Source organism: Lissotriton vulgaris, chromosome 5 (assembly GCF_964263255.1).
Source record: "Lissotriton vulgaris chromosome 5, aLisVul1.2, whole genome shotgun sequence".
NCBI classification, from domain to species: domain Eukaryota; kingdom Metazoa; phylum Chordata; class Amphibia; order Caudata; family Salamandridae; genus Lissotriton; species Lissotriton vulgaris.
Genome location: NC_141693.1, coordinates 1,752,804,328 through 1,752,876,416, shown reverse-complemented (window position 1 = coordinate 1,752,876,416; position 72,089 = coordinate 1,752,804,328).

The window sequence follows — 72,089 nt, the reverse complement described above, 5'->3', positions numbered from 1 at the left end:
TTCGCCCTGCTCTGCCCAGCCCGGAGGGCTGCACGGGTTGACAGGACGGGCCTGGCTCGGGCAACTCTTGAAATGTCCCCGAAGTTACGTGTCCTAGCTGATAATTGTGGAGAAGTGTGGCTCAATGGTTAGAGCTACTAGAAAATACTAAAGGGGTTCTGCCCACATCACCCTCCTATACTGGAGCAAGGGTCATCAAAGTTGAAAAAAGTAGAAAGAACAGTATGGAGGAATTAATTCGACATTTAATGATTAGACACAAGAAATAGTTAATTATCTTGTTCAGTACACATTAATGTAAACAGAGCTAAATCACAAATTTATACAGACATAACAAATCACAAGAAAGTGGCACACAATTAAAGAAAAACTAGCACAGACAATATTATACAGACCTAATCTATACAATGCACTAATTATTTAAAATACACTTATACCATATATACAAAACTTATACAACAGTGTACCCGAAGAAAGATAATGGAGACCTTTCTAAAATATTCACTCCCACTTCTGAGTGATATCAACCTAAAAGGAAATCCTCATGGCGCCTGAGATCTAAATTCTCTCAAAGAATGTTTTAGCAAGGGGCGCAAAAAATGAAACAAGCACAGATAAAAATCAAGGGACTCCTTCAACACAAGAGTGTTGACGCAGTCGCGATCGCGTTTCAGCCAGTAGACTCTTTTATGGCATCATTAGGACAAAGGGTACTTCCAAACAAGAAATCGAGAAACCAGCCACTTCCACACAGGGGGCGAGGCACGAGGATAAAATAACTCTCAAACTGGTTCCCAAACACCTTATGGGCAGCCAAACAGTACAGTGTCCACTTTCCTAAATCAACAGGAGGATCCAGACTCCTGGCGGGCGTGTTGCAGAGCACTATGCAGGGAGGACGAATTAATATGCTCCTACAGCTCCTTCAACTCGGGTCTACAGTGTTCAGAACACTGGGCATCCAACATCCACTGGTAACCAGCATCCGGTTCGCCAGCAATGGTTAGAGCGGCAGACCCTGATGCAGAGGTCTGGCCTGGGACTAGGGTTCAATTCCCGCCTCGGCGGGTCTTGGGCTCAATTTCCTCGGACCTGATAATTCTCGCCTCGGTGCCTATTCTAATCATGGGTCCCACTCTGCAACTCTGGGCAATAGCATGCTTAATCTCCACAACGGCCCCAACAGCACTGGGATGCCTGGCCCTACCTTGGGGGTGCCCAGGAGTGGGCATTTCACAGGGAAAAGCGAGGAAGGGTTCAACAGAGGTCTGCGTACAGCGCCTAGACACCTCATGGTATAAGTGCCCTATACAAGTACGAATTCATTTAATTTCATTTCATAATTAAAAGAGGTTTAATTATAGAGGCGATGAGGTCTGTGAGGAAAGCAAATGTGTAATAAAGGGCACAGCAAAACCGAACTCTATTCCTTTTTTTTCCTTAGGCTGCAAAAAAAATTCTAGCCTTCTCCCCAAATGGCAGACAGAACAGTGGGTGGAATAAATTACAAGCACACGCGCCTTGCGCTGAAAGTAAAAAAAAAAAGTTTGACGAGGAGAGGAGGAGGCAGCAGGTGGAGCGGAGAGATGAGGGGGCCTGCGCCTGTTTCCCTTGCGGGAGCGAGCAGGATCCATCTGTTAATTACAAACAGATGGTTTCGAAGCTTTCTCCCGCAAGGGAATCGCCAAACGTGCACGTGTTGCCATTCAAAGCAATGCAATGCGTGCACGTTTTTGCCTGAAAAACGGAATCGATTTCTAAAGGTCTCCTCCTATGCAGCGCATGCGCGCTGCGTGGGCGAGACCTAAAAAGGGTTATATATTAATTTACAGTTTTAAAGTGACAATGCTTACAACTTAATTACAAAGGCATCAAATCAACTAAAACAATGTAATAATAAGGGTGTAAGATGCCCGGAACAGAATGTCCACTTTATGATATAATGCCCACAACACTTAAAAGAGAAAAGAATATAAATATTATTTCATCAGAACAACATGCTCCTTATTTTAGCTGTAATACTCTTCAAGAAGCTTGCAACTGCATGCAATACACAGTGGTCATTAAGTTGCAACAGATAAAATAAAGCAGCTTTGCACTAGGAGAATCTTTGCGTAGAAGAGGTAATAAGAATTTTCTTGTAAACGGCAGATAAAATTGACAAAAGAAAACAAAATGTAAAATAGTTTGCCTGGATTGCTCATCACATGGACAAGTGCAACTAAAGGTAGAGGAAAACTGACATAGGGGAAAACATATTAACCAACGGAAGAATCCTAGCATAAACCGTGCCAACAGTATCCTCTTGTACACGTTTGTCACATATAGTAAGCACCATTTGAATAATGCAATATTCTCGAACTGTAGGTTTGGACACTTCTGGTAGTTCCCTGGTAACATGTTTAAGCTTAAGGAAACAGTCTTGCATACAGCTTGTGGCAATAGGTCAGATTCAGCCCTCTTCAGTCACTGGCTCTGAATGATGACATTCCTCCCTTTCACAGGACTAAGTCCACTCACAAAGTAGCTTCCTTCAATGGACGGGAGAACTATTGCAATATGTGTATTTTATGAACAATAACAAAATATGTTTTTATACATTTGTTTGTTTTTTATTGATGGAGCTTCCTAACAATGTCTTGCAAAAACCATGAAGACGCCAAACGGATGGCAGCAAATGCCAGACCTACTGGCTTTGCCAATGCTTGCTTTTTTCTGGTGGATAAAGCATAAAATTCTCCCCACTGCCAGAACATAGCTTCTCCTTCCCTCATCTAGTCCTCACAACCACTCCCTGCACCTCCACCCCACACAGTTTGCAGTTTATATTTACCATCTGCTCAGAGCAAATATCATGGAACAGGGAAGTAGTTTTGTGGCTGGTAAACCCGCCCCCACACATTGTTGTTCCCCATTGTATGGGGGTTGACACATAATAACACACTAGAGGCACACGTGGCCCCACTGGCATGTAAATTCCACATGCAGAGTTTGCAACTGCGGGGAATGAGATTTTAATACCTTTTATGATCAATTTGATAACTTATCTCATTCGTCAATTTTGGATCGGTTGTTGTCTGTCATTGAGTAAAAGACAACCCCACATAAGTTTAGATAAACCCCATTAACTGTCGCCACTCTGAAGAACCACTTACAACTGATAAAGTTTAAAAAGTTTAATATAAAATTAAGAAAAGTTGCATATACAATCCTCTCAGGATCAAATTCATCAAATATACAGGAACTAATAGGAACATGTATTCCCTAAAGAACTCAGTCTACAAACGAATACAATTAAAGTCAGTTCCAAAATCAGCAAATTAAAAAGCATTGATATGAAGTGGTTCTTCTGCGTCATCTATAGAAAGAGAAAAATAATCAAGTTAAATCTGTCCCTACTCTATACTAGGTGACATCCCTACTTCGCAAGTTTCTAGTACCCTAAAAAGGTGTCAGCAGTTTGACTCCCTAAGAAGTTCAAACTCTCTTAGCCTCTAAAGGTAACTTAAGTTTAAGAAGCAGTACCCTTTCTGCCTACCCATCCGCTCTTCTAAGGGTCCTCGGCCTACTGCTCCCTTGCGCTCTGATCTCTCTCAGCGCATCTGCTCAAGTCATCTGCTCTCTTGCTAACTTGCCTTCGCTCTGAGCAATTCGCCTTCGCTATCTTCTCCCCGGGGTGCTGTCCCTAAAATACACAATCACAGTGTGGGTGGAACGCCCCTTCGACGCCCACCACGGACTTTCCCCCATGATGTCATTTTCTAGCTCTTTCCATGGCTTCGTCTCTTCGCCGTCCGTTAAGTTGACCTTTCTCCTTAGACGCCATCTTCGTCTTCTTGCTGGTGACTTCATTCTACTTTACCTTTGACATTTTCGGAACAAACCTATCAACTTATCAGCTAACTTTTCTTTACAGCTATGATTGTAACCCTTCTTGGTCCTGTGAATGGTCATTTCAAAACAAGACTCAAATTCCAATCGTCTCCTCTCATGTTTAGGCAATAAACTTCGTCCGACATTTGTCACCTTAAATCTAACAAGAACTAGACTCTTCGGCTCGCACATTCAAGTGAAGGCTATTCACGACTCCTGTGAGCCCACTAAATTACCAACAGCAGACTACACTCCTGCGAACCCTTGGTCAGTCAGGTTATAATCACAAATGACCTAAAACTCTTCTAGCATTCCTACAAACTTATTCTACACAGTATAACCTTTAACATACATTTATATATGATCGCATTTAGCAAATCTCTTGCCTATATGTGAATATATTTTACATAGAATACAAATTACGTAGAATATGAACCTTAATACATAGAATATAATTTACATAGAATATAAACCCTATACATAGAACATAACTTTATATTCTTCTTCATTATATTATGCTATATATGCTCTTGCACATTTCTCCATGTTACGTTTCTCGCCGTTTCTGCATTTAAAGTTACATACATACATGAATTCCACTTTGCACGTTCTTCTGTTCATGAGCATTTCTACACATTTCTACATTAGCCCACTACGTAAACGGGCCTTCTAAATCTAATGCATTCCAAAGTGAATACAGTTATGTATTTCCTATATTACTTTGGTCACATCTGTTAACTTTATGCTATAAGCGTCAACTTCACGTTCGATATACATTTCATTCCTACGTTATACGATATACTTCTAAATATGACTCGGATATACGTTTTATTCAAATTGCGCTCTCTCAGTTCCCCCCTTTGATGACTTTTAGGAGTCATCACTAAATGCAATTTGAATAACACCTTTAAACAGAACTAGTTACATCATTCCCTCTTGTCATCATTTCAAGTGCTCTCAAGCTTTTTTACTGTTGATCTTGTAAAGCAGCTAATCTCCTTTCTTGTTCTCTCATAGATCTTTGTAACCGGTTCGTCCTATACCATTTATATAGTTTTACTAATCCTAACAATGTGATTATACAAATTAATACTATTAATACAGGTTTTAATATGTACCATACTATACTTTTACCAAGGCTAGCAAACCAACTTCCAACCTTTCCTACTCCATGACCTACTTTTTCCCAAACATTTATTTTTGACAAATCTTCGATTTCTTGATGAATCTGTGTAATGTTTCTTATGACCTTCTCAAGTGGTTTTGAATTATCAGGAATATAAGTACAACATTCCTGGACCTTCAAAGCCTTGCAAACTCCGCCTTCTTTTGCTAATAGCACATCAAGAGCAAGTCGATTCTGAAGAACCATTGCTCTAATCGATTGCATCTCACCTTCTATTAGCATTAATGACCTTGCAGTACTTGCAGATAATCTATCTACGACTGTAGCTAGTCTCCTGATCTTAACATCGTTAAGTATTAAACCTAACATAGGAAACATCGCTCCAAATACGTCTCCTACTACTTCTGCATCTCCTACTTCTCTTTTCATTCTTGTCGAAGCCTTTCCTTCTATAATCGCTAAATCCTTTGCATGATATATTTTGGGGAAGACAATTGCCAAGTAACACGAACCATACCAATTGTCAGGCAGTTTTACATAGGCATTTCTCCCGCGTACAAAATATACATTAGGAATCACTTGCATCTCCTTCATGAAATCCTTCGTGTAGTACTCTAATCGAAAAGCATGTTCGCAATTTACTTCACCTACAAATACACTTTCATAATATGTCTTGCTTCGAGTTAAACATAACTTTCCTTTCTGCGTTCTATCCAATGCTATTGGACCATTGCTACCTTTCTTTTTATGTGCCTTCTCTTCTTCGGTCCAATCAGTTTTCCACTGTCCTGATATTTTTAGAATCTTCTGCCTTCTGTATCGGTCCTCTACTTGTCCTATAAACTTTTTCTCAATCTCTGACACTTTGCAAGTCAGATTATTTCTACGTGCGTATGATGTATCCAATGTATCCCAAGGAAGAAAGAATTTAGCTAGTCTATCCTCCTTTTTATAATAGTCCCACTTATTCATTTGCTTATAATTCGGAACTTCAGGCAGTACCGAATCATAATTTGAAAAGTAGTACTCAAATCCTTCTCTACCATAAAATATACTAAGCAGTAAACTACATGTTATCCCATAAGTCAATGGGAGATGATGATATCGGATGCCCTCATCTACAGAAGCCGGCAATTGCATACAAACGTAGCAATCTTTGGCCTCCATGGCATTGATATATTCGTATAACAGTTTAGCATATGCGTTTGACCTAAAGTTTCCTTGTGACTCGTCTACATGTAATCTACGAGCTTCGTCTGTCAATAACGCCTTTTCACGTATAACATTGCTCTCCTCCTTCTTCCCATCAAGAGCAGGTTTCAAAGTCGTTACAGGCTTTACATCTGCTATTTCTTTATCTGTTTCATGTCCTATTATGTATGATATTGTCACTACTGTAATTATGAGAAATATTACTACTGCTATAAGTGTACCTATTATACATCTAGCTTTTCTGTTTGGGTTGCCGTTCTCCATGTTGTCAGAAACAGCGTAACTCTTTCTTTTGCGAAAAAGTTTTCCTTTCCTTTCCAGTCTTTGGCTTGCTTTGTTTTCTTCTCAGTTTATAAAGTGCTCTTTATCAACAAAGTCTCTTTTTCGCAACAATGTCTCTTTATCTTTAACAACAGACAACCCTAACCCTTCTCCGTCCTCTAAATGTAATCCCTAATTTTATTCTTCTTTCCACTCGGCGCTAGGTTATCTTCTTCTTTATAACTTATATACAACAGTCTTTATACATCAACAATTATTCTTGTACCTGCAGCTCTTGCAACAAGTTCCAATAATTCAAAACGAATGACTTTTTCTTCTTCTTCCGGAATTTGATGACCAAATGTTGGAAATTGTAATCTGTTTAACACTAAATCTTTGATCTGACTCAAGTATGGGGGTATGGGAAGTGTGAAAGTCAGTAATCCCTTAGTCTCTAATCCAGGAGTCAACATCCATATCTCCACTGCCACAAATGGATCGAGATCGATTACTTTCACGTTCTTCACTCTCCCAGATTTCTGTCCCCAAGACATCTGCTAGATAAGTCCACTCTGGGGTGGCGTACCTTCTGCAGGGCACACGTACCCTTCTCGATCTTCTTGGACTCTCAGTTCCTGAGTCTGTAGTTTCCTCTTCTTGGTCTGACTCTTCAGAGATTGGGACAAGAGTTTTCTCCGGTTGTGCCTTTAAGCTTGGCCTCCTTCTTCTCTCTGGCCAACTGGCTTCGTCACTCCTTGTCCTCCTGCTCCTTGTTCTGGGACTTGTCTCTTGGTCACTCTCAGCTTGTTCAGTATCTGATTCAATTTCCCAGTTACTTTCTTCTCCTGAGGCGACTTCGGTCTCACTGGTATCTTGACCTTCGTCGACCTGTTCTGACACAATCTCAGCCTCTTCGATCACCTCTACAGCTTGGCTTTCCCCCTCTGTGGCTTCTCCGCTTTCCGCTGGATTCTCATCCGAGAGAGGAGCTGTTTCTTCTAGAGGTGTTGGCACTCTTCGAGTGTGTGAAGCGTGTATCCAATTTGGCAGGCCTCCACACTTCACTGCAGTGTTCGTAACAAGTATGACTTGAAATGGTCCTCGCCAACGCACGTCTAAGCAGTTCTTCCTGACATGCTTTTTCACCAAGACCCAGTCCCCTGGACTCAGATCATGGCACAAGTCTTGTGCTGATGGAACCTCTGCAGCCTGGACCTGGAGGGACACAGAATTAATGGCATCAGATAGTCCCTTGCAATAGTCCAAGATCAAGTCGTCTGTGATGTTCAATAACGCTGCAGTCGGAACCGATGGCAATCTCATAGCTCTCCCCATTAGCACTTCATGTGGAGAGAGACCTGTTTTTCTATCCGGTGTGCTACGTATGCTCATAAGAACCACTGGAAGTGCGTCTGGCCAACTCAGGGATGTTGATGAACAAACTTTGGCAAGTCTGGACTTAATTGTGCTGTTGATTTGCTCTACAATCCCTGAAGCTTCTGGTCGATAACTGCAATGGAGCTTCTGATCGATACTCAAAGCTGAGCACAACATCTTCACTATTTCGCTGTTGAAATGAGTTCCTCTGTCCGATTCCAAAGAGGATGGCACCCCAAACCTCGGTATTAACTCTCTAAGTAACAGTTTTGCTACTGTAAGTGTATCGCATCTACGTGTAGGGTAAGCTTCAACCCATCTAGAAAATATACAAACAATCACCAAAACGTATCTAAGTTTGTTGCATTTAGGCATTTCTATAAAATCAAGCTGCATCCTATTGAAAGGCCCCCCAGACCTCCCAATGTGACTCAATGTGACTGGTGTTCTCTTTCCCACGTTTAGTTGCTGACAGATCGCACATCGCTGACATACTGCTTCTGCCGCTACTCTAAACTTAGGATTAAACCACGTTTGTCTGAATACTCTCACCATGGCATCTCTACCTATGTGTGCTGATCCATGCAATTTTCTTGCCATTGGACTAACAAGTTCATTTGGTAAAACTGCTCTCCCATCGGCAGAGATCCAAAAATTCATCTCGCTTTTTATACACCCAGCTGTTTCCCAGCCCTTTTTCTCATCTTCTGGTGCATTCTCCTGAACACTCCTTAGCTCATCCCACGTATCTACAGTGTCTAACAACATTGTCAATTCAGTTCTTTCTTGAATTCCCCCCACTTTCACATCCGTGTGAGAATATCCCTGTTCTGCGCAGTAACGCGCTACTTCATCCGCATAGCGGTTACCTTGTGACACAAAATCTGTACCTTTTGTATGCGCAGCACATTTGACTACTGCAATAGCTGTCGGGCCTTGCAATGCCTCTAACAATAATCTCACGAATTCTCCATTCCTAATGGGAGAACCCGAGGAGGTCATGTAACCTCTTTGAGACCATAACTGCCCGTAATCGTGAACTACCCCGAAACCATACTGGCTATCGGTGTATATGGTGACTCGAATTTTGTTACCTGCTAAACAGGCACGCGTTAAAGCAATAATTTCAGCTACCTGAGCGGAGTGTACTCCTTCCAGGCAAGCGGCTTCTACAACTCTGGTAATTGTACAAACTGCATAAGCTGCTCTCAGCTGACCAATATCGTCTCTTACGCATGAACCATCAACAAAGAAAATTTCATCGGGGTCAGTCAATGGCTCATCTACGATATCGGGTCTCGGTTTGGTGCATAGTTCAGTCACATCAAGGCAATCATGATCTGTACAAATTTCATCATCCACCTCATTTGGAAGTGGCATCAACGTAGCAGGATTCAAGACGGAGCATCTCTTTAGGGTCACATTCTCGGCAGCCAGTATGACCTGCTCGTAGCGTGTGAGCCTGCTATTCGTCAGATGCTGAGTCTTAGTCCTGGTCATTAACAATTCCACAGAATGCGGTACGTACACCACTAACTGATGTCCCATCACCACACTTTCAGATCTTTCAATGCTGACACCCGTTGCAGCAACGGATTTGAGACATCCGGGCAACGCTGCGGCTACTGGATCTAATGTAGCCGAAAAATATGCTACTGGCCTACGCGCATCTCCATGAATCTGGGCCAAAACTGCTAAAGCGCATCCCTCTCTTTCGCAGCAGTAAAGCAAAAATGGTTTTGTGTAATCAGGCATTCCTAAAGCCGGGGCGCGACATAAGTCCTCCCTCAGCTGCAAAAACGCCATCAAACAGTCTTTGTCCCATGGTACCGGATCACTCACTCCCTTGTGCGTCAGTTGTAATAAAGGTTTTGCCTTCAGTGAGAAGTTAGCTATCCACTGCCGACAATAACCGACCATGCCTAGAAACATCCTGACCTCTCTTTGTGTGGTAGGCGCGTTCATTTTCATAATCGCCTCTATTCTGTCTGGAGACACCTTCCGTTTCCCCTTTTCAATCCTGTGGCCCAAGTATTGCACTTCAGTAAGACAATATTGCAATTTACTTGGAGACACCTTGTGCCCGTTCTCGGCCAAGTGATTTAACAAGGTGATGGTGTCTACTCTGCAAGCTTCCTCTGTTTCTGACGCAACTAGGAGGTCGTCTATGTACTGGACTAGAACTGAGTTCTTGGGCAGCACTAGACTTTCAAGATTTCTCTTTAAAAGCTGGTTAAAAATTGATGGGCTTTCTGTATACCCCTGAGGGATACGACACCATGTTAAAACGCGATCTTCCAGCTTAAAAGCGAAAAGATACTGGCTCTCTTCATCTAAAGGAATCGAAAAGAAAGCCTGGCACAAATCTATCACGGTGAACCATTCAGCTTGGAACGGTATCTGAAATAATATCACTGATGGATTCGGTACCACTGGACAACATGAGACAACAATATTATTAATCTTTCGAAGATCCTGCACTATTCTGTATTTTCCACTAGGCTTCTGCAAACCCATAATCGGTGAGTTACATGGACTACCCACGATCTCCTTCAATATTCCCTGTTTAATCATGGATTCGATCACAGGCTTTATTCCTGCAATCGTCTCCGGTGTCAACTTGTATTGTGGTGTTCTTGGATACTCAGCATTGGGTCTTACCATGATCTTTACTGGTTCTACCCCCTTGATCAATCCTATTTCTTCTCCAGTAAAATCCCACACCTCAGCTGACACTTTCTCCCTCAAATCCTGTGGAAGCTCCTCCACTGTTAAGGTAGGATATAGTTCCACACATTCCTGCGAATTTACAACTTTAAAATCGGCATCTTCATCATTGGTCTGCACTTCTACTCCTTCAGGTGTGCAATGTATTGTGCAATTCAGTTTACACAACAGATCTCTTCCTAGCAAACACACCGGGCTAGAATCACAGATCACAAACTGATGTTCGTCACTGTAATTCCCTATTTTCACTGATACTGGTTCTGTCAGAGGATTCGTCATCCTCTTGTTTGCGACTCCTACCACCTGAATCATTTCTCCTGATATTGGCAGACCTGGGACTACCGCTGATCTCAACGTGGATCTAGTGGCTCCCGTATCCACCAAAAAGGTCGTAGGACATCCAGCTACTTCGGCTTCTACGTATGGTCCTCTCTGATCCACTTCCAGGGCTGCTCCTAAAGTACAGTCTTCTTCCCTATTCACTCGTTGCCCTGTAAGAGGATCAACGTAGTAGCATTCTTCTCCTCCTACGAACAATGGCATTTGTCTATAGGTTTTCCCTCCATTTGCAATGCGAGGCGGTTGAGGAAACGGGGCTCGAGGAGTCTGAGTCCCCCCTTTGATAAACTTTCCCTTCGGGACTGTTGCTCCCTTAACCGCGTTATTCTGTACCTCTTCCTCCTCCTGTTCTAATTCCCCTGTCTCAATATTATAAGGACACTCGCGTCTCCAATGTCCCACCTCGTTACACTGATGACACCTGGTTGTCCTTTTCAGTGTCGCGATATCTATTCTCGGTCTCGGTCTTTCTTCCTCTTCTCTGCTCTGATTATTCTGTTTCTTTGCTTGCGTTCCTGTTCCCTGCTGTCGCTGTCCACTCTTTCCGGCTGCTTGCATCTGTACTAACATCAGCTTTTCCTTAAGCTTCTTTGCCTTCGTATCTATCTCATCGCTACAGTACCTTGCATACCTCAGAATCTCATCTAAAGGTTTGTTCTGCCAGCAAATTAAATGCTGTTGAATCATCAGGCTTATGTCTGGTCTCAATCCGAGAACAAACTTCGACACAAACTGTCCTATGTCCTTAGGATCCATTACGTCTAATCCACTGTACTGTTTGAATGCTTTCAGTAACCTCTCATAGAACTCGTGAACTGTTTCTTTAGGCTCCTGAGTTGTTCGATCTATCTTAACCCAGTCTATGTCTTGCACCAGCACTTTCTCTTTTAGCCATGTTATTACTCTCTCGTATTTTTCCATGACTCTATCTGATGGACCACCTGTCTGGGTATCTCTCGGAGGCTCGCAAGTGGGCCATTCAATACTAAGTTTGCATGCCGTCCACAAATCTCCGGGTACCACGATATCGAACAATGTATTCAAATCGATCCACAGTACCTTAGAGATCTTCACGAATCTCTCTACCTGCTTGTACCACTCTACGGGATTTTCTCTAAGCTTCGGGAAGGAATTAGTGAATGCCGCTAAATCCCCCCTACTCCATGGTACATGCACGTAGTTTCCGTTCGCGATTTCTCGCAAAGGGAAAGCTTCCATTCGCATTAGGTCTGTATCCTGAGACTTTATAAGTGTACTTCGTCTGACAGATCCCTTCTTGGACCATCTTTCCTCCCATCTATCCAGATCTCTCCATATTCTAATGCACATGACCAATTCCCTTATGTGTACTCTTAGCCCAATCGTTCTGCGCTCATCTAGATCTTGATCCGTGCAATTCAGCCTATGGTTGGCCTGTAAAGCCTTAGTTTGTGATATGTCTATCATGTACTTTTCTGCCAATTCAGATAACTTTTCATGAGCTGCTCTCGCTTTTCGTGTAACGTCTATAGATAAAAACAGTATCTCATCTGGTGCGTACAGCTCTAACCTCTCGATTGCCACTGTGCCGTCAATTATTTCATCTAAGTCTGATTTTAAACTCATTACATCTATGCGTCTTGCTTTTATTTCAGTTCTCAGTACGTCAGTCCTAGGTTGTTCTCTTACATCCCTCTCACCTCCACTATGCGCCCTACGCCTAAGCACAGGTGAGTTATGAGGAATTTTTCTTCCATCTCTTTGTTCCCACCTCTCTAGATCCCAAGCGTTTCCATCTTCCCTTGGGGTGTGGTGGAACAATGCTCCATCCCTCAACCCTACATTCTGTCTTTTCGGCTCAGTTTCTCCAGATACGAGATAAGATCCTCCGTGCTGTTCTAAACTACTATAACTCGCTTGCTGTCTGGTATCACTCAACAAACGATAAGGTCCTTCATGGCTCTCCATGCTCCCGCGATCTCGTTCGTGATCACCGGATGTATGGCGAGACGTTTCGCGACTCCCTATATTCTCCTGACTTCGTTCTTGATCACCGGACGCATGTCGAGACCCTCCGCGACTCTCCATGTTCCCGCGATTCCAATGTTGCACATTTTCATCCGGAGTATGGTGTGTGCATCTGAAAGTGTTTCGGTACTCCTGCGTCCTTCGTTCTCCCTCACTAAAGGTGACGCGAGGCACTTCGCCACACCCTGCACTCCTATCGTTGCACGTTTGCCTATTGCCACTAGTAGTAGGGCAAGTATCTCCCCTGCTTCCTTGACTCCCTCTCTCCCACTCCGGGCTGCTTTCGCCAGCTCCACAATGAGAGAGGATCTTGTTATCCTGGTCTCTCCACTCTGCTCTTGTTTCTAAACTTTTATTCCGAGCCTCTTCGGCAGTATCCCACTCTTTCAGATATTCCCTTAATTCCTTATAGGATTTCGGTTTTGGTCCCCTCAAATCCATTGATCCTCTTTGACCCCCTTGTTCTATCCAGGGACCCGTTGCGGAATCTAATGGGGTACTCCGACTCACTGGTGCTAATCTCTGTCTTTGAGGATTCATCGTGTTATTCCTATTCTCCATCTCTGCCCTTTCCCTGTCCCATCGTGCCTGTTCCTCCTGCTGGACCGCCTCTGGGTTGTAGATTGACACTATAGGGCCTATGGTAACAGGTACTTGTAGAGCGTCTGGCATTTGGTACGACCTTGCACATTGCGTCTCTGGCACCTTCTGGACCACGAATCTTCCCACTACTCTCTGTTCAGAACTAGCTTGGGGTATTTCCTCACTCTTGTTGGAGTCCCACTCCGTTACTGGGATCGATTTATATTCTCCCCACCTAGCTCCGTCCCCTTGCTGTAATATGGGACTTGCGGATTCACCGCTATATGGAGGTGGTCTATCTGTTAACAGCCTATCTATTAGATCCTCCTCCGTCTCGCTTTCCTCATCTTCCTCCTCTGGAGGTTTCTTTTCTCCCGTAGCTTCTATCATGGTGAACAGTTTGTCTGCTTCTATCTTTTGCACTCTCCACTTCTTAGCTTCTTCATCCCATTTGGCATCCTGTACTGCCTTTACTGATCGTCTCACTCTTTCTTGGCGCCTCTTTACGCTCTTTTCGTGTGCTGCTCTAAACCATGCACTAAGTGCTTCGAATTGTGTTGGCCTCGGTAGAGGTCTCGTTGCAAGCATTACTGCTTTCAGTTGGTTCAACACGTCTAGCTTAAATGTCCCGAATCTCGGAAACGTCAGTTCCTTTTCCCCTTCCGTTAGCCTATTCCACTCGGAAATCCACATTATCGAGTGTAAGCCTACATTTACTGCCATATGATAAGCTGGTGTGCCTTCTGGTGGAGCTTCTTCTCCAGCATATAAGTTTCTTCTATTTCTCCTAAAGATTTTTCTTAAACCCTTAAAGCACTTCATTTTCGATAATCTACGATTTTCTCTTATTAATTCTCTTCCTTATTTACGTCCCGATGATAACTACCAATCCTTGTGCGACTCTCGCTAATCAGCCTATCCCAATTCGGTTCTACGCTAACCGACCAATCTCAGCGCGACTCTACGCTGACGTCACTTTCCCTCTGCAGCAGTTTCCTTCGTTTCTCAACTCGTCTCGCGGTCTTACATGCGTTTCATTCATATGCGGAAAAATGACTACTTCCGTCCAAGCGATCACTTTTCTCTGACTGTACGGCCACAGTCTAACTGTAATTGTCACCTCAACTGGCGAAACGTCTTCCTCTTACGGTCAGACGCTCACCTCAACTGATAGGTTACTTACACACAGTAAACGTACGACCAGCATGCGTTTACTCATACACTCACTCAGACGCTCCCCCTATCATCGGTCTGCGGGTGATCAATGGTACCTCATGACCCCCTTTAAATGGTAGACAAATTACTCTGGGTGTTCGATACACCCGAACCACTTAAGCCCTCTCTGGATATAAGATTTTATCCGGTTGCGCGCGCTCACAACCTTCCCTCAATCACACTACAGGCATTCAACTCCGCTTGACATTACAACACAGGAACAACATAAAACACCGCAATCTTACAACGCATGACCCTTATACTCACTCTCGACCGACTCTGCTGCTTTTCTCTCGACGCACCGTCAGCACCGTCTTCGGCAGGGATTCTTCTTCTGGTCGTCGATGACTAGGGACCTTGGGGTAAACTAAACCTGACCTAGGTTGTCTTCCTCAAGAAGAAAACCATCCTCTGCTACCAACTGCGGGGAATGAGATTTTAATACCTTTTATGATCAATTTGATAACTTATCTCATTCGTCAATTTTGGATCGGTTGTTGTCTGTCATTGAGTAAAAGACAACCCCACATAAGTTTAGATAAACCCCATTAACTGTCGCCACTCTGAAGAACCACTTACAACTGATAAAGTTTAAAAAGTTTAATATAAAATTAAGAAAAGTTGCATATACAATCCTCTCAGGATCAAATTCATCAAATATACAGGAACTAATAGGAACATGTATTCCCCAAAGAACCTCAGTCTACAAACGAATACAATTAAAGTCAGTTCCAAAATCAGCAAATTAAAAAGCATTGATATGAAGTGGTTCTTCTGCGTCATCTATAGAAAGAGAAAAATAATCAAGTTAAATCTGTCCCTACTCTATACTAGGTGACATCCCTACTTCGCAAGTTTCTAGTACCCTAAAAAGGTGTCAGCAGTTTGACTCCCTAAGAAGTTCAAACTCTCTTAGCCTCTAAAGGTAACTTAAGTTTAAGAAGCAGTACCCTTTCTGCCTACCCATCCGCTCTTCTAAGGGTCCTCGGCCTACTGCTCCCTTGCGCTCTGATCTCTCTCAGCGCATCTGCTCAAGTCATCTGCTCTCTTGCTAACTTGCCTTCGCTCTGAGCAATTCGCCTTCGCTATCTTCTCCCCGGGGTGCTGTCCCTAAAATACACAATCACAGTGTGGGTGGAACGCCCCTTCGACGCCCACCACGGACTTTCCCCCATGATGTCATTTTCTAGCTCTTTCCATGGCTTCGTCTCTTCGCCGTCCGTTAAGTTGACCTTTCTCCTTAGACGCCATCTTCGTCTTCTTGCTGGTGACTTCATTCTACTTTACCTTTGACATTTTCGGAACAAACCTATCAACTTATCAGCTAACTTTTCTTTACAGCTATGATTGTAACCCTTCTTGGTCCTGTGAATGGTCATTTCAAAACAAGACTCAAATTCCAATCGTCTCCTCTCATGTTTAGGCAATAAACTTCGTCCGACATTTGTCACCTTAAATCTAACAAGAACTAGACTCTTCGGCTCGCACATTCAAGTGAAGGCTATTCACGACTCCTGTGAGCCCACTAAATTACCAACAGCAGACTACACTCCTGCGAACCCTTGGTCAGTCAGGTTATAATCACAAATGACCTAAAACTCTTCTAGCATTCCTACAAACTTCTTCTACACAGTATAACCTTTAACATACATTTATATATGATCGCATTTAGCAAATCTCTTGCCTATATGTAAATATATTTTACATAGAATACAAATTACGTAGAATATGAACCTTAATACATAGAATATAATTTACATAGAATATAAACCCTATACATAGAACATAACTTTATATTCTTCTTCATTATATTATGCTATATATGCTCTTGCACATTTCTCCATGTTACGTTTCTCGCCGTTTCTGCATTTAAAGTTACATACATACATGAATTCCACTTTGCACGTTCTTCTGTTCATGAGCATTTCTACACATTTCTACATTAGCCCACTACGTAAACGGGCCTTCTAAATCTAATGCATTCCAAAGTGAATACAGTTATGTATTTCCTATATTACTTTGGTCACATCTGTTAACTTTATGCTATAAGCGTCAACTTCACGTTCGATATACATTTCATTCCTACGTTATACGATATACTTCTAAATATGACTCGGATATACGTTTTATTCAAATTGCGCTCTCTCACAACTTTTACTCAAGCCCCCTGACTGCCAGTGTGTCTGTCCATCACTCGGACCATTTATTATGAGTGTATAGATAGGTATCTGCGTCTGACAGATAGCGGAACTTGCTGAATCAACAGCCTCACACATCTGCCAGTGTCTCTTGAGCTCTCACAGCTTCGCCCACTGCCACCATGCATGCACAGAGCGCTCTTCACAGGGGGGAAATGCCTTCTGCTGTTTTATAGCATTTTAGCATCTCTGCTGTCAGGGGAAGGAACCCTTGTCTGTTTCTCTTCAGGTTTTATGGGTCTCCTCTGCCCAGCAAAGGCCTATAAATCAGTAGTGGGGATTGAGATGCGTGCTTCCTAAGGCCAGTTCACTTCAACCACCACAGAACTGCCTGAGAAGTGTTGAAACTGAATATTTATTTATAAAGACCGCTTCATGGCAAAGTGTTGCGGTTTCTACACACTTTAAATATCAGTTTTACTATAAAAATCTAATTGCACGCAGTAATCAGTGTTTAATGCATTACAGAAAATAAACCCTCATGCCCCCAGTGTTGCAGAAGATGAAGTTTGGTGTATTCCTAGTCTGTCTAGTCTTAATTTACCTCTTTCATTCACAACCCTTTATTTCCTGTCTCTTTAGCTCGCTTGTCCAGGTTTGTCACTGCTTTTCTATATTTCAGTTTTCTCCTTTTTTCTGCCAGTAACTATCTTGCACTGGGTCAAATTTGAAGACGAAAAACTAGTTGCGGCCCCTAGAAAATGGGTGTGAGTGCTTCCACCTGTAACCACCGGCTCAAATGAAGCCCTGCATGATGTCTGTCCACAGCCGGACCCCTCACGCTGGAAGATACTGCAAGCGGACCAAAACGTCCTGATCCAGGGACACGAGTAAACCACAGATTCGTCAACTTAAAGAAACTCTCTCTGTCACCTTGAAGAGACGGTGCGATGTACCACTAATCGGGCCAACCTTTGCAATATACATTTTAAAAGATACTGCATTAGGAACGGCGGAACGGCGGAACCTGATCGATCCCTCTCAAACTCTTGAGTCGTTGCTATATTATTCATATATTTATTGAACCAGTCCTTTTACTAGCTAATAGCCCTGAGGAAGCTCCCTGTTAGGGCGAGAAACGCGTTGGCTGATCAATTTCTTTCACAATGAAATCAATGAACTTTTGCACTTAATAATTTTTGTACAAATAAAGAAAGGACTGTTTCTAAAAAACACTCTGTTCGTTTTGGACTTTATATTTGTGCGCCCCCACCCAAGCTTAAAAAATGATGTCTGTCCTGTATAAACACAATGCGAAAATAAAGAAAGAAACGAGGCTGTGCCACTGGTCCCAGGATGCTTGTTTCAGGTCCAGGGATGATCTGGCCCGGCAGGTCGGGGTTGACTGTTCCCATGAGGAGCAGGGTCAAGACTGATTTGCATATGGCTGGGTCGACACTGGAATGGCATGGCAAGCAAAAACACCTATGAATTTAGGGTCAGATCTCTGCACTGGGGTTGACTGTTTGACATTGTTCAGCATTCCGTCCATCAATTGTTCCTTTTATATTAAGGAGAATAGCAAAGGCTTGATATACAAAGTGCAACGTAGGTACAGAAACTGCAGCATTTAGGAGGGCAACATCATAGTTCTCATAAATGAGATTTCCTCATGTGGATATTATGGCAGTATAGTGGCATTCTGCTCATAGAGGTAGGTCTGTAGCCGTACCTCCTAACTCACACATCTGTTAGTATTTATTAACCTTTTGCAAGTACTTTCTGTGGTATGGGCTTGCACAGATTTGTGGATGACCTGTGTCTCATGTTGGAATGAATGTTTATGAGTCAGGGACATGAAACGTTTTGGTATGAAAGCATGTAGACAGGTTAGAGGATGTGGTGTTACGGACAGAGTTGTTGACTTTGCAACTTGCCATACCCCCTTTAATGTAAAAAAAGATTCTGGGCAAATCACGTAATTTCCCTGTGCCTAAAATTGAATGTGTCTGTGCGCAATGTAACTGGGACTCATGTAAAATGCACCAATACCTTCGGGTTGAGTTCATGTTATATAAAAATTTAAAAAACACGACTAAGAAAACCAGTTGTTAGTGTACAGGGTGCTGGAAGATAGAGCTCCTGTTGTGAACCGTTTTGCTGGATAAACCTTTGTTCTTCACTTACTTGGGTGCCGGTCTCGTCAAAAACACACTAATGACAACACAAAATAAAATAAAAATACTACTTACCTCTTCACTGGCCGCGTCTCTCCTCCGCTTCTCCAACGAGTCCGGAACAAGGAAGCCCCCAGGCTTACCATAGCCAATCACAATGTTGCAACGTGGATCGTCGCTCAGATGGGGACTGGGGGCCTGGGCATGTTCCCCACTCAATCTCGCCAACTCTGAACACCTTCACTTCCAGATCCACATCGACCCCAAGACCACACTCAGAGGCACCCTCCTTTACAGGCCACCAGGACCCCGCGCACAATTTAGTGAAGACATCACGGACTTCATCACTCCACACGCGCTCCCCTCCGAGGACTACATCCTTTTAGGAGACCTCAACTTTCACCTTGAAAAGAACAACGACCGCAACACCACCACCCTTTTGGACAACCTCGCAAACCTCGGACTTAAACAACTTGTCACTACCCCCACCCACATCGCAGGTCACACACTCGACCCTATCTTCACCTCCAGCAAGCATGTTTCCTTCAGCCACACCAGAGCTCTCCTTTGGACTGACCACACCTGCGTTCACTTCACCTACAACAAGCCCACATCCAACAACCACCCCCAACCCACTCTGCAAAGAAACTGGAACAAAATCACCATCGACCAGATCTCCTCATCGCTTCTTCAAAAGCCCCCCGCCCACTCCTCAAACCCAGACCAAGCAGCCACCAACCTCACCCAATGGTTATCCAACAGCGCCGACATCCTAGCACCACTGAAAAAACGACAAATCAAACTAGGCAGCAAGAAGGCCTCCTGGTTCAACGATGACCTTAAGAAATCCAAGAAATTCTGTCGCTCCCTCGAGAAGGCCTGGAAAAAAGACCCAACCACCAGCACCAAGGACGCCTTCAAAAACGCCACCCGCATACACCACCAACTAATCCGAAATGCCAAGAAAGCAGCCTTCAAGGACCGTCTGGATAACAACGCCCACAACAGCAAGGAATTATTCAACATCGTCAAGGAATTTACCAACCCCTCAGCCAACTCCAACGACATCACCCCCTCTCAAGCCCTCTGCGACTCCCTAGCCTCATTCTTCCACAACAAAATTGCAGACATCCACAACAGCTTCGACAACCAACCCGGAGACCAACCCACCCAATCCCCCGCAGGAACCCCACCCCCCCTGAACATCCTCAATGACTGGAAGCCAATCTCCACTGAGGACACCATCCGTCTGATGAACTCTATCCACTCAGGATCCCCCACAGACCCTTGCCCTCACCACATCTTTAACAAAGCAGACTCCATTATTGCACCGCACCTCCGAGACGTCATCAACTGCTCCCTCAACTCCGCAACCTTCCCGGAAAGCTGGAAACATGCCGAACTCAGCGCCCTCCTGAAGAAACCCACAGCTGACCCCACCGAACTCAAAAACTATCGCCCTATCTCACTCCTTCCATTCCCGGCCAAAGTCATCGAGAAAGCTGTCAACAACCAACTCGCCGCATTCCTGGAAACCAACAAATCCCTCGACTCCTCACAGTCCGGCTTCCGAGCCAAGCACAGCACCGAAACCGCCCTCATCGCAGCAACAGACGACATTCGAACTCTACTGGACAATGGAGACACAGTCGCCCTCATCCTCCTCGACCTCTCCGCAGCCTTCGACACAGTCTGCCATAGCACCCTTCTACAGCGCCTCAAAAACATCGGAATCCAAGGAAAAGCACTGGAATGGATCACCTAGTTCCTCTCCGGAAGAACCCAGAGAGTCCGCCTTCCACCGTTCAAGTCAGAGGCTACTGAAGTCATCTGCGGCGTACCTCAAGGGTCCTCACTCAGTCCCACCCTCTTCAACGTTTACATGAGCCCCCTCGCGGCCATCGCACGCCAACATAACCTCAACATCATCTCCTACGCCGACGACACTCAACTGATCCTATCACTCACCAGAGACCCTAACACGGCCAAAACCAACCTACACGAAGGAATGAAAGAAGTAGCTGAATGGATGAAGCATAGCCGTCTGAAACTGAACTCAGACAAAACAGAAGTCCTCATCTTAGGTACCTCCCCCTCCGCCTGGGACGACTCCTGGTGGCCAGAGGCCCTTGGAAAAGCACCCATCCCGACGGACCACGCACGGAACCTGGGCGTCATCCTGGATTCCTCACTCTCGATGAACAGACAAGTCAACGCCGTTTCTTCATCTTGCTTCAACATTCTTCGCATGCTCAAAAAAACATTTCGCTGGATCCCTACCGAAACTAGAAAAACAGTCACCCACGCTCTGGTCACGAGCCGACTGGACTACGGAAACACCCTCTACGCCGGCACCACCGCAAAACTCCAGAAAAAACTACAACGCATCCAGAACGCCTCAGCCAGGCTCATATTAGACATCCCGCGTAAAGAACACATCTCTGATCACCTGAAAAACCTCCACTGGCTGCCCGTCAATAAGAGGATCACTTTCCGGCTCCTAACCCACGCACACAAAGCACTCTACGAAATCGGACCCGAATGCCTCAACACACGACTCTCCTTCTACACCCCCTCCCGCCAGCTACGATCCTCCAACCAAGCCCTTGCCACTGTACCTCGCATCAACAAAACCACCATGGGAGGTAGATCCTTCTCCTACCTAGCAGCTAAAACTTGGAACTCACTTCCCACTCACCTTCGCCTCACTCAGAACCACCTAGCATTTAGAAAGCAACTCAAAACGTGGATATTCGACAAGTAACTCCCCACCCTTCTTCAAGCGCCTTGAGACCCTCTGGGTATGTAGCGCGCTATACAAATCTTTTGACTTGACTTGACTTGACCATGGTGGGGAACATGCAAAGTGCGTATGACGGTTTGACAGGCCTGAGACAGCCGGCCAAGCAATCATGCACACTTGGAGTGTGCAAACCACTCCTCCCCCTGTGCTTGCAGCCCAGCCCTGCCCTAACCCAGCCTCGAACCTGTGAAAAATAAAATGATAATAACCATGTTAAAATGATAATAACTATGTTATTATCATTTTATTTTTCCTGGTCAAAGATCAGTGGAGCAACGCTAATCCGCCTTAGCGGAGGAGCCGCCCTTGGCGGATTGTTGGCATTTTCCCACAGTCTGCTCATCCATGGGATGTCAGAAAGCCTACCAGGCCTTTAGAATAAAAATGAGAGAAACAGATTTCGGTGCAGTGCTTGCCGATCCTAATACTTAACTGTAGGACCCAGTCATGGGCACTAAAAATTCTTTATGTCTTCATAAGGGGAAGATTGGAGGGTTCACCTCCTATCTTCCTGCCCCTTGTGGCAGAAAGAACACCAGACATCAGGAACTGGTGTAAAAAAAGAAGTGATTTGAGATATTGCTTTGGGGGCATGTTGGAAATGGCCCTTCTTTCAGGGTCATCCCTAAACTTTTTGCCTGCCTCTTGTTTTTTTTCTGACCTGTTGTTGTTAGTTTTATGACTCTGAGCACTTTACCCAAATGCTGCTGGTGGGCCTGCAGCGCTGGTTTGTGCCACCCACAGAAGCAGCTTGTAAATTGTACCTCAGACCTGCCACTGCAGTGTCTGTGTGCAGTCCAGAACTGAAAACTTGGCTGTGAAGTGCCCACACTTCCCAGCCCCTGAACCTTCCCTTGACATCATATCAGTCACCCCTATGGTAGGTGCATTGTATGTGTAAGGTAGGACATGGCGTGATATGTGTAGCATGTCCCGGTAGTGAATAACACCCCATTTTGTTTTTCACTGCTGCAAGGCTACCTGTTCTCTATAGGCTAGAATGGGCAGTCTGACTATTACATCTTGTAGTCCTAACTGACTCAGGTAACAAGGTAAAAATTTGAGTTGAGTATGCCTGAACTCAGAATGATAAAATACATATTTTAGCTAAGTTGGTTTTAATATTCTGTGTTTGAAAATACCTGTTTTAGAAAGTAGGTATTTCCTTGCCTAAGCCTTCCAGTGTGCTCTGCTGTTATGTGTATTAACTGTCTGGGTTTAGAGGGGCAAGGCAGGCCGAGTCAGACCTGGGTTGAATAGAGACATCTGCATTGAGTACTGGGGGGGGGGTAGCTCCTTGACCTGAATAGGGCTGTGCCTGGCAAGGTGAATGCTGGCTCTACCTCCTACTGTGCGTCTGATGTCAGACCCCCTCTTTCTGAAAGGAAGGATGCAGCCTGATAAACAAAGTGCTCCAGGCCTGAGCAGAACTGGTTCTGGCTGGGTACAGTGGCCAGTGACTTCTTAGAACAAAGACTTTTGGGGTATAAATATCTGTGCCCAAACCCCCGATTTTTGTATTGCTCCTGGATGTCAAGAAGAACCTCTGTGTGTTTCATGGAAGGACTGTCTTTGGGCTTGTGTGCTATTTCTTGGATTGGCCTGCAGTAGTTTCCCCTCGACTTGGAAGAAGAGGGAAAAGGACTTTTGAGAGAACTTTTATTTTGCTGAAGCAAGCACCCCAGGGCTAGAAGAGAGCTAGCCTCCTGCTGGAGTCATAGGCTCCTCTGGCTCACCCACCAGCCTCCTAATTCCTCCCTGCAAGGATTTCTATCTGAAGGTGAGGCCCCTGTGAGTTCCAGGGTCTCTAGTTCTACCCCAGAGAAGAGAGTGGTGAAATCGTAGCTAACCCCCGTTTGCGAGCCGCCACAGCTGAAGAGCGTAAGAAAAATCACTGCGCTGTTGCCGTTGAGTGCTCACAAACCAAGAATCATCGCACGCTTGCGGGCCCCAAAGTGCTCACTAACCCCGGATCATCGCATCGCAGTGCGGGCGCCCTACGTCTGCCATTTTCCTCGCATCAGCCCGGAGCATAGCTCCCTCGCAGAGCGCTTTTTCTTCTCATCGCAACAGGGTCACACACGCAACAGGCTCCGCCTATCATCCCCCCTTGCGGCAAGGATTCAATGCATCGCTGGCCTTGCGTGAAGAAGTTTGTCGCTGTGTCCCACACGCATCTGCAGATCGGCACATCATCCTCCCTTGCGGCACGGATTCAACGCTTTGCCAGCCTCGCGTGAGGAAAATTACCACTACAGCTCGTTTGCAACATTTTGTTTGTTTTGCTACGAAATCCAGGTACTTTGTAAGTAAAAGGGTCGCAGAGACCACTGCTTTGAACTGAACTCTTATTTGCACACTTTGAACTATTTTTACAGCATTTCAGGAATAACACTATTTTACAGTATTGTGGCTTTTTAACGTTATTGCTCTTGTGTTAAGTCTATATATAAAGATACTTATTTTTATAACTACTTGTGCGATGTCCCTTTCTAGTGTTCTTCACTGTGTTGCTGTGTATGATCATAAATGCTTCACACACTGCCTCTGAGATAAGCCTAGCCAGTTGTGGGGGAACTCCTAGTGTTAGGTGAGCTAGGAGTACTTGTAGTCAGGCCTCCATCAGTTCTTGTGTCTGGCAGTGCCACACCTAGAGGGAGGGTGCAGAAGTCCAGCTTGAGGGGTAAGCGGGGGAAGGAGCCCCCAGTGGGAGAACCAGTGGGTCAGGGGCCAGTCCGGAGGGCTGAGCCCGAGAGGAGTGACCATGGTGATACCACTTCTGTCCTGGGGTATCTCCGCGCACTGTCAGGTGGACAGCGGTCAGGGGATCTGCGTCAGGTAGACTGTCACGCAACACAGGAGTTCTGTGTTACCCTCGGGAAGGGTGCTTGTACTCCCCAGGAAGTCCTAGTACACCAGGCAGTTGTTCAGCCGCAGGGATTGGTCCCTGAGTTGGGAAGTCAGGTCCAGGTGTTGTCTGACCTGGAGGGACTGACAACTGTAAGCAGTATCCCAACCATTTTTTTTCTAAGAGCACCACTCCAGGTGGGAGGGTGAAGTATGCTGGAAGGGGTTGCAGAGGGAGGTAGTCCTCGCCTCTGACCACGGTACCACCTGAGGGATTTCCCAGGTTAGTAGATCGGTTGCAGGGTCAAGGCCCTGAACTGGTGGAGGGGTGTGTTTCCCTCGAGTGGGGCCTGTGTGCTCCACAGGAGGTCCTGGTGCGCCAGCCAGACTGTTGCACAACTCTACAGGAGTGTGCTTTCCTTGGGCGGAATTGGTGTACTCCTCCAGAAGTCCTGGGTTGCCAGGCACAGGCCCAGCCTAAGGGTACAGATCCTGGGTTGGAGGGCCAGGTTCAGCGGTTCCCCCCTGACCCGGAGTAAGGGGCCACTGCTAACAGTGTCCCTATCGGTTTGTGTTAGGGGGGCACCTCTCCAGGTGGGAGGGCGCAGGGCCCCCGTAATGGTGGCGGAGAGAGGGCAGACTCTTCTGCGAATTTGCTGGCCACCTTCCTCTCTGCAAACAATCTTATCCAACACTGCATAGAACCAACACACTCTAAGGGCTCAATCCTGGACCTTGTTATTTCAAAAGCAGGCATGCTTCATATCGCTACCCCCATTCATGTAGACTGGTCTGAGAACATCCTCATCCCATTCTCTCTTTACCTATCATACTCTTTAACTCTTGGGCAACCTAGGAGGGCTACCTCCTGGTTCCGTGACACTAAAAATATTGACGTCGGTTCCCTCTGTGAATCAGCTTTGCAATCACTTCCGAGGCTAGATCCGAACCTAGATGTGGACGAACTCACCTCCCAATGCCTCACAGTCCTTGCAGTCAAAATCAACGTCGCCCCTCTCCAAAGCAAAAAGAAAAGGCCCACTCCCTCAGCACCTTGGTTCAATAAATCCCTCTATGAAGAAAGGAAGCACCTAAGATACCTGGAGAAACAATGGAGGCAATGCTTCGTTCAGCAAGATCCAAGTACCACAAGCACATCTTTCTTGGGAAAGCGTCGCACTTCAGAACCCTCAGCCAAAAACAGACCCAAACAACTATTTGACTCCATCTAGAATACCAACTGCTCTCCCCAACCTCCAAGTTGGAGGATTCTACAAAGAAAGCAGCGGATTTTGCTATATTCTTTGACGAAAAAGTGAAATCACTTGTGGATCAGGTCATTTATCCTACCCCTCCAGAGGAGCACAAATCCTTAGCCATTTGGCAGAACTTTGACCCCATCTCTGAAGATGCCCTCCATCCTCGAAACAAAGCCCTCCAATCATTCTCTTGACCCCATCCCTAGTGCCATTGCCATTGATTTCTATACCCATTCTCTTTCCTATTGGACCTTTCTGGTCAACTTCTCCCTCTGTCAAGGCTCCCATCCTGTCTCCTTCAAAACTGGGCAGGTCACTCCTCTGCTTAAAAACCCACCGCTGATGCGAATGACCTCGACAACTTCCGCCCCATCACTAACCTACCCTTTCTTGCGAAGATCACAGAAAGATGTGTAGCGAAACAACTCTCTCGTCATATCAAGGACAATGATCTTCTTGACAATTTTCAGTCTGGATTCATCCAAATCTGTTCAATTACGAGCGCGAGCTGCATGCTGATTGGCTGTGAACTGTCTGTCAACACTCGAAACCAGGAAGTGTTGGCGACCATCTTGAGCCTCGCTAAAACCGAGTCACAAGAAAACAGTAAAACAAAGTTGAGAAATAAGGGAAGGGGGTAGGGTAGAGACATTCTGACCCTCTAGGCTTGCTCAGGGGGTCATACATGGATGTTTAGGCTCTATTTTTTATTTATTTTTTTCAAACAAAAATCGCGGCGTACGCGTATGGAAATACGTACAATTACGAGCAGGAGCTGCATGCTGATTGGCTGTTAATACTCCAAACCAGGAAGTGTTGGCAGCCATGTTGTTTGTCGGAAGAGCATAGTCAGAAGAAAACAGTAAAACAAAGTTGAGAAATAAGGAAACGGGGCAGGGTAGAAACATTCTGAGCCTATAGTCTTGGTCAGGGGATGGTACATGGATCTTTAGGCTCAATTTTTATTTTTTTCTAAATAAAAAATGGCGAGGTACTCGTGCAGTAGTTGTACGCGGTGGAAAAGGTCCTGGGGGGGCAAATTACGGGGGCAATTTTTCTGCATAATGGGGGCTTGTATGGTGCCCCGAGCACTGGGGAACAGAACTCCTCTGGTTTTATTTTGAAGTATGCGTGGGGGGTTACGGTCGTACTCCCTGCAGTCTCGGTGAGCGGCACCCCTCGGGTCTTTAAAAAAAAAAAATATGTTTTGAGCTCTCTCTCTCTCTCTCCCCGTACACGTCGCGGGGAACACCACCTTTCTGGGACAGTGATACGTAAAATGACCTTCCAGCTCCGGGTACCTGCATTGTCTGGAGTTTGTTATTAATGTTGGGAGGGTGGGCTTGATAATATGTCCTTGTAAATTCCCATAGAAGCCTATATTCTGGTGTTAACATGGGCTTCTATGGGAAATGACAAGGTCGTATTATGTAGCTCATTATTGCCGTTTTATTAGCAGTTTCCTGCCAATAAAACAGCGATAATTTTAATACCGGTCCTTGATAATATGCACCTAAGTTACAGCTAAAAAAAAAGAGCAATGGGCCAAATTATCAACAAAAGGCGATACATTATCGTCGCTTTTATTGGCAGGAAACTGCTGATAAAGCGGCGATAATGGGCTTGATAATATGCCCTTGTGAATAACCATAGCAGCCTATGTTCTGGTGTTAACATGGGCTTCTATGGGAAATAACAAGGCCGCATTATCATGGTCATTATCTTTATCTGCAGTTTCTTGCCAATAAAACGGCGATAATTGTAACACCGGTCCTTGATAATATGCACCTAAGTTTACTGGTCAAAAAAAGAGCAATGAGCCATATTATCAACAAAAGGCGATACATTAAACTGCTGATAAAGCGGCAATAATGGGCTTGATAATATGCCCTTGTGAATAACCATAGGAGCCCAGGTTAACACCAGAACCTGGGCTGCTATGGGAAGTTACAAGGGCCTATTATCAAGCACATTATCGTCGCTTTATCAGCAGTTTCCTGCCGATAAAAGCGGCGATAATGTATCGCCTTTTGTTGATGATATGCTTGTTCATTTCTATGATAGTATGTAAAGCTTTCCTTTTTTGTTGGTGTAGCAGTTGTACTCTCTTCGCATGCCCAGCGTCGTTTCGAAGCCCAGGTTTTCTTTTTCTTCAAGTTCAACAAGCAAACTTTTCTTTGTATCAGTTAGTAAATCTGTCGCTTACTTTTTCCGGTTCGTGTGTGTCATCCGCTGCTGTACTTTTGTACAGTATTAATAGTCATATTCTATGGGAAATAACAAGGCCGTATTATGAAGCTCATTATCGCCATTTTATCAACAGTTTCCTGCCAATAAAATGGCAATAATTTTAACACCGGTCTTTGATAATATGCACCTAAGTTTACTGGTCAAAAGAAGAGCAATGAGCCATATTAACAGCAAAAGGAGATACATTATCATCGCTTTTATCGGCGGGAAACTGCCGATAAAGCAGCAATAATGGGCTTGATAATATGCCCTTGTGAATAACCATAGGAGCCCAGGTTAACACCAGAACCTGGGCTGCTATGGGAAGTTAGAAGGGCCTATTATCAAGCACATTATCGCTGCTTTATCGGCAGTGTCCTGTCGATAAAAGCGGCGATAATGTATCGCCTTTTGTTGATAATATTCTCCTTAATTTCTATGATAGCATGAAAAGCTTTCCTTTTTTTTTGGGTGTAACAGTTGTACTGTCTTTGCATGTTCAGCGTAGTTTCGAAGCCCACATTTTCTTTTTCTTCAAGTTTAACAAGCAAACCTTTCTTTATATCAGTTAGTAAATCTGTCGCTTTCTTTGCCCGGTTCGTGTGTCATTCGCTGCTGTTCTTTTGTACAGTTTTAATAGTCATTTTTTTTATATATTTATTTGAAAGGTAGTGCCGAGGAGCCAAACGTTGATTATGTACTCCGTCCACCACCATTTTAATAGAACTCAGTAGTTTTCAATCCTAGTCTTGACTATTTTACTATAGTATTTCAACATTATTTTTTTGTGGGCCGTCATACCCCTCCCCCACAAAATAAAAGAAGTATGTCGTTTTTTTAATTAACTTTTATTAAACAGTAAATATAAACGAAACTCAATTATAACTATATTAGAACTGGAAAAATAACTTAAACAATGTTATAAGCAAATTGTGAAATGGATTCCAAAAGGTGTCCGATCGTTAATCTGCAAAAGAAAAAAGAAAATTAGAGTTTAGAATTATGTAGATGTAAGAAAATGAGCTGAAGCATTACGGGGCATATTATCAAGAACGGCAATAAAATTATCGCCGTTTCAGCGGTAGGAAACTGCAGCTAAAGCGGCGATAATGGGCTTGATAATATGCTGTTGTGAATTCCCATAGCAGTGCAGGTTCTGGTATTAACCTGGGCTACTATGGGAATTTCCAAGGGCATATTATCAAGCTCATTATCGCCACTTTAGCGGCAGTTTCTTGCCGCTGAAATGGCGATAATTTTATCGCCGTTCTTGATACTATGCCCCTACAAGTTTTGGTAACTCTACGGTTTTACGTGTGCAATGTGACTCGCAGATTCCAATTCTAATATAGTGCTGCATTCAAGTGGTGTCTATGTGGAAGTGCCTAGTGCGTTACTGATGCCCGTTGTGGCGACTTATTTCTAATGCATTCCTGTGAAGGCTTTGTAGATCTAGGCCTCTGTGCTTACCGTTGTATAAACCTTGCGGGTAAACATTTCAGGCAGTTGGTGTCACCACTTATTCTGAACAATTATTCTACACGTCTACACGTCGAAGACAGCATTGTCTAAGTTTAAGAGAGAAAGAGAAATGATATCACAGAGAGTGAGAGAGAGAGAAAGAGAGAGAAAACAACATTAAAACTGTGTCGCAGAGTCTGGAGTTGAGATTTTTTCCTTGCGTCACTTTATTCATGTTAAAAGTGACTCAAAAGTGGCGTAATAAGGTTGTGGATCTGTTTGTCAGACTGTTGTAACCTATCTGTTGTCATTGCTCTGAGGTAATTATAGATCAAACCAATTATAGCCACTTTAGCGGCAGTTTGCTGCCGATAAAGTGGCGATAATTTTGTCGCCAAGGCTTGATAATATGGCCCTCTCTCGTTTTAGAAATAAAGCTAACACTACAGTTTTACGCGTTCAAATGGTGTCTATATTGAAGTGCCTACTGCGTTACTAACGCCCGTTATGCCGAATTATTTTGAATGCATTCCTATGAAGTATTTGTAGATCTAGGCCTCTGTGCTTACCGTTGTATAAACTTTGCGGCAAAACACATAAGGAAGTAGACTTCACAACTTCACTTCAACAATTCTTCTACACATCCAAGCAGACAGCAGTGTCTAAGTTTAGGAGAAAAAGAGAAATGATGTCAGAGAGAGTGAGAGAGAGAGAAAACATTAAAACTCTGGGCCATAATATCAAGCCTGGGCGACAAAATTATCGACACTTTATCGGCAAAAAAGTGTCGCTAAAGTGGCGATAATGGGTTTTGATAATATGCTCTATGGAATTCCAATCGAAGCTCATGTTAGATGTCCTTCACATCTAACATGAGCTTCGATTGGAATTCCATAGAGCATATTATCTAACCTATTATGGCCACTTTAGCGGGAGTTTGCTGCCGATAAAGTGGCGATAATTTTGTTGCCAAGGTTTGATAATATGGTCCTCTCTCCTTTCATAAATAAAAGTTACACTACAGTTTTACAAGTGCAGTGTACCTGGTACATTTTATTTGTTATAGTGCTGCATGCAAGTGGTGTCTATATGGAAGTGCCTACTGCATTACTAACGCATGTTATGCCGAATTATTTCTAATGCATTACTATGAAAGATTTGTATATCTAGGCCTCTGTGCTTATCGTTGTATAAACCTTGTGGCCAAACACTTCAGGCAGTTGGATTGACAACATGATTTCAACAATTCTTCTACATGCTTAAGCAGACAGCAGTGTCTAAGTTTAAGAGAGAAAGAGAAATTATGTCACAGAGAGTGAGAGAGAGAGAAAACAACATTAAAACTGTGTCGCAGAGTCTGGAGTTGAGATTTTTTTCCTTGCATCACTTTAACCAAAAAGTGACTCAAAGGTGGCGTAATAAGGTTGTAGATCTGTTTGTCAGACTGTTGTAACCTATCCGTTGTCACTGCTTGGAGGTAATTATAGAATTTAAAAAGAAGCTGCTGTACAGTACGCTCTCTGGGCCATAATATCAAGCCTGGGCGACAAAATTATCGCCGCTTTATCGGCAGGAAAGTGTCGCTAAAGTGGCGATAATGGGTTTGATAATATGCTCTATGGAATTCCAATCAAAGCTCATGTCTGATGTCCTTCACATCTAACATGAGCTCGATTGGAATTCTATAGAGCATATTATCAAACCCATTATCGCCACTTTCCTGGCGATAATTTTGTCACCCAGGCTTGATAATATGGCCCTCTCTCGTTTCACAAATAAAGCTAACACTACAGTTTTATGAGTGCAGTGTACCTGGTATATTTCAGTTGTTATAGTGCCGCGTTCAAGTGGTGTCTATATGGAAGTGCCTACTGCGTTACTGACGCCCGTTATGGCGACTTATTTCTAATGCATTCCTATGAAGGCTTTGTAGATCTAGGCTGCTGTGCTTACCCTGTATAAAGAGTGCGGCCACCGGAGTTCACCACTCCACTTGAACTCTGCTTCTATACGTCAAAGTATATTCAATAACTTGCAGAGAATTCCATTGCTGTTGCTCGATAGGCTGTAGTTGCTTCTGAACAATGTTTGCTGAAGGAAACAAAAGGACATTTTGATTAGTCATCATAAACGGAGTTGTGTAACTACTATCAAAAGTAAATTTTAATGTGGGTTCTTAATATTCCCTAGTTAAGACTGTTGCAGCTCCTGCAAACAAAGGAAGATCAATAAGTTAATAGAGGCCTGCGACGACCTTGTGACGCAGAAAAAAAATACTATCATGGACGCACAATTAATAATAATAGAGGCCTAAGCACGTGGCGTAGTACAGAAATACGACACAGAAATGTATGCAGGCACAATTTTTAAGATTAGAGGTGTATAGGACCTTGTGACTTATAAAGAAATATTTCAATTATGCAAGTACAATTTAAAACCATTAAGGGGTAGGAAAGCCATATGAAGGATAAAAAAAAAATATTATGCATATACAATTTACAGTGGAGGCTGATGTTGTGACTTCTTCTCTTAGCTTTGTTTTTGTCGTCTTTTGTCGTGTCTTGAAAGGCTGTGGTTTTGCTGAGTCTTGGGTGTTTTCGACAGTCTGTGTGTCATCGCAGCAGAAGCAGGCAAAAGAGAGCGTGCTCACGCCCGCATTATATGGGAACCGCAAGGGCTGACCAAACCAAGGCAAAGGGCCGCCATTGGTAGCGTTTTCGCGGTCTGTAAGAATGATGGCCCGGGGGACATCCCATTGGCTAATGTATTGTTTTCCAGGCTGAATGATAGCAAGCATGCTTGATGGTGGCATGTGTATAGTGTGGGCGGGCGTGCACCATGCATGTGCAAGTATGAGTGTGTGCACTAACAATTAACAACAGAGAGAGATGGGGGCGGTGTTATAAAGTACACAGAGGCAGGCCCAGAATCAGATCTGCAATGAGTCAGCACTTCTAATCATTCTCCTTATCGCGCCCTGAGCTCTGATTTGTCAATGAGAGGGTGATCGCACCATAGTTTGTACTGCTTATCATACTCAGCGTGTACCCACGCATATAGTACGAATATGCTTTGACGTTACGCGTCACATTAAAGCTTCGGTGTGACGTCATGTACGACGTTCTGTATGCAAAAGGGGCAATGTTTCTACTTGGTTTAAAACATGTATGTTTTAATGTACATACTAAGAGCAGACATTTGAGATAACTATGAAATTTTTAAATACTTGTAATAATCATATGTTACTTTTAAAAAGAATTACACAAATCGCGGTAGAACATCATGCGTACTCGTATTGAAAGAGTTGCGCGAGCACATCATAAGCGTACGCAAAGCCATGTGACTTAAAAAGTAGAGATTTGATTGGTTCATAACTTTTCCTATTGCGACTGTTAAACGTTCCGTCCCATTATAATTATTCGACTTTGACTTTCTAAGAAGAAGCATTTGTTCTGAGAATCTTATCAAATAGAAGGAAGATCACAATAATAAGAGCAATGGAGTCATCTTCCAGCAGTTCTTCAGAGGGAGATTTCATTCCTGAAGAACCTCCAAAGAAGAGGAAAGGAGCTCTAATTTGGAAGTTTTTCACTTTTCCAGAATGTCAAAAAAAGGTTAATGCTCCAAAAGTAACTTGTAAAATTTGCGAAACAACTCTTTAAAGGGGTGATCCATGTAAAAAAATACTCCTTTGGCACAGCAAATATGGTGCGACACATGAAGGATTTGCACCCCAAGAACTTTGTTCGAGCTGCAAGATGGAGGTTGAACGAGGACCCACCTGCTGCTACTCCAAGCACATCAACTGCGGCAGCAGCATTTTAAGCAAGCAGTCCACACCCACATATTGATTCTGACTTTGCTAAAGTTAAACTTCTATGCATTTATTGCGATAAACTTTTGTGTTATGGGGAACAGTCTATAGACTTGATGAAATGCAGGATGCAGGATCATTGCTGTCTTCAACATTAGTTGTTCTTTTTTCATTCTTTTGTTCCGCTTGGAATTTGTTGAGAAAACACAAAAAAAATACCCAAAAAAAACTGTTCTTTTTAGAACTACCTTCACTGGTCAAAGAAAGAACAATATTTCTATGTTAGTGTGTAAAAGTTTGTCAGAATGAATGTGTAGTACATAAATGAATGAATGAATATGTTACTAGTGTATGGAGAATGTGAAAGTGCAGAACTATAAGGAACTGCTACAGCATAAATCTATAAGGTGTTTATCTATAGTATACTGTATTATGTCCGAAGCACTTGAATGTATCATATGTGCATAAATATATTACAAGTCTATGTTTCAATTTGCGCTGCTGGTGAAAGTGCCTGGGTGAATTTGTATGTCTTAGGGGTGGATTTACAATCCCCTTGTGCCTCTTTTACACAGCCGTTGCGTCACTATTGTGACACAGCGGTGGTGCAAAAGATGTGCCATGGAGTGTGGTATTAACAATGTGACACATCTGGAGGGTGTATTACATTGTAAAGCGCTGCACCAGAAGAGGGTTTCTTGTGCAGAAGGGGGTGCAGCAAGGCCTCCTAAAAGTGACTGAGTGAAATGTATAACATTTTATTCAGTGACTTCAAAACCTTGCACATGCTTGAAGCAGGTGTAAGGATTGATACAGCATTGTGAGCATAGGGCCCCTAGAGAATTGCTGGAGCTGTGTTATACTTGCAACCGACGTCAATCAATAATTCATCCAAAAGTGACTTTGCAATTTAGTTTTGTTATTATTTTATAGTAAGAATATGAAATATAATCTAAAAAAAATATATATATATAAATATTTATATAAAAAATATAAGAATTTATTATAAAAAGAAAGACATAATAATTAATACATTTATAAATTATCATTTACAAAACCTATGAAATTCACTGAAAAAACCAGAGGTTTCACACACGTTATAGTTAGGAATTAGCATTTAAAAAAACATGCAAATTCATTGAAAAAACCATAGGTTTTACACGTTATAGTTAGCTGAACATTTCTCTCATACAAAACCTTTGAAATTCCTCCGTTATAGTTAGCTCAGCTAACTATAACTTGCGCGCCCGCAATGCACTGCTGATGACGTCACATATTACATCACTCATGACATGGTCAGTGACATCACTCATGACATCACTGATGACATCTCAAATGACATCCCTGATGACATCACTGATGACATCATTCTTGTGGCAGACCTCCTCTTACTGTAATATAACCTTTGATACACACGATCAAAAATAGAAACTAAAATTTTCAAAAAAATTGAGATACCAATTCCAGTTAGAACAACCTACTGAGTAATCCCAAAATCTACATACACATCCACTCATTCACCAACATTTCTATATAGTCACTCATACATGTACTCATTCATCATATGAACTCATACACCTATATATCCTGTTATACACCGACACTCATCTATAGAGTTACTCACACACATACTCACACATGAAAATAAACTATCAAATATCCATTTACTTGCATATACAGCTATATACCCACCACTACACTAACTTCTACAGAATCGTAGACATACTTACTCTCTTAAACAATCACTTATAGTAGCACATACTTATTTATACAGGAAGTCTTAGAATCTGTCGCTCTCAGATATACTCACTTATATAGTTATATACATCAATACTCAGATATACTAGTTTAAAACATATGTAGTTACTCATAATGATACTATTGAGACAGTCATTCATTCAGTAACACACCCATAGACGCAGTCATTCACCCATACAGTCCTGCACACATACTGTCTTCAAAACACATACAAACAGTGAGTCAGTCATTCATGCATCTGTGCGCTAAGTAGTACTCCCCACCGAACCATGCAAACACTCATTTTGGTACTCAAAAAACCAACTAATAACCTAAATATACACACTCATGTAGCTACTCACCAATCCATGCTTATATACAAAGTGAGACACTGATACAGATATTTAAATATTTAAAGATTACTCGCTGGTACACCTATTCAGTAAGATATACTTAATAAGTCAGTTATACAATCAATTTTACAACAAAAAAAACATCAGTTTAGACACTTATTTACCCATTTATTCTGTTATTCTTCCATTGACCTTTAGATATACATATATAAAAAAAATATATTTTACAGAAAGACACACATTCACTGGATGATGCCATCAGTGATGTCATCAGGGATGTCATTTGAGATGTCATCAGTGATGTCATGAGTGATGTCACTGACCAAGTCATGAGTGATGTAATATGTGACGTCATCAGCAGTGCATTGCGGGCGCGCAAGTTATAGTTAGCTGAGCTAACTATAACAGAGGAATTTCAAAGGTTTTGTGTGAGAGAAATGTTCAGCTAACTATAAAGTGTGAAACCTTTGTTTTTTTAATGAATTTTCATGGTTTTTTAAATGCTAATTCCTAACTATAACGGTTAGTAAATATATATATATATCAGGCGCGCAACACCCATTGGACTCACCGGGCTTCTGCCCCCTCCCTCCCCAGTTGTGTGTGGCAGCCCGGGCTCAGACAGCTCCCGGGCACACACAGCCGCAACCGAGCGTTTCACAGGTCTTTGTTGGAGGCCCTGCAGCTCCACTCTGCCTATTGATTAAAGGTTCAGCCCCCCCCCAAATATTTTCTTAGCCCCCCCCGAAATGTGGCTCTATTGCGCCTCTGATATATATATATATTGACCGTCCTATCTTCGCTCACTTTGCACAATGGTGTGGTAATAAATCAAGGGGCAGATTTATGATAACTGGCGCATCCCCAGGGATGCACCAGTTATTTTGCGCCGCTGCCCCGCCACCCATGGTGCGCCGCATTTACAATGCGGCGCACCATGGGGCAAAAACGGCACAGATGCGTGACGCATCTGTGCCGTAAAGGTGACACATTGCTGGAGTTGCGTCGCAAGCGCGACGCAGCTCCAGAAAGGCTCGGGGGTGCCCCATCTTGACAATGCTGCGTCAAGACCTACGCCTGCTTCAAGCAGGCGCAGGGTTTTGACGCAGCATGGCCTGAAAGTGACTGAGTGAAATCTTATAGATTTCACTCAGCCACTTTTGCGAGGCGCACCTGCCCCGGAACGCCCACCCTGCGCCGGAACGCCCAATAGTGGCGCAGGGCTTTACAACGTGATGCATCTGCCTAGATGCATCACGTTGTAAATGGGTCGTAGGGATGCGCCACGTTTACGCCGCAGTTGCGTGACGCAAACGTGGCGCATTCCCAACATAAATCTGCCCCCAAGTTTTAAACCGATTCCTTGCTGTGGTGCAGTGACTTTCGCCATGCCACAGGCTTTTTTTAGTCACAAGGAGATTACACAATTTGACCAGAAGCACAGGCTGTTGAGCGAACGCCGAGATTCACACACGGTTCCCCCCTTTCAAAGTCAGCAGCTGTGACCTAGCGCCACATCCTCTCCAGTCTCCACCATTATATGCTTCTCTTGCTTTGGAACATTGAGCAACATTAAATTAAGATGGGATTAATATTCTGCACTCTGGAAGTTGGGACGTGCAAGAAGTATCGTTTTGGACACTGGGTCACTGGCCTGTGGGTACAAGGAAAGATTTAGGCGGACTCGATGAGGCCTGCACGTGGGCTGGCACAGATCTCTGCCCTGTGGTGCGGTTATCTGAGTTTTGTTTTCAACCTGTGTGGATTCGTACTTGTGACCCGTCGGGTGAGTCCATCTCAGACTACTCGATGCTGCGTTTATAAAATAAATGTAATTGCGGAAACGTTTTTTTTCCCTTTCTTTCTGGAAACTGGGAATTGTGGGGGTGTAAGAGGGTAGGGCGCCCTGCGGTTGACATCGGTCCTGATTCATCCAGATTCCGGTAGAGGGCAGATTCCAACGAAATGTCTCCCTTCCTTTAAATGCACAGCTTGGTTTGAAGTAGGGTGGGGGCTGTGGAGGGGGCTACTGGTGTACCCCGTGTGAGAAAAAGAAGCTTCTTCGCCCCCCAGCAGCTGCCCCCGTCAGTCACCAGCTCTGCGGGGAGCTATGTTTGCCCTCTATATCTTCCTGACAGTTAGCCAGAAAAAAACAACATTTTCTTCCCTTGATAGCAGCCATTTGTTAGAGGCGGCCCGGGCCTGTCTCGGGTCTGTAAGGATAACAGCATCTCTGCTGATAACTTTACTGCTGAGTCCAACACCGAGGGGAGCAGGGCAGGCAGGTGGCTGCAGCGGCGCGGGCTTCCGCCATTTAGTAAATCCGCAGAAAATGATCCGAAATCGGAATTACACTTTGGAGAGTCTTTGGTGTAAGTTTTCTTTACATTACCGGCGTACTATATGAAAACATTAACATGGCAATCCTGAGGTTTCACACGTTCTCGGAACGTGTTTTTGATAGGAAGCATGCTGCATGCCTTTTCACACGTCTACACTGCAATATCTACAGCAGGGAGAGGGAAAAGAGATGAAGAAATAGAGGGACAGGGAGGCAAAAAGGGGATGAGAGGTAAAGACAGACGGACGAGTATATTCAGAAAGATAGATAGATAGATAGATAGATAGATAGATAGATAGATAGATAGATAGATAGATAGATAGATAGATAGATAGATACGCAAAGGAAAATGTAGTTTTTAAAGATAAAAGTACCACTTCAGTTGACATTTTTGCAAATGTGTAGTCTTCACAAAAAGAGTTGTGGATTTGCATCAAGCATGTGCAGGTACGAATTTGCACAATGTGTAGGGTTTAGACATCTCTCTGACTCAGGGAGTTTCTACTACTGCATACTAAACATTCCAGTGCCCTTGCATTTACCTTCAGGTGATACAAGGGTAACTCACATAGGGGCATATTTAAAAGAAAATGTCTGAGTGCAGAGCTGCACAAAATTTGGCAGTGCTGTACTCTGATATTTTCAAAACGCAGGGGTGTGCCTTAATCACAAGTATTCGGCGCACCCCTGTGTTTCCCCTAGCGCTGGCACAAAAAAACTGCCTAGCCCCAGCGCAGCACACTGCCACCATGTTGCAGGGGTGCCTATGCTGCGGGGACGATTGTTTATGTGCAGGAAGGGACACCTTCCTGCACATAAACAAACAATATTCGCAATTTGCACCTTCTATGTGTGCTGCAGAATGCAGCACACATGGAAAGAGTAAAAACGAGGAGGTTGCACCCTTTTAACGCCTGGTATTCCATGGCATTGTTTTTGATGCTGTCTAAGCCTTGTAAATCTGGTGCAGCTTCATAAAGCAATGGGTGTTGCGGTGGAACGCCCACTGACACACCCATTGCACGCCCCTTGCCATCAGATGACTGTACCGGAAAGGGTCATATTTATAAGGTGGCGTTAAACCATGCCAAGTCTCTTAGCGGCACTTTGTGAATATGGAAAATGCTGCAAAGCCACCGGAGCGTTAAAAAAAATGCTGCTCCGGTGGCGGTGAGTGCTTGTAAATGTACACCATAGATCTTAGACTATAGTGTGACTGAACTGATAATAACTGTAATTGTAGGTGCAGTATATTTATTTGTATCTGTTTCCAAAGTACACAGAGCACTATTTCCTATTGATCAGAAATGGTGTGGACTTTTGTCTCCTTTGTGCAAAGATGAAAGCATCCTCAGCTAAATTTGCTAAGCATTTTTACGGTTGCAAACATTCCAATTCAGTGTTTGTCAACATATAATTATTTTTTCAGATTTACTAATCCCATTTAAAACTTTTGCTTCTCATAAAATGGGATTGCAAATTAATACTGATTCAGTATCAGAAAGGGAAATGGTGAATCAGTATACTATATGTCAATGTTTTGCAACCAAAATCCTGTCACAAAACATTGAAAAGTTACTGAGACTACAAGGTAGGTGGGACTCCATTTGTAAGAGGACAGAGGTCTCTATAGAACCCTGACCCTCTGTCAATTGAACAAAAAAGATTTTTAATGAGTAGGCAATAGTCCAGGACACCACTGTCAACTATTCAACTTTCAGAAAAAGAAAGATTTTTTTTTTAATGCAATCTCTTTTCATTTAACGAAAATAGGTTGGATTAAACAATAGCTTTCCTAAAAGCAATCACAGAATGGTGGTCTACTGAATCCAGCAAGTCTACCATCTCCAACCGTGAAATTTCATCCTATCTCATTAATTTTCATGAGGTAGGTTGGATTGCGACCCACTACGATTTGGAAGTTTAAGAACCAACCTATTATTATGTGGGCCAGTTCTTAAAAATCTTGTGATGAGTACTTTGCATTCAGATATTGTTACAGCTGTTCCCTAACTCTAGCAGGCCAACCTCTTTCCTCGGAGAGACATTGGTTACAAAGGAGCTCTGCAGTTGCATGCATTCTGCGAATTCATGATTGTACCGGCAGCATGATGCAGTGCAGTCAGCAGCTACTGAATGTGGTAATATCTTTTATAAATCAGGGATGTAAGCAGTGTAAAATATAATGTATTGGAACATGGCAGCAGATTTACTAACATTTTGCATCGCTCTTGTGTGACAAAAATGACTCACACAAGCCCAAAGTGTTTATGTGGGATTTATTATCCAGCGCAAAACTTTATTGGTGCTGGAAAGTAGCCCTAATGCAACAGCAGCGCTATCCCTGGTTTGCATTGCTTTGCATTGCTTTGCATCAAGGGAGTGTATCATGGGCTTTGCCACGCACCCACCCATGGTTTTTAATGTAAAGCCCTATCTACTAAGATTTAGAGACAGGGCTTTGACTAACATGTAATGCTTTTTTGAGGTTGGCGCTAAAATTAGAAATGTTTTAATCTCTCCAATTTTTTCTAACTTTGCATGTGTACTGCTAAGCAGCCTGATTGTTTGCCAGATCTATGGAGAAAGAAGAACGGTGTCATATTTTAGTAAATATGTTGTACTAGCCTACTCTTTCCCTCTAACCCAATGATGAGCTGAGCGAGTCTATAGTAAATTTACCCCTTGATGTCCAGCAACTGCATTCCATCTCAACGAACATGAATATCTTCCTTGGACGTTAATTCACCACATTTCCATGGGTAGCTGAAATCAAAGACCTTTATTGGCTGGTGAACATGGCCAAACAAAATTTAAAAAAGTCTCAACAAAAATCCCTGTGCAACACTCCTCGCACAGATCCGCCGCCACATCATCGCCTATGACATTACAATACCCACTGCCCAGCAGCACTTCTTATTAAACTTTTTCTTTTGAATGTTGCTGTTGGTAAATGGCCCTCTCTGAAGGTGTCACCCAAAATTGTTTGCCTTCCTCCTCCTCTTTTTATGACCTCCTTTTTGTTGGCTTAAGTACTCAGAGCACTTTGGATTCTATGTGCTTTACCACTGCTAGCCAGTGCTAAAGAGCACGTGCTCTCTCTTCTAAACATGATACCCAATTGGCATATTTAATTTACTTATAAGTCCCTAGTAAAGTTCACTTTATATGCCCAGGGTTTGTAAATTAAATGCAACTCGTTGGACTGCAGCATTAATTGTTACACTCACACAAGTATTTCTTTAAACATGTCTTAGGCCTGCCATTGCTTAGTCTGTCTGTGCAGAGTTTTGACCATGTCGTCTTGGCTTTTAAAACCCCACGTCAAGCCTTAAACTCCCCTTTTATTACACATAAGTCACCCCTAAGGTAGGCTCTAGGTAGCCCATTCAACAGGGTACTGTGTAAGTCAAAGGTAAGACATGCACTTTTATGTTTTGCATGATAGTGAAAATACCTACATTAGATTTTTTCTACTGTGAAGGCTGTTCCTCTTATAGGTTTACATTGGGAATTCCTTCTTACACTTTTAAGCTATAATTCATGGTTGAGAAGGAGTGCTCTGTCATGTTTTACATCATTGGAATTGTAATGATAAATCCTCTTTACTGGTAAAGTTGGATTTACCATTACTATTTTAGAAATGCCCCTTTTAGAAAGTTGGAATTTCTCTGTTGTCAAAAGCTCTGTGTGCCTGCAGCCTGTCTCCAAAACATGCCTGGGGAGGGTGACAGATTGACTTTGTGCATTCCCTCTAAACAGCCATACACCAAAGAAGGTTAGGTGTGACAGTCTGCATCCTGATGACTCATCCTAGGCAGTATGGGAGGGAGGAGCTGACACCTACACCCGAATAGGCAGTGTCCTGTCCCCACACAAAGGGTGGATGACTTCCTTGTAGTTAATCTGGAGCCTGGGCTTGGAAGAAAGGACCTCTGTGCACTTCATATGTCCCTTCTTTGAAGTCATCCCCATTTTAAAGGCACAACTGGGTATAAGTATTGAGTCTCTGAACCTACCAAATCAGACACTCCTGGACGTGTAAAGAATTTGTGTCAGGAAGAAAGACTGCTGTGCTGCTACAAGGACCGTCACTTGGCCAGTGGTGGCTAGTTTGGAACAATGGCAGGGTGGCAGGGAAAGGTGGGGGGGGTGGGGTTACGAAAAAAAATAAGAAAAAAGAAAACAAAACTTACCTGGTGGTTGCCGTCACCAGCCACCGCCTCTCCTCCAGCAGGAACCAAGAAGCACACAGGCTCCCAGAAGCCCCTGACCAATCACCATGCTGCCTTACAGCAGCGTTGTGATTGGTCTGAACACCATTGTTCTGTGCTCAGAGAGGGACTAGGAGGCTGGGCATGGTCTCCACCCAGGCTGTACAATACTGCCTGTGGAGAACATACAAAGTGACCATGATGGTTTGGCCATCCGAGACAGTCGGCCAAACCGTCATGTGCACTTAATGTGCAGCCATCACTCCTCCTCCGCCCTCAAAGTCAGGAGAGGCCGGCCCGCCCTAAAAACCTGGCTGCACTACAGTGTAAGTGCAATAGTAAAAATAAAATGATAATATCAGATGTTCTGTTATCATTTTTTTTACTTTGCACTGCTTTAAAGCAATGGGCAATGCTCCTCCGCCTTAGCGGAGGAGCCGCCCTTGCACTCTTCTGGACTTCTGCTCTGGAAGAACCGCTTTTCAGCTGTGCTGCCCTGCTGCCTGCTACCCTCTTCCCCTGCTGAGGAAGAAATGGACTGTGCTTGTAGCCAAAGTGATCTCCAAGGGCTTTTTGCCTTGCCCTTTTTGAGACACAGGGGTATCAAACATTCACTACCTGCTTCTTTGCCTGGTCCAGTAGAAGCAGACCCAGGTGGTTGCCCTAGTCAAACCAACGCATCTCATGTCTGAGTGCAGCAAAACCAATGCATCACAGCTGCTTCGGGAAAATAATTGGCACATCACACTTTAAACCAGTGCATCGCCTTAAAGAACTGACGCATCAGAACTGACGCACCACCGCCACTGCAGTGTAGAAAGATTGACGCATCACCTCGACTGCGTGGAGAAACCAGTTGTATAGTTTACAGAGCCAACACCTCTTGGCTCATCGTCTTCATAACTGGTGCATCGCCACCGTTGCTTCAAAAAAGTTGTCTCATCACTTTGAATGAGGAATCAACACCGACGCATTGCTTGACTATACCCCACATCTTGCTATTTCAACCAGGATCACAGTACTTTGTTCAGCAGGCCTTGCATGGCTCCTTCACAGTGTGGCCTGTGCTCCATCACAGTCAACCTGAGCTCTCGACTTTACCCTGGTCCAGGGAAACCAGATAACCCCCACGGGGGCCTATTGTTTCCGAGCGCTTTATTTACATTTAATATTTAAAACAACATATCTGTACTTCTACTTATTGTATTTTATCATTTTGGGCTTGTTTTATTTATAAAATAATAATCACATTTTTCTAAACTGATGAGAAGTATTTTTGTGGTGTTTACAATGCCTTACTGTTTAAAGTGTTGCACACATACTTTACACATTGCTTCTTAATTTAAGCCTGCCTGCTCTCTGCCAGGCTAACAGAGGGAGAGCAAAAGTTAATTTATGGTGTGATTCTCACTTATCCTGACTTGGATTGTGGTTCTTTCTCAGACCAAGTGCATATCTCTGCCAAATAAAAAAAACAGTTTCTAACAGTTACCAAAGTCATTGGCTGCATACTGGAAAATAGTGAAAATAGTGCATCAAACGCTCTCTCTTCCTTAGTTTCCAAATAGGAAGGTGAATAATATTGATCTAGAAACTAGATTCACATCCTTGTCACAAAGAAGCCAAGGTCCGAATGGCTGGTTCACCACTTGACAAAAGAAATTGCTTGACTTCGGTAAATTACCTTGTTGTGACTCAAATTATGGAAATGTGTAATGTAAATATTTGAAAACCTACTATGCAGTGTACTGCCCCACAATGCATGTTTTCATCCCTTATCCTCCCCTTAACATCTCACGATTACTGTAGACTGGTCTCAAATAGACCACCACACATCACTCCTTTCAATGTATAGCATGCCATGTTTTAGGTGTTCTTGCTACTAAATGCCCTTTCTAAAGTTATATACTGCCCCTCAGATCCAGGTTTGTATCATATAAAATACACAAATTAAAAAGGACCCTATCTTTTTGACATTGAATCGGAACAGATGGCTGCCTCTGGGCTTTCAGTGGGATAAGTTCTTGTGTCTCGAGCCCAGTAGTAATTAAAATCTGACCTTGCAACAGGTCCCTTCAGGCCCTACATTCATGTCCCTAGCTTTACTGGAAAACAACACTGATTGATCTCTGAGCAATACCTGTAAAACCTGTTAAGCCATAGCAGAAATGCAGTGCCTGTGCATAGTTCAAATATTTCACGTAATATTGCGTTCACTAAGTGTGTTTGCCTATTCCAGGATGCTGTATTTCTATATTTCGTTTTCATGGAGCATGACACTGTGAACTGAGTCACCTCTAGGTGTCTGAGGAGTTTAAAATGGGCCTTGATTGAGACCTCTGGAGTTGTGACAGAAGGTGTTGCAAGGTTCTCGCAGTGCCCCTCACAGGGTCATAAAGGTGTTCAGAGCACATAATCATCCATCTTTTGGTCTCTCTGCAGAGCATACAGCGCAGTAGTCACATGCACATTTGCAACTGAAAATGCCTAAAGGAGCAACACAGCTGTCAAAATGTTAACAGGTCTAAAATAAAAATGCAGCACTTACAGGTGATTGGGTGTGTTGTGTGTGGGGTGATGGTGAAGTGAGGGAGATACAAAAAGTGCGTGCAAGTGAGAGTGAACAGAAGGTGATGAAGAGAAATTAAATGATGTGTGAGTTTATGGTTGCCACTTTCCCAGAGGAAAATACCAACCATTTCTTCACATTTTTAAGATTCTGTAAAGGGCTGAATATGATACTTAAATAGAGCTTTGAAGCAATTTGTCTGTTTTCATTTTAATATGGCCTTTGTGTCCGTGTTTACTTAAATGTAAATATTCGTCAGAGATGATTAAGGCATCTTTAAACCCCATTTTAGAGTGCTTTCAGCTTATATTTACTGTTCAAGGTAATACTATTAAGGGATAAAATAACAGCATAGAGTGATTTTCTTAATTTTTGAATCAGCCAGATCATTAAAATACTGGCCATGCTAGTTAAAAAACAGCCAGGTGCAACCCTATGTGAGATATGCAGATGGACCCTTTCAGAATGTTGGCAGAAAAAGAGCAAGTCTAATAATGAGAGACTGCAAAGCAAAGACACCCGACGACCACTACCGCTTCCACAGACCTTAGTGATGTTTAATTCACAGTCTCGTGCTTTCAGAATTGATATATTTTCAATTCTGTTTATTCACAATATGTTGTTGCTCATTTACCTGTGAGAGAGCGTAAACTGAGTAAAATGTATGAGTATATCCGAATTACATGTAGTACGCACAAGTCATGAGGAGAAATGCCATGAGTGCGAATATTATATTCACCTATATCTAAACTGTGTAGCCAACGTAGAGAATATACATATAGAAGTGGAGCTAATGTAGAAACGAGTATGAAATGTATAACCTTATTAGATGTGATTAATCAAGGTCCATGATAAATGTGGCTGCTAAAGGGGAAAAGGTCGTGCTGCAAAGCACAGAAGGGAACAGGCCACATGGCCATGCCTGAAAGAGTTAGAATGGTATACCTTTCATTTACATGGACGGCACAAATGTTATAATTAATGTTGTTTATTCGTTAGATTTATATTCCATAGATGTGAGTTCTTTTATTAATTCAGAAATGATGCTAACTTGTTATATTAGTTAACTGCTGCGAGAAGGGTGGAAGGCCTAAAGGTTCTAATCTGCACGTAAAGGCACGGGCCGACTTGTGTCTAGAAATTGTTGCAAACTTCTGTTAGAAGTCTATGGGAATGGGGATCCAGCTACGGATGTCTGTCTGCAAATGTGAGGGGGTCCAAATTAATAATGAGATGAATAGAGAACTGTTTAGGAGTTAGACGCAGACATGTAGGAGGGTTCGAGAATGTTGGGGTGTATCAGCGGGCCGGAGACGAGTCTGAGAAGCAAGGTCAACTCTAACGCACGAGGCTCAACGGGGAAGATCATGGAAAAAGCCAGAAGAAAACATCACGTGAAGGAGCGTCTCCCGAGGGGCGTCTCAGAATGTTATTGTTTTGTATTAGGGACAGCACCCCTGGGTGGAGGTAGAGCAGACGCCTTAGGACCCTTCAGAGAGCGGATGGGTAGGCAGAGAGGGGTCATGACTGGCGAATATAGGTTTCCACTTAGAGATTAAGAGTGGGTGATCTTCTTAGGAAGTCATTCACAACTGACACCTTTTGGTAGGATGAGAGCTTGTTAAGTAGGGATACCATCCAGATCAGGGTAGGGACAGCCTAACCTGTATTTTCCCTCCTGCTGTAAATGTCAGAGAGATCTCAATACGTGTCCATGCTGGTAGCCCTATTATTTTTAGAATTGGTACTTGTAGTTTTCGTGGCTCGTCTGAGGGTTTTCAGAGAGCACATGTATGTAGTTGGGCCTGTATATCTCGTGAATCTCATTTTGAGATGCCTGTACTTACAACTTATATTGATTTTATAATAAACCTTTGAAAGCTAGAAGTAGTCTGTTGTTCTTCCGAGTCAAGCCCGTTATTGATTGAACTAACCTGGTATTAGATGCACCTTCTTTCCTCACTGACAGGCAATAAAGATTCAGTCGACCAGAATCGGGTTTAGATCAAGAGTGATAAGATATTGATCAAATCTCGAGCCCCAGCAGTTGTTTCTGGTTTTAAGCATAGGCAAAGCCAATAGCTCTGGCTTGTTTTATGTGCACGTCTGTTACTGTGTTATGTATCTGGACGCATGAACAGAGAGCGACCAGAGAGGCACACAATTATTTGTCAAGTGGCACACAATGGGAGATACAGGATTTTAGTTGAGCTGTTTTAAGCCACGTTCTTATTTACACAGTCCACCCCTAGCTGCTTTAATCTATTACCTGTCAGAAAAGATGGCTGACATACATCTGCTATATTCAGTCTATCTTCCCACACTGCTGAAGAGAATCTCTGTGATGTGATGTGAATAAGCAGTCTAACTGAATTCAAAATTTACATAATTCATTCAGATCTTGCTCCCAGCATTACATTCTCTGATCTCACATCATTCCTGTTTAATGACCCGGTTTTAGGAGTTGGACTAAGGGCTGCGGTGGTCGACCTCGAATCTGGGGAACTGGGTTTGAGTCAGCAATGAGGCTGAACATCCTGTGATTCTGGGCAAATCATAACCCCCGTGCCTTACAAAAAAATGAATGTGTCCTTATGTAATGCAACTGGTGGTATGTAAAGCGCTCAGATACCCGATTCAGGTCAAGTTCACGCTATATAAAACTCTGTAAAAAAAAAAGCCAGGCCAGTAGTAAATCGTGGGTTATCATAACTCTGTTATCTGTATCTACCTTTTCTACCAAAAATATTGTTATACCTGTTAGGCGAGGGCACCTTTCCTGCAAGAATTATTCTACAGAAAAGCTTTGTTATTTCCATCTACTCATATTTTTTATATTAATTATCGATATCTCTAGAATGATGAATTGGGTATCCAGGTGCAGGAGAGCCAACTGCACAAGAATGGTGCTTCTGCATTTAGACGCCACCTAGTGGACACGTGAGAGAAGCGCAATAGACCCGTAAATGGTCACCGGGTGCGTGTGTCAACCAGCAAAATTCTATTTTGCCTGGCTGGAGCACTGAAGCTCTTGGTACTGGACCAGAACAGACGGATTTGATTGTGATCAATAACTACTGCTGTTTGCTGGCATGCTAAGCGCAGTGATATAATGAAGGTGTAATATGAAGCAGACGTGAACTTGTTTATCTGTGTTGGGGGATAACATTAGGCACTAGAAGGTGATCAATGGCATAGTTATCAGTTGTGCAGCAGGTGCAGTGGCACCGGGTTCCAGTGCTCCCCCAGGGCCCACTGAACCCTAATTATGGCTTTTGTTTTACTACCGAGTCAGAGTCGTTACTTACTCTAGGGCCCATTACGACATTGCAACGCAACTAGGGCTGATAAAGTAATTATGCCCCGTTGTCTTGAGGTTGTGTACAGAACTGAGGAAGGTATAATGAAGGATCTGAGCAGAAAGCAAGAATCCTTTCATAGTTATGCATGATTAAGAACCGTGCACATTTTGCCCGCTATTATGTCCATCCTGTGTCAGGTAGAGATAAACATAACGATCTGATGATTTGTTTGGTGATCACAAGTGCCTATTTTTTTTCATTAAGCTCCAACTAAATAATCATCTGAAGTCTCACAAGAGGGGCCAAAGAATGAATGAGCACAGAATCTGAACCGCATGGTTGCCATCCACCTGTAAGTGTTTGATGACAGCCCAGTCGTCTTTCAATATGTCTATATGCTGTGTTTAAGGCCAAAGAGTGAATGTGAGGTTATCAATGAAAGAATTCAGTTGGGCCAGATGTATATATCTCCCTTTCCCCTTTATGATTGTTTGTAAAACAGTTTTTTAAGAGCAGGCAGTGACCTGGCAGACCACTGCTTACTCTTAAAAAATTAAAACAAACTTTTCATTAAAATTTATGAAACTCATCCCATTTTCCTCTAAGGAAAACGGGCTGCATTAGAAAAAAAGATTGCTTTATTGAAAAGCAATTACACAGACATGGTGGTCTGCTGACCCCAGCAGGCCACCATCTCTGTGATTTTCAGCGATTTCAATGGGTCGCAAACCAAGACCTAACTCATGAATATTAATAAGGTTGGTCTATATGCGACCCACTGGTAATTACTAAATGTGTGAAACACATATTTGTACATAGCTGTTTGCGATGACCTAATAGCGAATTGCAGAAATTTGTTATTAGGTCATCCCAAACACAAAGTTATGTACTTCTGGCCCAATATTTTGTATGATGGCTCATTTCTCACTTCAAAGGGCAGACTGTAACGCTCCTTGGTGTGGTCAGTCCCTGTGGCAGGGCAGTGCCAGATGCCGGAAAGTAAGATGAATACCTGAGTAGGAGCCTCAGCACTGCATGGCTGGCGCATTTTGCCTCCCACCTCCTTCCACCCTTCCCAGCAGCGTGGGAGGCGCATGGCCAGCTATCACCAGGAGATTTATCTTTCATTGAATGGTATGTTATAGGAGACATGTTTATATAACACATTCTGACATTAGTATTTGCTCAGAGTGTGGATAACTTGCACTGCTGATGCTAGCAACCGAAAAGCAGATGGGAGGACATTCAGCACACCAGGATCAGTGGCTGCTCTCCGTTATGGTGGAGGAGCATCACCCCGCCTGCTGCAAGCTCAGCAGGCACACACATTATTAAAATGGTAATAAATGCAATTTTATTTTGGTTGCAGACTTCGGCTTTTAGCTCAAGAGCAGGGGCAGGGCTGATATGTGCAATTGCACCATTACTGCAGCCCCTAACAGACTGGCCGGCTGAATACATTCGGGGCTTCATTTTGCTGGCTAAAAATTAAAGGTGGCTTATGGGTATTCAGATTAATTAATCTCTTTTATGAGCTTTTGAGCCCCTTTTGGTAGGCTAGGGCATGTGCCAAAGCAAGACTGAAACCACAACTCTAGTCAGGATAATAAAGTTACACTCCTAAAATAACCCCTGCTCACCCCCTTGGTAGCTTGGCACGAACACTCAGGATATCTTAGAGGCAGTGTGTAAAGCATTTGCACATAACCAGCAGTAATACAGTGCAAGCACTACAAAAGGACACCACTCCAGTTTAGAAAAATATCCAATATTTTGATATACTTAAGGCAAGACCAAAACATCCACAATACAGTACTTAAAAGTCTTCGGTTATCCAAATATGCTTGAAAAACAGTTCCTTGATGTCAATATCTCCGTCCGGGGCTATCACTGCATCGTGAGCAAACAGATCCAAACAGTTCTGGCTGACCATGGTGTCGCTGGCCAGCTGCGGTGTCGGGAAGACCCGCAAACAGTACCTTTTAGAAATGCAGGGGGTCGGCGACCTCTCGTTGAGCTTCCAAAAGCACGGCGTCCACAGGTGTCGCTTCCGGAGGTCGGTGCAAGAGTCGTCGGGGCCCTCAAAGTCACACATGTTGCAGATAGATCTCCTCTCTGTTGGAATCAGGTTCGCTGTCATCCTCAGGCGTCAGTTGCTGCAGTGTGATGAGCAGCGGAGCAGCATGCGGTACCCTTAGGTCACGGTGCAAGCAGCGGCTCATGGTGGCATCAGATGGAGTCATCAGTGAGACCAGAGTCACGGTGCGAGGTGAAGGCGGTGCTCGTCGCTGTGCTGGCTGGTCACGGTGCAAGCATCGTCATCTTCGTGACTGAAGTGCTGTCGTCGGCTGACAAATTGGAGTTGATGGCGCCGGCGTCAGTAGGCCATGGCTGGGTGTGGGATGAGAGCGGTGCGTCGGGTAACTTTACGAGCGGTGCCCTCGAATCACGGTGCAAGCAGAGGCGTCGATTTCGGCGTGGAGCGGCATCGTTGAGTTGAGTGAAGTAGTGTGGCTCACTGGTTAGAGGCGGCAGACCCGAGAGCAGAGGACGGCCCGGGACCAGGGTTCGATTCCCGGTGCGGCAGGTTTCTGGACCAGGGTCAGCGGACTCGATAATTCTCTCGCCTCGGTGCCCACTCTGATCAGCGATCACACTCGGCAACTCTGGGCATTAGCTTGCCTCATCTTCACTAACGGCCCCACCAGACCGCCGGGGATGCCTGGTCTCACCCTGGAGATACCCATTAAGGGACCATCTCTCAGGGAAGCCAGGAAGGGTTTCGCAGCGGTCGAAGCGCCTTGGGACCCTACGGGTAAGTAGTGCGCTATATAAATGCCTATACATTTACCAAGGCATCATTGTGAAGCGAGGCAGTGCAATGTACGGAGCCCACAGGTTGAAGTGCAAGCAGTGGCGTAGGTGAGGCTAGGGTCGTGGTGCAGCGTTGTTTTCTGCATTGCCTTCAGGACACGGATTTGGCAACAGCATCGTGGACGTCATTGGGTTTCTTTTCTTCTTCTGCAGCACAAAACACACAGTTCCCAGTGCTGGGGGCAGAAGAGCTTGATGTCTTTGCTGTTCCTGAGACTTCTTGAACAGCGGGCAAGCTCTACCCCAGGCCCTTGGAGAAACTCTCAAAAGTAGATTGCAGAAAGTCCAGCCCTTTCACTGCCCAAGACAGAAGCAGCCACTGCAGGCCAACACAGCAAAGCACACAGCAAAGTGGTAGTTCCTCCTCACAGCTTATCCAGCTCTTCTTCTTGGCAGTCTTCTTGGTCAAAAAGAGTTCTAAAGTTCAGGGGTCTGGACCCCAATATTTATATCCCAAAATCCTTTACATCTCAAAGGCAGAGAGTGTTGGAGCCCAGCCAGAACCAGTTCTGCCTTCTCTGGTGTGACTTCCTGGCAGGAGTAGGCCTGGACGAAGCACTATGCTATGCTCCCGTAGTTTGCGAAGTTTGCACTACTTCGCACCACGCAAACTGCACTAAGCACAGTGCGAACACACATAGCGTAGTGCAACGGTCATTTTTTGCTTGCTCGCGGTCCTCAACATCAAGCTGGCGACCGCGAGCAAGCAAAATAACATGCCAGCAAGGCTTTTTCCTCGTTCGCGATCAGCAACATCAAGTTGCTGATCGCGAGCATGGAAAATAAACCTCCCGACGAGATTCTCAGCACGGGGAGGTCAGGTTTCTCATTGCGAGTGGTCGCCTATGCTCACGACCGCTCACGATGAGAAACTACCCGTCCGGGTTGAGAAAGCTGTCGCTCGAGTAAAAATCTACGCGAGCGGCAGAAAACTACAGCTCGCACTGTGCAAGATGCCGTTTTCAATGATTGCACAGTGCCGGATGCTTGTCCGCACTGTGCAATCATTGAAAAGGCATCTTGCACAGTGCGAACAGGCTACTACGCAATCCGCGTAGTGCTACGCATAGCTCAGGTAGTGCGAAGTACATTTCGCGTACTACTTCTCAAACTTCGCCCAGCCCTAGGCAGGCGGTGGAGACGGCATGGTCAGAAGCAGACCAGGCCCTTTGAGGTGCAAGGAAATCTCCTCCCCATGCCCCAATTACAGCCCAGGTCTATTCAGCCCATTCCAGACCTTCCTAGACTATCTGGAGCCACTCCTGCTCCCTAGCCTTCTGTCATCCAAAACCCAGACAGGCAATCCACATTCCAGCAGAGGCACACGGGATGACTGAGCAAGAAAATCCCTACTTTCTAAAAGTGGTATTTTCAAACACAAAATGTAAAAATCACCTTCACTAAAAGATACATCTTTAGATTCTGAGTTCAGGCATACTAAACTTTATTTTCCGACCTAATTCCTCAGGCCCGTTATTTTTATAAGATGTTATAAACAAACTCCCCATTCTGTCCTTTGGGGAACAGGTAGCCTTGCAATAGCAAAAAATGAAATTGGCCGTAATTCGCTATTAGGACATCCCACACACACACCAGGGCATGTCCTACCTTTCACATACACTGGACCCTGCCCAAAGGGGAACCTTGGTACTTCCTTAGGGGTGGGTGACATGTAAGAAAAGGGAAGGTGAGGGAGTGGCAAGTGTGTGCACTGGCCAAGTCAACATCGAAGTTACAAACTGCGCGCAGACTCCACAATGGCGGGTCTGAGTTACCTTTTCCGGGCTACTCACGTGGGTGGCACAATCAGTGCTGCAGGCCCACTACTAGCATTTGATTCACAGGCCCTTGCACACTCAGTGCACTTTACTAGGGACTAACGAGTATATCAAACATCCAATCATGGAAACACCAATCCATAACACAATTTACCTCAGGCGCACTTGCACTTTACCACTGATCAGCAGTGATAAAAGTGTGCAGAAACACTACGCCAGCAAAAACAGACTCAAAACTGGAAGTCAGAAAGCAAAAACTCAGGAAAACATGCCAAAACAGCCCAAGTCTAACACATGTCCCCTCCAGCTGAAAGTAGGGAGAACTACCCACCCTCCCTGTGTTCTCTTCACTAAGGCGGAAGAACCTGGACAGACCATCTGCATTGGCGTGTTCTGTGCCAGGACGGTGTTGCAGTGCAAAGTCCATTCCCTGTAGGGAGATGGACCACCTCAGCAGTTTTGGATACTAACCCCTCATTTGAATGAGCCATATGAGGGGCCTGTGGTCTGTCTGAACCCGGAAGTGAGTCCCAAACAGGTATGGTCTCAGCTTCTTTAGTGCCCAGACCACAGCGAAAGATTTCCTTTCTATGGCACTCCACCTCTGTTTCCTTGGGTGTAGTCTTCGGCTAAGGAAGACTACAGGCTGGTCTAGGCCCTCTTCGTTCAGTTGTGAGAGCACCTCTCCCACTCTAAGCTCTGAAGCGTCAATATGCAGGACAAATTCGTTGGATAATTTGGGTGCCTTGACCACTTGTGCCGTGCACAAGGCAGCCTTAAGGGCATCAAAAGCCTTCTGGCAGGACTCAGTCCAGATCACCTTCTTGGGCGGCTTCCTGGAAGTCAGCTCTGTTAAAGAGGGATCAATGGTGCTATACCCCTTAACAAACCTCCTGTAGTACCCAGGGAGTGGCTGGGTCTTGGGGGGCTCCCAAGCCAGAATGGGGTCAATCTTGGGTTGTAGGGGCACCACCTGGCGGCTTCTTACCTGGTGTCCCAAGTACACCACCAAACCCTGCCTGATCTGGCACTTACTGGCCTTGATCATGATGCCTGCCCTCCGGAGCACCTTCAACACTTCACCGAGGTGCTGCAAGTGTTCTTCCCAGCTGGAACTGAACACTGCAATGTCATCCAGGTAGGCGGCACTGGAATCCTCGAGCCCAGCCAACACCTGGTTGACCAACCTCTGAAAGGTGGCAGGGGCATTCTTCAACCCAAAGGGCATCACCCCTAACTAGTAAACTCCTTCTGGGGTTGAAAATGCTGACCTCTCCTTGGCCCCAACGGTTAAGGCAATTTGCCAGTACCCAGATGTTAAATCAAACGTGGTGAGGAACTTGGCAGCTCCCAACCGATCAATGAGCTCATCATGTGCGTCAGTCCTGGTGATGGTATTGAGCCCATGGTAGTCCACACAAAACTGCAGTTCTAAAGTGGCACCGGGTGCAGCAACCCTAGGGACCAAGACCACTGGGCTGGTCAATGGACTGTTGGAAGGCCCGATCACCCCTGAGGCCAACATCTTAGAGACCTCCTCATTAATGCAGGTCAACCTGTAAATCTTGTGCTTCACAAGAGGGCTGTCACCAGTGGTCTTGACCCGGTCAGTCAACCTGTAAATCCTGTGCTTCACATGAGGGCTGTCTCCAGTGTCCACATCATGGATACACCAGTGATTAACACCTGGTGTCAGGGAGAACAGTGGGGCAAACTGTCCCAACAACTGGTGACAGTCGCTCTGCTGCTCTGGAGTCAGTGTAGGAGAGAGGATCACACCTTCAACTGGCCGGTCGCGCTCCTTGGTAGACACGAGGTGAGGGAGAGATTCACTCTCCTCTTGCACCCCATCATCTGTTGCCAAGAGCATGCTCACTTTGGACCTCTCGAAGTGGGGTTTGAGGCGGTTCACGTGGAGGACCCTCAAAGGGTTCCTTGGAGCCCGCAAATCTACCAGGTAGGTGACATCACTTTTACGCTCCACCACCTCAAATGGCCCAGGCCACTTGTCCTGCAAGGCACAAGGTTCCACTGGGGCCAGGACCCACACTTTTCACCCAGGTTGAAATTGGACCAGAGTGGCATTCTGCTCATAACACTTCCTCATTTCTTCCTGGCTTTCTTCTAGGTTTGCCTGAGCGAGTTTTCTGAAGTGGGCAGTTTGGTTTCAGACGGCCAGCATGTAACTAAACACATCCTGGGGAGTTTTCCTGGGAGCTGCCTCCCAGCCTTCCTTCACCAAACTCAAAGGTCCTCTCACAGGGTGACCATACAGAAGCTCAAAGGGACTGAACCCAAGAGACTTCTGTTGAACCTCCCTGAATGCAAAGAGAAGGCACGGCAAGAGGACGTCCCACTTTTGCCTCATGGGTTCTGTTAGACCCTTAATCCTGCCCTTCAAGGTCTGGTTGAATCTCTCCATCAGACCGTTACCTTGTGGGTGGTAAGGTTACACCACACTCCTTTGACAGGGATGTCATATACTTGGATATGCATTTGGTTCCCCTGTCAGAAACCACCTCTCTGGGGACCCCACTTGGAAAAAGACCCCCATTAATGCCCGGCCTACCATTGGCACTGTCGTCGTCCTGAGAGGGATTGCCTCCGGGTACCGGGTGGCATGGTCCACCAAGACCAGGATGTACCTGTTGCCCATGGCTGTCTTGGGATCCAGTGGCCCCACAATGTCCATCCCTACCCTTTCAAATGGCATTCCAACCACTGGAAAAGGTTGGAGAGGAGTTTTGATCTTTCTCCCACTCTTACCACTTGCCTTGCAGGTTTGGCAAGACTTGAAATGTCCATCTGACTGCCTTCGCATTTGGGGCCAGAGGAAGTGTGTGACAAGCCTGTCAAACTTCTTGTCCTGCTCCAAAAGTCCTGCCACAGGCACATCATGAGCCAGACACAGTAGGAAGTTCCTGAAGCACTGGGGTACCACCAGCACATGGGCTGACCCAGGCTCAGCGACCTTAGGCTCACTGTATAGTGGATCATTCTGCCAGTAGAACCAATGTGATCCGGACTGATCACCAGCTGCCTGGTCTGCAGCCTGCTGCTGCAAACCCTCTAGAGAAGGGCACTTCTTCTGCTCCTTGCAGAATTCTTCCCTGCTGGGACCCCCTTCTTGCTGCCAATGGGTCAGAGATGTCCCCCAGTTCAGCTAACTGCTCCCCTTTAGGTACCAGGCGTCCCCCTCAAGGTTAACCTCCTCCATGTCTGTGGGAACTTCAGGGGCCGGTTTCCCGCGCCCCTTGCTCTTTCTCTTGGCAGGGACTTGGGCCACTGTTTCAGGCTCCAAGTCCTCTTGATCATCCTCTCTGGCCGCCATTGACCGAGTGGACAGGCACGCCCACTCTGGCAACCCAAGCCTCTCCAAGTGAGACCTGAGCTTAACATCCTTCCATAAGGACTGCTCCAGGTCGTTACCTAGCAGACAATCTAAAGGCATGGTAGGGCTCACAACTACCCTCAACAGACCTGAGACCCCACACTCATAGGGAACCGGTGCCACCAGTCACTGGCGCTCTGAATTGTCAACCGCAATTACTTGGTAAATGTAAATGTAAATTGATACTTGTATAGCGCAGTACTCACCCGCAAGAGTCTCAAGGCGCTTGTACGAATACCGCTGTGGAACCCATCCTGGCTTTCCCTGTGAGGCGTCCACTCCTGGGCACCCCCAAGGTGGAGGCCAGGCATCCTAGGCGTTGTGGGGGCCCTTGTGGAGATTAAGCAAGCTATTGCCCAGAGTTTCAGAGTGGGACTCCATGATTGGAATAGGCACCGAGGCGAGAATTATCAGGTCCGTGGAATTTGAGCCCAAGACCCGCCGAGGCGGAGAATTGAACCCTGGTACTGGGCTAGACCTCTGCATCAGGGTCTGCCGCTCTAATCATTGAGCCACACTTCTTGGTGGAATGCCCATGGGACTAACTGCTCCTCAGAGAACAGGCGACAGTATCTCTGAGAGCCTTTACCCTTTTACCATTGATGGTCACCCAGCTGCTGTATTTCTTTGGGTATACAACCGTTTCAACGCAACTTTTACAACGCATACTGTTTCAACGCACACCATTACAACGCAGGATCCTTTACAACGAATGCCTTTACAACGCATGACATTACATAGCAGATGCTATTACAACGCATGCCATTACAACGTACGTATAGGTAAGTATAACATTTTATTTAAACATTTTTTTTATTACAATATTTTTTCAATTAATTTAAAAAATATTAAAAATAAATTAAATAAATTAATGTAAGTAATTTTATATATATAGTTTGGGTTATGGGGTAGAGGGGTATTTTTTGGGTTCAGGGCTGGGTTTGGGTTATAGGGTACAGGGGTATTTTTAGGGTTTAGGGCTGGGTTTGGGTTATGGGGTACAGGGGTATTATTAGGGTTCAGGGCTGGGTTTTGGTTTTGGGATACAGGGGTATTTTGAGGGTTCAGGGCTAGGTTTGGGTTTTGGGGTACAGGGGTATTTTTAGGGTTCAGGGCTTGGTTTGGGTTTTGGGGTACAGGGGTATTTTTAGGGTTCAGGGCTAGGTTTGGGTTTTGGGGTACAGGGGTATTTTTAGGGTTCAGGGCTGGGTTTGGGTTTTGGGGTACTGGGGTATTTTTAGGGTTCAGGGCTAGGTTTGGGTTTTGGGGTACAGGGGTATTTTGAGGGTTCAGTTTTTAAATAAATAATGTAAATAAATTTAAAAAAAGTTTTTTAATAATTTTATTATTTATTAATGATAGTTCTTTATTAATAATAGTTCTTTAAAAAATAAAATTAAAGTAATTTTTTTCCCTACACTATCCTGCACTTACCCTACTATTACACTCCCCTGGAGTTAGAATATTATTTATAAACACCTAAACAATTTTTTAAAATATATAATATATTTACAAAGAAATTAATTTAAAAATAATTTTATTTATTAAATTAATTAAATATTTATTAATTAATTTTTTTTATAAATACTTACCTATACTTACGTTGTAATGGCATGCGTTGTAATAGCATCTGCTATGTAAAGTCATGCATTGTAAAGGCATTCGTTGTAAAGGAATCTGCATTGTAAAAATTGTGTTGTAATGGTGTGCGATGTAAATGTATGCGATGTAACATACATCCATTTCTTTGTGTTAGGGGGCATTGGGTTTCCTTGGAATATCTCACTGTCCCCTAGTGAGATGAGGGTCATTTCTGCGGGGTCCCCACCCTCCTGTGGGTACTCCTCCTCCCCAAGCGCTGCACTCACCAACACCTTGGACTGCCCACCGGTGGGTGGCTGTGCCCCCTTAGGGCACTTGGGGTCCCCCTTGATGTGACACACCTGGTCACATGCAAAACACTTGCGGGCCGGTCTCAGGAGGCTTTCCTGACAAGACCCCTTGTTTCTTATCTCCTGGGGGATGGGAACCTTTACCCTGGTGGGTGTTAGTTTGGGGCCCTTTAGAGAACTCCTGTTTTTACCCTCGTCCCCCAAGCCTTTCTGCTGGGAACCCTGCCCACCTTTGGCTGAGTCTCCCCCATTCGCTTTCCTGTGGACCCTGGTAATCACCCAGAGGTCTGCCTTCATAGCAAGCTTCCTGGGGTCAGTCAGCCTACTATCAACTAGGTGCTGGCGCAGATCTGCAAAACAAAGTAAACAAGTGCTCCCATGCAAATTGTAGAGCCCCTGAAAATCTTTCACGCTTCACCCAACCATCCAGTGACCACACATTCCACAATAACAGTTATCACCTAGTCCCAAAGGCACTTTTCACTTAAGCTTTTTGGACTAATGTCCCACACGTTGCAGTCAATTACAACTAACTCCCCTCTTTTAAGGATTTTGGGGTAGGGGGAACATCAGTATCGTGCCCAACTTAAAAACGCCCCGTCCCTTTGAAAAGACAATTGTGAAACCGTATACAACAGTGAAAAAAATGGTACATGTGTTGCTTGGTGTTTTGGTTAGTTGCTAGGCCTGATATGGAGATGAGGCCATTGGTGTTCTGGTTTCGCCTAGGGCTGCAGTGGACACTGGGTATACCCCCTCTCCCAGTCACCCACCTCTCCTTCGGACCATGTCCTGCTTCCTTTCAATGCATTTGGACCTAATGTTCCTGGCTTGTGGCTGGGGACTTCTAATGAGCAGGCATGCTTCGGTCACCATTTTGGAGGGGTATGGCATGGTGGTCAGACTTTGGAAATTGGAAAACTTGAGAAAAAAAGAAAGAAAACCTTTCTGGGAACATAAGAACGTGAAGAGTCCAGGGCTAAGGCAAAAAAACTTTAGCCGAAGTTTGCCAGGTGTTGAACCGGGACTGCCCCAGAATTATGATACACCTGGTCACCCTGGTGAACCTCCCAACTGACTCCTATGACATGAGAATGCCTTGTAGCTTATTGGTTCTTTGTCCGTGTGCTGTGGAGCTCATAGGGTATTTTACCGTCCCAGGTGTATGGGAATCCTGGCTCCCACCACTGAGGATAGTTTTGTTTTAGAGCTGAAAGGGGGGCCGCCATTGGATGGAGACACTAGTTTTTAGGTCTCGCCTTCGCAGCGCGCATGTGCTGCTTAGGAGAAAGACCTTTAGCATTTGTTTCAGTTTGTGTCCCAAAAACGTGCGCGCATTGTATTGTTTTGAATGGCAACGTGTGCACGGTTGGTGATTCCCTAGCGGGAGCGAGCTTTAAAACCATCTGTTTGTAATTAACAGATAGTTCCTACTCGCTCCTGCAAGGGAAACAGGCGCAGGCCCCCTCCTCTATCCCCTCCCCCTGCTGCCTCCTCCTCTTTCACTGTGAGGCACGTGCGCTTGTCATAACTAGTCTGTAAGTTTGCTTTGTACAGCTGCCAGTTCCATGACAGCCGCAGCAGCCAATGTTACACAAGTTCAGAGTCTAGCACTCCCAGTTACTTTATTACCTTCCAGAGCCCAGACGGGGCAAACAACACAGTTACAGTCCGACGTTCAGGGCTTTCGCTGGTTCTTATGTTACGACCGAGACAAAGCACTGATCGTGCCTTGCCAGAAGTCACGCCGCCCAGCAGTTAGTGTGAAATGGCACTTATATTTCTCTTTGCTTCTCTCCATAGTCTGAACGCCCGTAATACTTTTAAGCCCGTGAGTTATTTCCAGCCGAACGTTCTGTGTGTATTTGAGTTACCTGTGGCTGGCTGTGTATGGTTTGTGCCTCTGTGCTGTTTGTTTGCATTGGTACATGTGGGGCTGTTGATTTCTTTATACATGTCTCTGGTTAGTGGCAAATGGATTTTTTTAGGACTAGACCAAATCTTGAATTGGCTTTGCCACTCTGCTCCCGTCACCACCTCAGCAGAGGGCGCGATATATAAATGTATCCATTCACCAATTTCAATTTGAAGTGTCCATTAGTCTTTAAATCTGTTTCTAAGTCCATCCTACATTACATGACCTTGGAAGTGTGCCCTTTCACACTGTGCCTTTACTGTCCGTGACTGAGTGTATGTTTGATTATGTGCCTCTGTATGTGGGGGGGGATATTTGTGTTGTTTTTGTGCCTTTATGTATATTGCTGTGTGTAAATATGTATCTGGCAATCTGTTCTGTGCACATGGATGCCCGTATGTCTGTTGGCCTGGGGGATTCTGTAGTATTCCTGCATCTGGTTTATGTTATACATGCTTTCTCCACCACCAGTCCAGCTTGTAGAATGTTGCAGCTACGATGCACAAGAGAATGTTGGGTCTCTGTGGTCTGAGGTTGACAGTTGACATTGGGCTGAGCATCATGCTGGATGCTCCTGGTGGGGCCGTTATACCAACTTAACTGCATATCTTCTAATAAACATCTTAACATCATCTACTGTGTGGGACCTCATCACTACATTATTTTTGGCGACGATGGATCAACAAACCTACCACTTTTACAGATGAAGTGAAACTACTCTAAAGCAAGTAAGCAAAAGATTCCTCTCAAGCAAGAAACCTATTGAAAAAGAAAAGCGTAATTACATAGAGAGTAACCTGACAAGCAAAAGAGAGAGGTCACGCCTGTTTGCCCCACCAGTGTCCACTTCACCGGACAGCTCAAGAACAGGCGTGCTACATAATTCAGCAATTTGTCAATAAACTGAAGCCTTCTAAAAAAAGAAACTTTTGCAGTCTTAAAGAAAAGAAGGTAAGCAGGGACTGTGTGTGTTGCCAACTTTATCCTGCTTACAGTGTTAATTCACACTTTTGTTTGGTGTCAACCCAGTATTAACTATGACTTTGAAGTCTGACAAATTAACGATCTTTCTCGACCTGGAATCGGAGTAGTTATATTCAACGTTTGGTTTCAATTTCTTTCCTGAACGTGAAGTGTTTCAAATCGACTGTTGTTTGATTTATTTATGTCCGGAGGCATAAATCGAGCCTCGGAGATACTAGTACCCAATTCTGGTTCAAAATGGACTCTTGTTTGCTTTACACATGTCCGGAGGCATAAATTGAGCCTCGGAGATTGTAGTACTCAATTCCGGCCACTAGGTGGTGCTTATGTGATGCCTACCTTATTTTTCGGAGAAATGTACACAGAACTATGGCGATATTAATGTCTTACCTGCTTTCATCCGTTGTGTGATGGTTGACAGTTGCCGTGTGGAGTCGTCTTTCCCCTGCCGCCTCAATTTACTTCTGATGACGTCACAGAATCTTCCCAGGGTGTTGGTGAGCTGGAGCGTCATGGAGCTTTCTCGGCAGGTCAGGGATCGAAGCGTTTCTTGCGCTGCTCCGCGTTTGCCGTTCTAGACTGAGTTATGCGTGATGTCATCGCGCATGAATTTCATCACACACGCAAGCCGCCATTTTAAGTTTCCTCAGTTACCGGCACGACGTAAACAGCAACTTCAATTTATTCACGAGCCTGATCATTCCAGTCCAGCGGCTACGCACCAATATTCATTTTGCTTTAGGACTTCTTGGATTGGATCGTAGATCGTAGAAATAATCCTCCACAGGTACTTTGGTTTGTGTCTGTTGACTAAAAGCACTTACAAAATATACTCTGGAAATGCTTTGTCTCCGTTTGAAATCGGGTGAGACACCGCTCACCATGACATCTTTACTTCATGTGGAACAGCTTCTTCACATTACATCGAAATTTCGTTGTTATACTGTCAATGAGCACTTATTTCTATTTTACAGTACCATGTAAATGCTTGTATGCTTTTATGTATCTTATAATATGGTGTTTCCTAAACAGGTTTCAATGTTTTGCATACAGCTTTCTTACTGCTTTCTCATTTGGCACCTGAGTTACTTCTCATGTTTTCTTGCTGTTATGAGTGCCATAGCGCACTGGGTCAGTTTTTACATGTGCTGTGCTTAGTGAGAGTTTAAGTGATGAAAAGTTTGTCTTTTTATGGCTAGTATTTTCTTGGCGCTAGGACTTCTACTTAGGGGATTTATTTGTTTAGGAGCTGGTTTCCTTGCATTTATTATATTCTTTTCAGTTGAGGTAGTGCACACCTTTCACTGATGTCCTTCCCCTCAGTTTTGTATGCCCAGCAGTTTTAGCTTTTCTTACGTCTCACTCTCATGTTACCTCTTACATGTGCTCATGTAACAGTACGACTTGTTTTCTTTTCTGGTGTATGTATCTAGGGGGTTCTAGTCCCTCTATGTAATTAGTATTGGGTGTTAGTCCCATATACTTAGTGTTTAGGGGGTGTTAGTCCCACCTACGTTCTTAGTATTGGGTGTTAGTCCCATATACTTAGTGTTTAGGGGGTATTAGTCCCACCTACGTTTTTTAGTAATGGGTTTTAGTCCCATATACCCAGTTTTTACTTGGACTTTCTCAACATGGTATGCTTCTTCACCGTCCCTCTTTGGGGCAGGATTTGGGTTGGAGTCCCATTTTCCTCAGTTTTACATTCAGCGTCTTTTGTTTTAGAGGCAGAATTTGGGTTAAAGTCCCATTATCCTTAGTTTCACATTCTATTTCTTTTGTTTGAGAGGCAGGATTTGGGTTGAAGTCCCATTATCTTTTGTTTTTCTTTTTCCGTCCCTTATTTTAGAGGCAGGATATGGGTTACAGTCCCATTATCCTTATTCTTACATCTTCTGTCTTTTGTTTTAGAGGCTGGTTTTGTGTTAGAGTTCTTTGTTTTTGGGTCAGGAATTTGGGGTTTAGTCCCTCTCTCCTTGTTTTTACTTGGAAATGTTTCTAACTATTTGTTAGGTCGAGAATCTTGACCTATTGTGATTGAGTTCCTCCTCAAGGGACGCAGAGGGGTGCACGCGCGGCGATTCAGGAACGTGAATGCGCACGTACAGGCATACGCACATCTCTTGCTCCACTTTCACACTCACGAAACACACACACACACACACACACACACACACACACGCACGCACACGCACACGCACACGCACACACACACACCAAGCCCCACTTACCGCATCAGTGGCTTCAGCCGCCACTCCTGACGCCACCGGTCCTCTGGCCATCCACTCCATGGGCGCGGGCGCAAAGACGGAAGTCCCGCCCCACGACAGCCGTGAGCGTGCACATCCCGAAACCGGAAGTTCGGGAGAGTGCACGCTCACGGCTTGTTTCGTCAGCTTTGGTACATTTTTCTAGCCCTCCGATATCGTGCACGCGATGACGTGCTCTCTTCCTGGTTTCGCTACAGCCTCTCATTTCCTTCCTGCACTTTCCTTTCCTTGCCTAGGGATGCCACATTTCTTAGAGTAAGCTCCCGGCGCATCGGTTGAACAAAGCGCTGCAAGTTACTGTGGTCCGGCTGACCCACAGCCCGCATTTGCCAGGCCTCCAGGGAGCGCATGGAGGCAGTGGTCAGGTGGGCAGAGAGGCTGCTGCTGCAGAGCTTCAACCATGGTGAGTGTGGGCTACACTGATGCGTGTGTGTGGGGGCGCTAATCCCAGGCCACGCGATATTGCTGCTGGGCGCAAAAGTGGGGCTTTTACTTTGCACACCTGGCTACACTGTAGGCGGAGGTATTGCTCGCCTCCAACTGAACAATTGCGCGAGGAAATTCAGGTGAGCGTTTTGGTGGAGTACATTCACATACTGTATGATTCCCCTGACCCTGTGGGAATAAAGATGTTGCATGTTGGGGAAAGCCGTGACAAGTCCGGGGAACTAATGTGAATACAGTCACCTACTGGACCATGCAGTTTTGTTCTCCCCCTTTAAATGATTCTAACGTTTTAGGAGAGGACGCTTTCCAGTCTAGGACTAGTAGTTTCAGGTTTTACCATTACAAATAAGGCCATATACATCTCGTTAGGCAATCTTCTGTTCTTAAAGCATGGTGATTGTACCATTGCACAGTTACGTACTAAGTAACAATAGCACGTTGCAGGGCTCCACTTAGTAGTTATTAAGCTGACTTCACTTCCCGGGGGTAACTGAATAACGAGAGAAAGCTGGGCGGATTAAGCATCGTAGTTCAACCAGTCACAGACAGATGACCCGCTTCGTATATAACCGCTTCAGCCCACCTTAACTATATTTGTTTCAAACTGTCATTTATATTCTAGACTGGCCTGACTTGTAGGTCCTGATTAATGTAAAACCTGAAACTACATGTCCCACAATCCCTGTGCGTTGCTGAGACTAGAAGGCAGTGTCACATGGATGCACATTGGGCAAGTCCGAGTAATTCTGGCGTTAATCTGCTTCAACGCCACGATCCGGAAATAATGCGCTGCATTAATGCAAATGCAGTGAGCAGTGTTCGCTTTTCGTGCCTCCTTCCCTCTCCCCCAGGCGCATATCCCACATTCCTGCAAAACAAAAGTTGCTATTGTTTCTAAAACCAACAGGCGCTTTAAGTGTGTGTTCCTGCGCGTCCATGTAAATGTGTGATGGTATTGTAAATATGCAAAATATAGCTTTCGCAAATTATTATCTGCTTTATGTTCCTGTTTAGAACAAAAATTCCTTTTTTATGTGAAAATAAATTCAGTTTTAGCAAACTAAAAGTGTTTAGAAGGTTAGTCTAGCTGTTTATGTATTCAAGGCTTTACAGCGACTCACTGACACACGGCACTGCTTGCAGTTAAGTTACTCTCCCGTATATCTTCCCCAAACAACACCTACCGCCCCTTACGGCTAGTTATTTATCAGTAGGATTGTTCGTAATTTTGCCACTACACCCATTTTGTGAAAAAACCCTCACTCCCTTACATAAAGAACAAAATGCTGCGCTGCAGGAAATGAATCAACTGATTACACACCCAAAAGGACATTTCGTTGTGAACAGATATAAAAATCCAGAGTGAAACATAATACGAAAATAAATAGCAAAGCACCAGCAAAAATACAGGCTTTCCTACTCCGCTTACCTAGGCTCTTCCTAGGTGGCTTCCCCCTTTCATTTCACTGCGTTTCCATAGGCCTTTTTCAATTTTGTTTTCCTCTCCCATCCCTCCCACTTTCTGTCGCTCCACGCCCGGTTCGAAATATCCCAGCCAGTAATGTCCTACTCCAACTGCTAATCCAGGAGGTGCCTGGCCTCCTGCAGCTCTCCAGTTCGCGCTCCAAGTCTGGGATCCAGTGCAGATCGATTCATAGAGCAGGACAGCCAGGGAACTAATGGTGCCAGCAGCTACTTTTACCTACCTCACTTGGCCGTGCTGCCTCCTACCTATCTGCTCTACATGCTATTTAAGGGGTCAACAGCTGCCAATAATACATAAACAGTGAACACTACCAGCACAGCACTAACTAGGAGCAGCGTGCTACTGTAACCGCACAGCTGTGTCTACCACAGTGATAACACACTGCAAGCTGCATTAATAATGGGCACTAACAGCACTACACGTTCACTGATAGCTGCCATTCCATATTGGGTGGGCACAAGTACCCGCTTTCTACACCGTAATATGCACTCATTAGCCTGGCATATTTCTTTGTGACCCGAGCTGGGTTGCTGCAGGTTGGCGTCTGCATTTTTTTTCCTAAATAGTTCCCATATGTACAATTAATAAGGCTGAGTGTTTTGATTGCTACATTCGGTTACACCAGTCTCTTAATGTTTGGTTGATTCTCTGTGGTTGTTGCAAGTTTTGCTCCAATGGACTGCACTCTTATATATGTAAACAGCTTCTGTTATTGCCCCCCTCACATCCCCGTAAATGGTAATTTATATTAGCACATTGGAACGCAGGGAGCTTCTTTGAAGACCTTGGTTTGGGAGAGGGTGACTCACTGTAGGCAGAAGCTGTTGTATTCTTTCTCTTTTCAATTTAAAACCTTGTGCTCACAGTGGGTGACGTGTTCTTGTAACCTTGCAGACCTAGGTTTTACTTGTCCTTTAAGCATTCTCACTTCTTACAGGCCTTCATCTATGGTTTTAGCCTATAACTTAGGCAGAATGCATTTGACATCCATTTAGTTGACTGAGCTATGCTATATAGCTACATGTTAAACAAGTGTACATATGTAGTTTTGTGGGCCTTTAGCTGTTTGCAGACGTCTGCAATGGGGACTGTGCATCCTTACCGCACCCTCTTTTTGGTGTTTGTGAAGTGACATCGGATTATTATGTGTCAAAATCCTGGTATGCACTTACCATTCATACACTTCAAAATGGCAGAGAGGGTGTAAAAGAGAAGCTTGCCGTGCATGCATAAGTGAAAGGCCTTCGTTTATAATAGTAGTTTGTCTGAAGCCCAGCACATCACGAATTCAGATGTGCACCTTCTTACATACAAAACAAGCATTTGCAATGCAATAGGTCTTGCATTTAAGCTATTAGCATTGTAAATGACAATGCCTTTTATTTATGTTTTAAAAACCAAAACATAAATCAAAGGCTTTGCCATTTACAATGCCAATAGCTCAAACTTGCGTAAATTCGAGACCTATTGCATTGCAAATGCTTGTTTTTTTATACTTCTGGTGGGAAGATGGGTAATGTTGACATCTTTTGTTGTTGTAATTTTATCCCTTTTCTCTTGCCTTTTTAAATTGTTCACACTCTCGTGATGTGGTATATTACTATTTATCTCTTTGAGTTGAACTATTTTGTGCTTTGATTCTTGCACCATGTCTTTCCTTCTTGCATACCTGTCTGGCCAGTAGGTGTGTCTGTCCTTTAGTCATCGGTATTTTCAAGCTTAGTCTTCCTCCTTGTTGTTTCCTTTTGTTCGGTTCTTGTCTTTCTTTTGTTATTTAAGGAAAGGAGGATGGGTATGTTCTTTTATGTTGTATTCTTTTCTATGGTCCTTTCTGACCAGCGTTCTTTCCTTTTTGTTCGTGGTTCTTTCTGACCAGCGTTCTTTCCTTTTTGTTTCCTTTGTGGAAGAGAGGGGATGATGTAGTATTCTTGCATCTGGTTTATGTTATACATGCTTTCTCCACCACCAGTCCAGCTTGTAGAATGTTGCAGCTATGATGTACGAGAGAATGTTAGGTCTCTGTGGTCTGAGGTTGACAGTTGACATTGGGCTGAGCATCATGCTGGATGCTCCTGGTGGGGCCGTTATACCAACTTAACTGCATATCTTCTAATAAACATCTTAACATCATCTGCTGTGTGGGACCTCATCACTACAGATTCTTTGTTTTTGGCCTGTACGCGTATCATCCTACATGTCTGTTTGTACTGATTCCTGGAGGTCTGTGGCTCTGTGGACGTGGCTGTCACATTATGTGGATAATATCATGTCTCCTCGGCTTGCCTCTACTTCGCACTGGCAGCCTGTCTTCTCCTCTCCTTTGAAATGGCTCTATGTGAAAGCAAAAGTGAAAAATGTCACAAATGTAGCGCAGTCCTACTGGCGGCAGCGGGGGAGGCAGGCTTGAGTTACACAGCAGCTCCCTGAGGATGTCGAGGCATAGTTAAGGGGGATGAGCAGTCTGGTGCATGTGAAAATGAACAGCACCCAACTAGTATATTTCCAAATAAAGGAAATGGGTCATTCGGTGCATATTTTTACTTGGTGAGGTGAAATGCCAGCTTGGGTGGCAGCATTAAAACCACTGTAGCAAGAATGTAAAGAATGTAATAACCGGGAATTCTTCCAGCGTTAAGAACTATTTACTTAGCACAAAGGCAAAGGGAACAATCAAGAGTGAGCATTAGAGTGAACAGCATATACATTTCAACTGCCATAATTCATATCCAGAGCACCGGCAGAAAATAAGGGCCTTATGTGATCACAGCTACATCATGCCACAAACCTTCACCGTTGATTTAGCAAATTAGGCTATTGAATGACCATTATAAAGAAACTAAAAGTCATTGTTTGCTGTTATTGACATTTATGGGACAAATACTAAATCTAAATTCTCGTAATTTATCAACGCTTCATATAACCACAATTTCCAGAAATCAAAGCGGCATCTGTTTTCCCAAAACACCTGCAGAAAGGTTGCTTCTTTGTCACCTGCACAAGAACTTGTAACTTCTTCCACTATACTTGTGACTTGTTCCACCATCCTCCCCCCTCACAACTACACTCAAAATAGCTATAACATCTACAGGCACAAAGTTTGCATATAAACACCAACATTGTATTGTATTGTAATTCCATTTATTTAGCTCTTACTACCCCTGACGAGACGTCAAATCGCTTTTCTTAATTCTTGTCAAATAACCTCCCTTATCCCGTGTCTCGTGAATGTCTTTTCGGCAGTCCTAGTGATCTTTGTTTCTCCTATTTCATTGTTACACATCCCAGCAACCCCTTTTGATCACTAAATGATTCCCTTTGACCACATTCATTCCCCCGTAACCATCTGGGGGTATAAACCACACACTGCTCTCCATTGCATTACAATCAGGTCCACTTGGATTGTGTGGCAGTGGATAACCAGATGATGCTTTTATGCAGCAGGGGTTTGCTAAGTTATGTTCTGCCCCATTATGGGGTATATTAAGTGACGGTACTATGTTGCTGTCTTTTTTTATTTTTTATTTCAGCACACTATTACAAAAATATTTGCATTTGTAACAGATTGACCATAATAACAAATTCCCACTCCATTACAACTAATCTTCAACTTTGTAAGAATACTAAAGTTCTCTGATTAGAGATATTTTATTTGGTTCATCTCCAAAAATCTACCCGAGCCCTTGATCACAACTTCTTTCTCGAGCGCCGCGCTCCACCTCTGCTCCAACACGCATTCAGCTCACCAGGCTGCAGACCCCCTCAACCCCCATATGCTCGCTCGCCAATGTCCCTCCCACCCTTCATTTGATCTACGCTTTTCTTTGAACTTTCAGCGCGAGTTCTCACAGGCTCCTCTCCACCCCTTCCTTTAATGGCGTTCCCCTACCCCAGCACAGAGCGCACATCGCTTGTTGTTTTCTCCCTGCCTGCTTCTAAACAGCCCCTGTATTGCCTTTCGTTCGCTCAGGTGGTCACCCCTCACCGCTTTTCTCTAATATATGTTCTTTTCGGTGAGTGTCCAGCGCTCAGATTCTATAATGCTCTGCTTGAACCCGGACCCCTGCTCAGTCCACGGTGTGCTTAAATGCTTGAAGTTTTCCCCGGTTTCTAAATTTCTGTGCTACTACTTATATCAATAACTTTCCTGTGCTGGACTTCACTAATTGCTTGTTTGATTTTTTGCACGTTATTTAAGCGACTCCCTTTATTACATTACACTCACTTACATTATCCTTTCAATCCACTTTTTGCTGCTGCGCCTGTTTAGTCCCCTCATGCACCCAAATGTGCTGCTATACACTGCATAATCTGGCCTCTTTTTTTTTTTTATACCCAACCCTGCCGCATGCTATAGCCCAAGTGATCGTTGCAGCTTATTTATCTTATGCAACTAACAACCATTGACAAAGCCAATAGACCCGACTTATTGTCAGTATGCTGCTATTTGTTTGATCATATATCTGGATGCAATGACAGAAATAGCCAAAATACAAGTGGGGCAGCACAATAAGCTATGCACAATGTTTTTTTTTTTGCAAGTTATTTAAGCCACTCCCTTTATTACATTACCCATGCTGCTGGCGTTATACTTTCAATCCACTTTTTGCTGCTGTACTGTCCCTCACATTTTAGCAAATTAGGGCGTTATGTGGGGCTCTTTGGGCAGGACGATGGTAGGTGGTATCGCAAGTTATTTCATCCTTCACCCCCTCTCAACTCATTGTACCTTCCTTCAGCGCTATGCACCCCTTCACACACTCGCACATAGCTGACTATCACTGCGTTCTCTCTTCCGAGAGGGCAGGTATTGGATGGGAGTGTCTCCTGTTAAGGGGCGTCATTTATTCCAGTTACCTTACACAAGGTCACATTGATTTTTATTGTCCCGGGAAAATTAGCTTATTCATCCAGAACTATAGGATGTCGAGCGGCTCTGTGACGTGAACATGATTCCCAGTTCTAAATAAGTATGGGCGCAAAATCCACTCCGCTCGCAAAATTGGCGAATTCGCGAGCGGGCGGATTTTTTTTTTGGGCCTCAGGAAGGACACTTTAGGCAAGTGCTTGAGTTGAAGTTAACTTTGTAACCCTTTTAGAATGGTGCCGGCAAGCTGCTAGAGTGCTTGCTGGCGCCACTCTAAAGTGGTTACAAAGTTAGCTTCAACTCGGGCATCTGCCTTAACTCTGTAAGTGCTTCCTGTGGGCCAAAAATTAAACCTCAAAAGGAAGCACTTGCAGATAAAAATAAAGCAGGTGCCTGAGTTGAAGCTCAAAGTCAGTAACGTTTTAATCAGCCCAAAACATTAGTGAGCACTGTGCAAGTGTGCTTTAACTCCATATCTGCCGTCGAAAATTATCTGTAATACCCGAGGGAGGTCTTTGCATCCCTGAGTTTCTCGAGCGCAATCCCCGTTCCTGTGACCAGGAGGCTGCTTTCTCCTCACCTGCTGCCCTGCTCGCTCTCTGACCCTTTATACACAAAGCATGTTGACATGCATAGAAGCCCCGCACCACACACTAGCGGTATCAAAGGTCTTCCCGCTCTTTCCCAACTATGATGCACAGCTCACTCAAAGGACTTCGGCGCCTTCTGTCGCAGTGGCAAAGTTACAGGCAGACATGGTCAGTGGAGACAAATATTCTGGCCCTTTACGCAGCTGTAGTGTAGGAAAAGCACTATACATTTACCCAACTAGGTAGCACTTACTGATTAGCCAGTAGAAAGTACTTCAGTTGAGTAGATGGAAATCGCAAAAAAATCCGCAATTTCACGGGAAGATCTGCGAATTTGCTGACTTTTTTGCGATTTCGCGTGAATTCGCAGACGGCAGATCCGCTAAATTCTCCCATACTTAGTTCTAAAGTCAGCAGGTGTGGCCATTACACTTCATCCTGGGATAAGGGGAGAGGGGCAGGCAATGTCGCATGGAGGCTCAGCTCATCATGGGATCGAGGTGCCAAGAGGACCTCGGCCAGAGCCAGGCATCTCCCCCCCCCCAGTATTCAGGGAGCTGAGTCGATCCTGCCAGGACCTCTCTACAGGCCTCTGCTCTGCTGATGTGGACAGCATTAAACAAAGAGTGCACTGTAAGGTGATGCCACGAGACCTCACTTCCTTCCTGATGGCTCTGCGCACAAGGCGTCTCTTCTCCTTCTCTGTACATCTATCTCCCATAGCGCCTCGCTCTGCACACAGCTGCTTTCTCCTAGCACTGCATGCTTCTAGCTCACTTAAGCCTCACTAAAGCTTAACGATGAGTTCAAGTGCAGTGGAAGACATTTTACAATTGTTGACTAGTTATCTTTCATTTGTTTATTGGTGCATTTGGATGTTAAACAGGTACTGCTAATAAGGTGAAATCTTTGCCCAGATGGTGTTACCATGAGTAAAAAAGACAAAATAGTTAAGTAATATAACAAAATGTGTTGCATTATGCCGCATAATTTGCCTTTTCTTGCCATATTATTTAGCGGCATATTTTGGTCCATCACTGCCACATAATCCCAGTGGTCTGAGATAGAATGTTCTAGTTAGATCACTATTCCTCTGTCAGGAGAGTTTAAAAGCTCAGAAATAGACATGTGCATACTTTTGTAATCGTCTAGCATAGGGGCGGCGTGTCGGGGTCTTGCACATGACCTATTTTGCATCTATTTTCTCACATTTTGGTAGTTTTTGTAAATACAGTTAGGTAATTTAGGTGGCTCCTGTCCCTGTCACAGCAGATTCTTTTGGCGTCTCAGTTATAATCACCCTTGGATCTCAAGAGGCTAACTCTCGGGTTTCACTGGAGGGTCACTTTATTATCTCACATGAAGATCATTTGAGGATATATTGTGAGGGTCACTTTAAGAGCTAACATGAGGGTTACTTTATTAAATGCTTTAGATTTCACAGGAGGGTCTCCATCAGCTGGCCAATTAATCAATGTACTGGTGAACTGCTTTTTCCCAGTGGCGATAGATGCAAAGCGGAAGTGTGCCTGGGATTTATTGAGGCTTGACAGCAGTGCAAGGTATAACTCGGACCGACCGTCAAGGGGGAGCAGAGAGTCAAGAAGCACATGCTTCAGAATAGGTGCATGAACT